General features: G+C 36.7%; 2 protein-coding genes and 1 long non-coding RNA gene across 3 annotated transcripts; all 3 read left to right on the top strand.

Moving 5' to 3' along the window:
* The first annotated feature begins 13984 nt into the window (after positions 1-13984).
* On the top strand, positions 13985-24465 carry LOC140165474 (uncharacterized). The gene is made up of 3 exons (XR_011860735.1): positions 13985-14173; positions 14385-14483; positions 24372-24465. It is a non-coding gene; the product is annotated as an uncharacterized lncRNA (long non-coding RNA).
* A 2682-nt stretch (positions 24466-27147) lies between these two features.
* Positions 27148-46251, top strand: LOC140167043 (death-associated protein kinase dapk-1-like). The gene is made up of 11 exons (XM_072190522.1): positions 27148-27159; positions 28710-28826; positions 31372-31464; positions 35062-35178; positions 35697-35894; positions 37987-38101; positions 38214-38374; positions 43725-43904; positions 44476-45085; positions 45432-45943; positions 46201-46251. The coding sequence occupies exons 1-11, from the start codon at positions 27148-27150 to the stop codon at positions 46249-46251; spliced, it is 2166 nt and encodes a 721-aa protein (XP_072046623.1).
* Positions 46252-49672: 3421 nt separating this feature from the next.
* Positions 49673-66291, top strand: LOC140165473 (uncharacterized). Its single transcript, XM_072188764.1, has 8 exons — positions 49673-50278; positions 52985-53220; positions 53793-53954; positions 54734-54911; positions 55173-55618; positions 56007-56174; positions 58119-58345; positions 64263-66291. The coding sequence occupies exons 1-7, from the start codon at positions 49798-49800 to the stop codon at positions 58332-58334; spliced, it is 1887 nt and encodes a 628-aa protein (XP_072044865.1). The 5' UTR covers positions 49673-49797; the 3' UTR covers positions 58335-58345; positions 64263-66291.
* Positions 66292-72089: the final 5798 nt, after the last annotated feature.

Below are 72089 nucleotides of genomic sequence, written 5' to 3'. Positions count from 1 at the left end.
AAAAGAAGTACATTTTAACCAGTTTACATAGCCAATAATTGAGCTATTTAATACAGCAACGAAGGAGATTTATGAGTACGCGAATGTGCTCCTCCTCATCAAAGGATTAAAGTTCTTCTGTCGACTTGCTGGAATCTGGTATTTTAAAACAACACATCTGTCAAATACAGTGGAGCAATGTTAAAGAGTGATTGGTGAAAGAAGTACCATTTTGGAGAAAGCAGCGCAAGGAGATAAGCGTTTGGATAAAGCAGCGCAAGGAGATAAGTGTTTGGAGAAAGCAGCGCAAGGAGATAACTATTTGGAGAAAGCAACACGTGAGGATTTTATATTTATATTTATAAATGCAGGTGTACAATGGACTTCGCTGATTTTCGCAGGATAAGTGAACACCAGGATCAGCCGTCAAGAACATTGTAAATGAACAAGATAACCATCAAGAAGAAGACTACTGGTTAAGTACTGAGTAGTTAAAATAATTATTGTGATTGTGTGATTTTTTTGTATATGCATTTGCTGTCATATATTGTTACCAATCATATTTTACTTTCAATTAAAGACTTAGATTTTGTTAGCTTAAGCAAACAGTGTATTTGTATTGTGCATTCGTGTGAGTTCAGGTAAAAGGTACTTTTGGCCTTCAGTCAAGTACGACTCGTAAGAATATAAACAAGATTCAAAATGTTAAATGTTACACAACATGTCATCTAATTTGGATACAAATGTGAGGTAATGTCGGATTTTGGGAGGTTTGTATTTTCCCTTTAACTACACAGGCTCAATAGCTCTTAATTCATAGCTGTTTAAGGACATATAATCGTATTATTATACAAGATTAAATTCAATATGATTCAAAAATGCCTACCACGTGATATGATATGATGGTGTTATCGCGGGAGCATGGTTGAGTAGTGATAAGTACGCCCACCGTAATAGAAAAATAGAAAGTCTCCACTACTTTGAGAGCTATTAAGAACACTTAACAACAAACAATAAAGTTGATATGAACGTTTTTAGCTGCAAATGAGTGAATGTTCTTAGTCATCCAGTAGCTTTAACTTATCTCATGCATAGGACCGGGCCATCGGGATGATACCTAGCCGTCTATCACGTGACCAGTCCAACGGGTCAGTTGCCTGATGAAGTCTGGTGGTTCCAGACGCAACGTAGCAATAGTTGCAAAAAGGAAGTCCAGTATTAGATTTAATTACAAAACTCTGTTGTTAGCTGCAGTTTGACATTACACATGTGTAAACCGAATTCGGAACAATGGAGAACTTAGTGAATGAATGAATGGAATACGGAGCTAGTCGAAAGGTTTCAGCGTTATTTACGGTATATGGGTATCAATCATGCATATTGATAATACAACTTGCCCAACTTGAACAGCAAACGGTCATCCTGTGATCGTATTGCTTTGTGGTTGGATATTTGTATGAGCCCAAAGCGCAATACAAAGGAATAGCAATAGGTACCATGTTGTTCGCAAGCTGCACGTGCTATTCGGTAGATTCATGATCAAAAAATTTCCAGGTGTGTTAACTGTCATTAAAGCTAGACACCAGTTGATTTTGAACTTGAACGGGTATCTAATTAATGAGAAATTCGTGAAAAAAGAGAGGTTCGGCAAACTGGCTTTTAATGAGCACAGTGTACATTATTGTAGCCCAAATACACCTATAGAAGCAACACTTTGGCACCTTGGACTATTGTTCGATTATTGCCGAAATCTCTCTCTAGTTGGTGCATTACCTGCATGCCGCGCTTTATAATCAGCGCAAGATCAGTCATGAACGATTTGCTTTTTACGCATCGTTATTTGGTTGTGAAAACGCGGCTTTAACAATCAATATTCGAAGTGGTTTAAGGTATTGGGTTGTTTATTGGGGGAGATTATTTAACATTGATATTTTATATATATATTGCCCGTGTCAAGGTCGAATTTGTCTGGTTTTACATTGCAATAATATTAAATAGTACCAGGCTTCGCATTTTGAATTTTTTTTAGTGTTTAAAATTTGCAATTATTAAACTGGTTTTTACATGACAAAACATCGTGTCACCGGAAATTGGTCAATGAGCATCACATACCAGGGTTGCTAAAAAAATGTCAGCCTAAATGGTTAGTCAATATTAAAAAAGAAATATTTCTGTTGTGTAAAATGTTAGTTTCTAGGATGACACCCATCATGTCAAAATACACTTGATTGTCATATTAAGCATTTTAAAGGAGACACAAACAATGGCGGCGCCAGTTTTTAGGAGGAGGCAACTGTGGCAAGAGTTCTGACTTGTTCGGGCATCTGTTAAAGATAGCACCCCCCCCCCGTGGCGCCCCCACTGAAAACAAATCATATTTTAATTACAAATACAAATTCAAGACTATAAAATGCCCATATCTTAAAAACATCTTCATTCTAGCATTTCAAAAAAAGAAGTCCACTTCTGGCATGTGTCCCGGGGGGCACTCGACTTTGGAAGTGGCGGGGATGTGCGGACAGCAGTTCGAAACTAGGGGTCTTTCGGTGAGAGCCTAGACACTTAAAATGGGGGGTCTTTCAGTGAGAAGGCCCCCCCCCCAAAAAAGGGGGGATCTTTCCGTGAGACCGGTGAATTCTGACCGAAAAAGGGGGTCATTCAGTGAGACTGGGAAAAATTTTGGGTCAAGATATTAAAGTTGGTAAAAAAATTTCAAAAATTCATCATAATTTGAAATTTTTCTGAAAAATTTGAAAATTTTTGAAAATTTTTAGGAAAAATACTGAAAAATAGGGTCATTTAGTGAGAGATTATCAGAAAATTTCCCCAAAATTTTCGAAAAAAGGGGTGACAGAAAAAAACAAAAAAGGGGGTCATTGAGTGAGAGGTAGTTGAAAAATGGGGGTCAATGTGGCCGCACATCACCGTCACCCATTTTTAGTGAGTGCCCCCCGGGCATGTGTATCTCGTAAACTAAAATATCCCCCATGACTTGTATTTCTTTATTTAATTAGTCTGGAATTAAGGGCTCGGATAGCGGCGTTTCACGTATTTTGTGACCTGAGAGCACCTCAGACATATCGAATTGCATTCTGAATACGAGGATTGTCCTTCCGATATCAAATAATTTTGATTTTTGAAATTTACGATATAATACAAATTTGATGGCAAATTATTAAAATTTGATATTTAACAGTCCTCGAAGTAAACTTTATAAATCTAACGATATGTACTTAAAGTGTAGGCCTATGTAGCTGGGATGAAAAGCCGACGATCAATTAAAAATTGACACCTTTCATTAAGATATATATATTTTCCCCAAAAGACCTAAATGTTTTTGGTGTATTTGAAAAAAAAAATCGTATTATATCACAAATTTCAATTTGATTTCATAATTTCAAAATTATTTGATAACAGAAGGCTCATGTGCTCTCAAGTCACACAACGAAATATGTGAAAACGTAGCTATTCGAGCCCTTAAACTAGTTTATCTGTGAAAATTAAAAAATAAAAATATATGGAGGTTTTCATTTTTGCATCAAAATATGGGTAACAAATAACATTATTCACTTTTTCTTAAAAAGTGAAAAGTAGGAAAACACCCTCTCCCCAAAATTGAACAAACGAATCAGATTTTTTTACTTTTTCTCTTAACACATGCAGATTATATTTTTGATTGAGAAGGGTTTTATATATCTTTGATCATCGTGAAAATACCAATTTTCTACCTTTGTTGATGTTATTGGACCACTATAAGCTAACTTTCTTGAGTGACACCTCTGTATTATAATGTATTATAATGGATTAACATCAAAACATCACACATCAAAATACCTTTGATTGTCATATTAGACCATTTAAAGGAGAAACAAATTATTTTTTATTAAAACCAAAATCAAGACTTCAAAAAACCAATTAAATTCAATATATTTACAACATCTGCATTCTAGCATTAGGAAAAAGTAGTCCACCTTCGGGGCTTGTATCCGATAAACTGAAATACTCTCCATGATTTCTATTTTTTTAAATTTAATTAGCCCGGAATAAACCTGTGAAAATAAAAGATATGAAGGTTTCTATTTTTTGCATCAAAAAGTGGGTAAAATCGTATTTTTCACTTTTTCTCAAAAAGTGAAAAATAGGAAAACACCCTCCTAAAAATGGAACAAACCAATTAGATTTTTTTACGTTTTCTTTATATCTGTTAAGGGTAATATATCAACCTTAATACCTACAGAGTATATATATATATATATATTTTTTTATTGTGAATGGTTTTCTATATCTTTGATCATCGTACAAATACTCATTTTCTAGCTTTTTATTTATGTTATTGGCCCATTAAAAGCAAACTTGAAGATGTTCTGGAGTGATACCTCTGTTTTATAATGGAATAGCCCAGGCTTCAAAATACCTTTGCTTGTCATCTTAGACATTATAAAGAAGAAACACTTTCTTTTTATATATGTAAAAAATACACAATCAAGACTTCAAAAAACCAATTAAACTCAATATCTTTACAACATCTGCATTCTAGAATATGGAAAAAGTAGTCCACTTCCGGGGCTTCTATCTCATAATCTTAGACATTATAAAGAAAAAACAATTTCTTTTTATTAAAAATACACAATCAAGACTTCAAAAAACCAATTAAACTCAATATCTTTACAACATCTGCATTCTAGAATATGGAAAAAGTAGTCCAGTTCCGGGGCTTCTATCTCATAAACTAAAATACTCTCCATGATTTTTTATTTCTTTATTTAATTAGTCTTGCATGAAACTAGTTTACATGTGAAAATAATTTAAAAAAAGGTATGAAGGTTTTTATTCTTTGCGTTAAAAAGTGGGTAAAACGCATTTTTCACTTTTTCTCAAAAAGTGAAAAATAGGAAAACACCCCTCCTAAAAATGGAACAATCCAATTAGATTTTTTGCTTTTTTTTTCATATCCGTTAAGATTAATATGTCAACTTAATACCTGCAGAGTATATTTTTGATTGTGAATGGTTTTCTATATATTTGATCATCTTGAAAATACCCATTTTCTAGCTATTTTGTTGTTGGAAAGGGGGATACAGGGGGTCATTTTAGGGGGGTCTTGTATCTCGTACCAGAGGGGTCATGATATTTTTTTAATGTCACCGGTGTGCATAACTTGGGACACTTGCTCAACCATCAAAGCATGAAAGAAATTTGCCTACACCCGTTTTCCTCGGTCTGTCTGCTTCTATCAGATATTCCGTGTTAAGGGGTACTACACCTAATGGTAAATTTGTGACTATTTTTGCATTTTTCTCAAAAATAATAACACACTGGTAACAAAAGTTATGTATATTATTGGGGCAAGGAATCCAATTACTACACTGAAATTTCAGTGACTCAAGACAATCGGTTCAGTATATATGATCGGAAATGAGGTACATCCTAGCGGTACCTCTTTTCTTATCATAAATAACGAACCGCTTGTCTTGGGTCACTGAAATTCCAGTGTAGTAATTGGACTCCTTGCCCCTATAATATACATAATTTTTGTTACCACAGTGTTATTAGTTTTTGAGAAAAATGCAAAAATAGATACAAATTTATCGAGGGGTGTAGTACCCCCTTAAAGGGCGCACACTACTAATTAAGCGTCCCATTGAAATATACGTAAAAAAATAGTGCTGCTCGATTTGAGGCCTTTTGGCTATCATAGTTGCCTGATGTACATTTATTGAAACAAAGTAGTATAGTTTATCACCCTCGATTTTGTATTTACATCTGTGTATACATGTGCATAAGAACAATTATTTCAATATTCGTTGTTTTCTTTTGTATAGCCGAATTTGTAAAATGAAATGAAATTTAGTAACAAAAACAACTGCCAAACGAAAACTTTGTATAGGTTTAACTCTTGACAAAGAAAAAAAGAAGAAAACTTTATACTCCAAGTATTTTAACTCTTATCAAGTTTATCCGGGAATATCGAATATTGACTGCTAGGACCATGAGGGCTGTTAAAATTATAGGCCCAAGATAACTTCAAAAACATGCATTGGCCATTCAAGACCACCGAGGGTTTATGATTATAATATAAAGCTAGCAGTCAAAAAGACATTAGAAATGATTTATTTTATATACCATAGGCCTAAAAAACTTTTATTTTTTCATCTAATTCGTTAAATGAACTTGTTTTCCTGTTATATAAGTGCCTTAACGAATGCAACTTGTGAAATAAGTTTGTGATGAACAGTTAGTAATTTTACGGGTTTTCAAAATAGGTAGTTTTGTCAAAACTTGAAATTCACCATTTTTACGCAATATCCTGTAACTTATATTAAAACGTCAAATTTCTAAAACATTCCTAAGAAAGCTAAATATATGTAAATTTGAGAATTTAGAACAATACCACCAATAGTAATGCTATTCATACCTACAAATTTCAACTTTCCCGGTGCATATCATTCTGGGATACCCTGTATTTTGAAGGAAGATAGACCCTCATGATTTTTCAGTTTGTTTTGCAAGTACTCAGTGGCATCTCTGGGTGGGGTATGGCGGTAGGGTATTTGGGTGGGATAGGCCTATAAGGGTAAGGTGGTAGGGATAGAGTGATGTGGGTAGTGGATTTCAAATCCATTCTGTGCTACTAACAAACCCTCTCTACCATAGTATCCATCTCAAAGTCAAACTATAATTATGATATTTCTTGCATTGGTTTAATATTCCAATGGCACAGACAGACAAACAACATCGCAACGAAAAAAAATACACATTGGGTTCATGCAAGGTTCTGAACAAAAACATCACATACAGACCAAGACAACACAAATACCTAAACCAATCAATCAAAACACACCAACCAGAATTACACATGGCTACACTTCAACAACCCGTATGTAGTACTGAGAACCGCGAATGCAGAGAACCGCGAAAACCGAGAACCGCTCTAGTTTATAAGTGGTTGGTCTGATCTGATTGTCTGAGAGCTATGGAAAGTTGTCACCAAAGGAATTAAAAAGCAAAGTGGCCCGTAGGCCAAAATAACAAGTTTGAAATGTTTTGAAAATGCAGGCACAACTGAAGCCATTTGGTACACCATTTTTATACTATTAATTTTATTAATTTCTTTAAACAAAAACGTGTATGGGTATACTGGTAGTAGTACTCAAATCAGAAGCCAAAACGGCATTAAAATATACATGGTTCAAAAGAAATACCCCCTCAAAAAAAAACCAACCTGTGAATAGAGGAATCGTTTTGCTCCCTATCCAAAGTTCTCCTTTCTCAAAATCATTTTTGTTGGTCAAAAATAATCGCATTTGCCAAAAATGATGCTTTCAAAAAAGGTCGCACTTTACATCATCCTATACATGTTATGTACAAAAAACCTTCTCGGTATCAAGGTGTTCAATGTTTCGATTAATTTAATTGTGTTTTTGTTTACTTTCATTTTATGTGTCCGGTAAATCAGTCACCCATGTAATCATCTTTCAGTATAAAACAATGATTCATTGTCATGAATTTTGATATGAATGGGGTATTCTTTGAAGTTTTTATTCAGCAGGTGTTCCAAAAATGGTAAAATCACTATAGGAGTAGAAATAGGTTTGCTTTTCGTCGGCAAGGAGAGATGAAAAAATCACTTGCATATGGTAGTCTGAAACAAATGCAAAGATCTAAAGCAACATACTGAAGTTACTGTCCGTTTTCCTATACACAATACACATTGCTCTCACCATTGACGCGTGACTGACCTCTACAAATAGTGTATGTTAGAAGTATAGGCCATTGCCTAGTTAACGTCACTGTGTGAAAAAAACCCGGCCAATATTTAAAGTATTCTCTGCAATTCTAGAAAATATAGTTTTGTAACATGTCATAATTTTTTAGCGAATTTAGGTGTTTGGAAATATTCGCACTTTTGGTGTTTTAGGAAGGATATGTAAACGACAGATAACACCAAAAAATATGAAGAAATTATTTCCAAACCATGTTACGGTCTACAACCATTAAGTTTCTCATTTTCAAGAATGCTGGTTAACAACATGCACACTATTGTCTCATTTCGTGAACAAAGGCCCACCAGTATTGTTACCTTGCGTTTGCTTTATAATCGGTTACCCAACTGAAACTATAATACCAGCTCATTGCAATACCACACAGGTAAAAACAGAAACATGTGTAGTGTGGATTTAACAGAGAAGATCTGATTTAACATAGTTCAGCTGTTTTCAATGAGTGTTATCTTGGTTTAATGGGTTTAAGTCCTGCAAAGGTCGTGGTGAATTCTACTGTAGACATGACTGCATCATGACGGCTTTCTTGAATAAAGGCGTACACAAGACAAAGAAGAATGACACGATGGCCAACAGAGAGTGGTTAAATTCATAGGTTGGATGTCAACATCCAGCTTCTTAACTGCAAGCAGCCAATCTCTTGTGTCCACATCATGAGTGCTACGCCTTTATCGAAGACAGCCATCACTTTAGATCAATATACATGATGCTTTAACCCAAATGTTCACCCTTTTGGTCAAATGTATGCGCGGAGAACTCATTTCTCCTCCCTAGTGATTTTTATCATTTTGAAACAACTGCTGATTAAGTTCTTCAAAGAAAACCTAATTTATGTCAAAATTTAGTTCAACAAATCATTGTTTTGCACTGAATGATGCTAGCGCGGATGACTGAAGGATAAGAAACAGAAAGGTGAAGAAAAAAACCAACAATTAGATCAACCAAAACATTGAAATGTATGGATGTTGAAAAGTGCAACTTTCTTTAAAAGCATCATTTCGAAAATGTGATTAATTTTGACCAAAAATATTGGTTTGGAAAATGAAACAATTTTGGGATGATTGAAAAACGAATCCTCTATTCACAGCTTTTTGTATTTTTCAAATCAACAAAATGAGTGTCAAGTTATGCAAAGGAATATTTTGTAATTTTAGGGGGGGGGGTATTTCTTTTGAACCCTGTATATATTCATAACACCCTAAGCTGTAACCAGGGTTTTCTTTAAGCATTTTGCTGAAGGGGTATTTTCAAATTATTTTGACCCTTTCAATTGTAAATGTTTCCTCTGAAGGGGTCCAAAACATTGCCCAAGGGGTATTTTTATATGATTATTTTTGAAGACATTTTAACTATGTGTGTGTGCTTTTGGAGCAATGGCGTATCTAGAGCAGTCAGAAGGGAGAGAATAATATAATATATACCACCTGTAAGAAACTTTTGCAAATTGAAGACCTAATTGAAGCGATTTGGTGTACCATTTTAGGACTATTAATGTGTTTTAGTTTAAAATCGTCAAAAATTTGTGAAATGAGCAGTCCATGGAGCCTTCCGTAGACGGCAAGTCTTCCTTATTATGGTAGGCCTATAAAGTGTGTTAAACATAAATTGGCAAATGTCGAAAGCAGAAGTGAAAGTGGCCATTTGTTTATCAACTACGCAGGGGAAGGCCCTCAGAACTTGGAAAATTTTACAAATTGAAGACCTAATTGAAGCGATATGGTGGACCATTTTGGCACTGTTACTGTGTAAAATTTAAGTTTGAACAGTTGAAAAAGCCCAAATGACGGTCCATGAAGTCTTTCGTTGTCACGTTTTCTCTATTATTGTAGGCATATAAATTGTGTTAAACATAGGGCCTAAATTGGCAAATGCCGAAAGTAAAAGAGGAAATGGTCACTTGTTTATCCACTACGCATGCGTGTGTCTGGTTCCCCCGAGAGAGAAAATTTTGCAAAATTAAAGTCCAATTGAAGCCATTTGGTGCATCATTTAAACAGAAAAAAGACCAAAACCCAATCTTAGTTGCAAAATTTCAAACTGACACTATATAAGTCTTGAGACTCGCAATCACTAAAACATGCATAGATCGATGCTGAAAAATGTGACGAATGTACACGAAGAACGCATTCGGCTTGAATAGGAGCTAAGTGCAACTTTCAAAATCCGAATTAAAGCCACTCAAGCGCCCATAACTCGACCAAATGATATCGTAGAGCAACAAAAGAGGTATCAAAATGCGCAGGAGAAAGCTGCGCTTTATATACATTAAATAAGTTTTTGCTACCTATTTCAGTTCCCGATAAATCTGACCATCTATAATCGTTTCGATACTTTATTGGTTGAGTTTACTAATCTTACAGGTGCGAGTGATCAGCTTGATATGGTTTAATGCACAGGTACCGCGTGAACGTACCAGCGCAGCGCGGTATTTCAAACATTGTTTTACCCCATTGCTATGGTAGTTAATCCGATTTATTACGTCACTTCTATGGCGAATTGAAACTTTATAGGGAAGGAAACACTCGATATGGATGATAAAATATCTGCACTGAGAGACGCAGCCAGAGATGGGAGAGCTGATGAGGTGAAGCAGCTGATAGAGGAGGGTGTACCAGTCAACAGTAAAAACGATAGCGATGTAGGTATCGATAACATCACAATACAGGATGTATCAAAATAATTGGTACCCATCAATTTTCGGTATCTGAAAATTTATCTTAGAAAAGGACATAAAACTATACATTATATTCATTTCAAGAGGAAATCAGGCGAATTTGGAAGAAGCAGACGTTTCAATAAACAAAACTGATGGTTACCAATCATTTGATACAAGCACTGTATGAACGATTTGCATGCATCATTGTGTATCTATAATCATGATGAAATAATTTGTTCACATTTCCTGTATGTCAATTTTAAAACAAATTTAAAAGGATCAATCAAAAGACAAATTTGGAAAGATTAATTTGAATAAGAAAGACTAAAGTAACGAACGAAAGAACACATTATAAAGAGGAAAACACAAAATGCATAATGCAATGAATATGGAGTATGAAGAGGGGGGTTGTTGCGACCCCCTAATTTTCAATTATAAACGTCATATACCGTTATATTAGGTACCAATATATAGCGATTTTCACCAATTTTTTTCTGTTTCTTCTCTGAAAGGAAATGACTATTTCAACCTAACTAACAAGTAAAAAGTCAGTAGCTCTTGGAATTATTTTACAAGAGTGAACTGTAGAAACCAATTGTGGGCATCACCACCCTCCCCCTCTATGGTCATCTTTTTTTTGGCATGATATTTGTAATGTTGTATTGTCAGGTCAACAGAGCAATTTTGACATAATGTCGTATTCAGACATTAAGTCCCCCATATAATTCTTCATTAAACGGCCAAAAGAGTGGGATTTCTTTCACTTTAGGGGCACACAATTTGATTTCTAGGGGGATGGGAATGGGAGTTTTTTTTATAAAAACTTTGACCCAATAGTGTGACGGAAAAAAAAGTCGCCCAACTGATGAGTAAAAAAAATCCCCACCCAATTCTACATAAAGATATACATTACAAAAAAAACTAAACTAAAAATTCCCGCCCTCGGCGGCCAAAAAAAAATTCCACCGACCCTAACTTCCACCCCTCCGAAATTCAAATGGTGTGTCCCTTACTTTGTTAATTTGGCTTAAAATGGACATAAACCTTCCCTCTCAGTTATTAATAATATTATTTGAGTATTTTGAGCAAAGAATTGTAAAATTAAAATTAGATGGAAATCGTACATTATGCCTTTAATTGAATTTCCTATTTTTCAGGATGCTTGCCCAAACAACTTTATACCTAAACAGTCGGGTTAATTTTAGTGTGAACCTGGAATTCCACTATATTGCAATTTGGTTTCTTTTTCTTGATCCACTGACATGCCCTGACAATGAATTTAGCTGATGGCACTGACGTCATTGAACAATTTAAAAATAATTGAAGACCGCAGAGGATAATGTGCTCAAGTGCCATTTTGGCGAAAATGGGTTATTGACTGTTTTGAAGTCTTTGGGGTTTAGAATTTTTCCCCTCAAATTGGTCTGATCTCTTTCAAATTAATGTCAAATTGCTCGATGGGTCACAAGGATTACAGCAATATGTGGTTTGTCAGATATACAACATTAATTTAAGGAGTTGCAAGATCAAGGTCAACCAAAGGTCAAACGAGGTCAAATTGTTAGCAACGTCCGATTTACAAAATTGATACATCAAATTATTTCTCTCGATATGGGCGTTCCAAAAATATGTACTTCTAACTTATATTGTCTTTCGATTTTGAGAAAAATCCATTTGTTTCAATCTGACTAATGATTGTAGTGGAAAATAGACTCAAGTGCAAGATATTGATTTGAATTTGATAGTAAAACATCAGTAAGTGACAAGGTGTTAATTTATTGCTGTAAAAGAGGAATATTGCGTATAAAATTACTCCTGCAAGTTTTATTAAGTTTGTGCTCTGCAGATACATTTCAAAACTTTAAACTCAGAATTAGTATTTTGGCACTTGACCACTTTTTCCACTACAGTCTTCAATACAAAGACGGCTGAAAATAACCTAAAAATGAAAAAAAAAGGTAATGGGGTTGTCTTGCGAACAACAATTTTCTAAAGTTTGAGTCACACATAATACTGCATGTATAGTATATATCAGTCAACAAATAACATTAAAATGATCGTCGAAATTATTATTTGGGCCAAAATTGGCAAAAAAGACGGTCACCCAAATTTTCATTAAAATACAGACAAAATGTAATATCTGATTAGAAAAGTTGATGTCTTGTTTGTTTCTGACTCTCTGAGACATCTTAATGAGGTTTCGAGCTTTCGTTAGTTAAGAAAGAATGAACAGTTTACCAACCCAAAATGTTATGATTAAACATGACAACAAATAAACACAAACTCCGACCGGCACACAGCCCCCCCCCCAAAAGAAAAACCCAGAAGGAATGTGTCGGCATGGGATTCGAACTTTCGTTAGTTAGTTTGTTATTATTAAGCAAAATTAGAAATGATACTAAAATAATATAATTATAATATTACCTACAAGTTGCTTCTCGTTTCTGTGACATTTATTCTTACTGCTTACGGAATTCTCTTTCGGCCCAAAAACTGACAAAAATGACCCAAATAAAATTCATAATTGCTAACAAATTATAAAAAGTTGTTTTTACTCCTCTCGACACACCCACACCTGAAATCTGATATCTGTTATCAAACAACATTAAAACGCTTAGACAATTCATTTAGTGTCAACAATTTGCCTAAAAACCCAAAATGTATAATCGTTAAAATTGTGATAAAAGGTTGTGTCTTACTAGTATATTGTAGTATTAGATTGTTGGTCCAGAATGTCTGATGGTATTTGTAGCCATGGCTAGTAAGTGTGTGCTATCGTTGAGCAATTTGCCATGTACCGAAAAATTTGTAAACTGAAATAAAAAAAATTAAACAATGGAAAGGCTATGTATTAGCAAGTTTTCTTGATTTTTGTCAATGTAACCCCTTTTTGTAACTGTTCAATAAAACCAATGTATATGTAGCGTCATCATGATTCCTCAACCAGCCCACACCAGCGAATCTGGAAGAATAATGGTATTATACATCCAGACAGCATCACCTTAAAAGCACGTTCCCATTCATGTTGCTGATGTAATTGTTTGTTTCCTTCCTCCTAGTTTGGTAAGTCACCACTGCATTATGCCTCCGAGAACGGACACAGTGACGTCGTACAGGTGTTAATAGACCATGGTGGAAATGTTAATATGGCAGACGTGGTTTGTATTATTATTATTATTATTATTATTATTATTATTGTTATTATTATTATTATTATTATTATGATAATTTACGTATTACATGATACAAGTCAAGATCCAGACAGTATCACCTTAAACCGACTAAACACTATCACATTCTCATACATGTAGCTGATTTTATTGTTTGTTTTCTTCCTCCTAGTATCATGGCAAGTCACCACTGCATTATGCCTCCACGTACGGACACAGTGACGTCGTACAGGTGTTAATAGACCATGGAGGAAATGTCAATATGGCAAACGTGGTTTGTATTATTATTATTATTATTATTATTATTATTATTATTATTATTATTATTATTATTATTATTATTATTATTGTTATTATTATTATGATGATGATAATTTACGTATTACATGATACAAGTCAAGATCCAGACAGTATCACCTTAAGCCGACTAAACACTATCACGTTCCCATACATGTTGCTGATTTTATTGTTTGTTTCCTTCCTCCTAGGGTGGCAAGTCACCACTGCATTATGCCTCCATGAACGGAAACAGTGACTTCGTACAGGTGTTAATAGACCATGGTGGAAATGTCAATATGGCAGACATGGTTTGCATTATTATTATTATTATTATTATTATTATTATTATTATTATTATTATTATTATTATTATTATTGTTATTATTATTATTATGATGATGATAATTTACGTATTACATGATACAAGTCAAGATCCAGACAGTATCACCTTAAGCCGACTAAACACTATCACGTTCCCATACATGTTGCTGATTTTATTGTTTGTTTCCTTCCTCCTAGGGTGGCAAGTCACCACTGCATTATGCCTCCAAGAACGGACACAGTGACGTCGTACAGGTGTTAATAGACCATGGTGGAAATGTCAATATGGCAGACATGGTTTGTATTATTATTATTATTATTATTATTATTATTATTATTATTATTATTATTATTATTATTATTATTATTATTATTATCCACTCGGCCACACGTGGGGGCACGTGTGGCCGAGTGGATAAGGCGCCCGACTCATAATGCATAGGTTGCGAGTTCGAGCCCCGCTCGTGCCAACGTGTTGTGTCCTTGGGCAAGGCACTTTATCCTCATTGACTATGGGAGTAGGGTGGGTTGGGTTGGATTGGATGTTTGTATAGTTGTTTGTTTCAATGTTGCAATATTGGCGCTGAGTAAGCTGCTGCCTGCAAATGTTTGGGTGAGAGCCGAAACAGCGCAACAGAAACCTCGAAAATCGAATTTCTAGTTCTAAATGGCTTCAAATTTCTTTGTTTTATAACAATAGGTGACAAAATCAGTGATAAATGAAAGTTGCTGTTAAAATTGAACAAGTAAGGGTCTTTGGGTGACAGATCAAATGAAAAAATAAGGGGTCTTCGGGTGACAGAACATGTGTTCGTAAAAAAATATGGGGTCTGGGTGACAGCGATGCTGAAAAATGGGGTCTTAAGGTTACTGCCTCTTATGAGGTTTTGAGCAAAAAAATGGGATGAATTTGCTACATTAAATATCACATTTGGCCCAGAAATAATCATCAGAAAGATAAAAGTTATACCTCATCTTAAAGGTAAAGGTTTATATATTACTATTTTCTCATTGTTATTTTTATAGCCTTAATCAGATTTTCACTGGAAGCCTATGACTTGGGTCCTCGCTTGCACCACTCGCTGTTTTATTTTTGGACCATTGACATTATGTTATACTTCACACCGATTTCTCTACCAAATTGTAGGCATATGTCAAACATTCCAAAATTACATTCTTGCTATAACATTTTAATATCTGAGCCTCCGAAATACAATTTACAAGTTCTAGAAAACGTAAATTTTCGACTGAACTTTTGAATCTGTCAAACTGTCTTTAAACTCTCAGGAATTCATAGATTGATTCATTATTTCCCAAAATTTCAACTTTGCAAGACATCCAGGCATGTTGGTATTCAAGCACATGTAACATATTATCGACCAATTTTTCAGATTTGGGCGGTTTAGATGGCTGTGTAATCTAATTTCAGCTTAATTACATTTCTACGCTAGCACATGTGTTTGGGACAAAAATGTAATTTTGTCGAAAGTTAGCGCTCAAAATCAACTAAAATGGGAACGTTGATAGTGTACGTTGGAGCATAATTAATATGCCACACGGTTTACTTACATCGGTCAGCTCAAAAGGAGGCAATTTCCATTTTATATTCCTCTACTTGACGTCTCTCCGGACAAAAAAAATTTAAATGGCCGCATTCTGTTGACATATGCATATGCGCCACTGCATAGAGCAGGTCATGAATATTAATGAGCTAGCGTGTCGGATTGAGTTATTTTTATCTATGCCCGTGCAACGGGGCATAGATATTGTATTTGTTGTGTTTAGTCTTCGACTTCTCCTTATCTATGCCCGTGGAACGGTGGCAAAGATATTGTATTTGTTGTGTTTAGTCTACTCCTTCTCCTTCTTCTCCTCCTCCTCCTCCTCCTTCTTAAGACCACTTCTTTGCACTCCTCTAGCTCAAGAACCAAAGAAGCCTCGGGGCCCATACTTGGTACAATGATGGCCCATCACCCCTAGAAACATCCTAGGGTATCCCCGACCCCAGAGGTCAAAGGTCATGGGCTACAGGGGGCAATATGTGTAATTGGTCTCCCATCCACTCAGGAGGCCATGACCAACGAAATGTTCAATGTGTATGAGGGGCAGCAGTGGTCTCCCATCCACTCAGCAGGCCATGACCAACGAAATGTTCAATGTGTATGAGGGCAGCAGTGGTCTCCCATCCACTCAGGAGGCCACGATCGACCAACGAAATGTTCAATGTTCATGCAATGCAAAATAGCGGCAAATGGTTGAATTCATACTGTTTTTAATAACGTTTCGGATATAAAGAAGCTGTTTTGAACGATGGCAGTGGATTGAAGTATGTTTTGTACTTGTTTATTTGTATACTTGATGCTTCACTGTTTGCCGGGCCGTTTTGCACCCGTAGGCCTATACTTTTTGAACTTCTGATATGTATGTTTTGTACTTGTTTATTTGTATACTTGATGCCTCACTGTTTGCCGGGCCGTTTTGCACCCGTATGCCTATACTTTTTGAACTTCTGATATGGCATGCATGCATGTATTGATAAAAATATCGTCGGATGGCGATATCGTGATATGTTTTGGATGCGATATGCGAAAGACTGACGATGCCCAAGCCTAGCCCCTCCCGACAATCCAGCGACCGGGGTTCGATCCCCGCTGAGTCCTGATTTTTTCTCTTTCAATATTTTCATATGCCAGTTTGCTCGAGCCCCAATCACACCATTTAAATTATAATTTCTCGAGCTTGCATCGTTTATTTCCGATCCTCGCATATATTAATTTGTGCATTTGCGTTTTTTTATAAATATTTTAGGTGCTATGATAATGATACTTATATCATTTAAAGCTGATACCAAGGGGTATAAGTTTTCGTTTTGTGAATAGGGGAAGGGGGGTTAGGTGTGGTCACGGGCATAGATATTCGTGTTTGGTCAAACACAACTGTGGTTTCTAGTCTTTCTTTTACTTTTCTTTCACTCACAAACTCACTCAAATATTACTCTTTAGGTGTACACTGAAGTAAGTTTAAAATAAGTAAATAAGTAAATAAATAAATAAATAAATAAATAAATAAATAAATAAATAAATAAATAAATAAATAACCTATCTGAAGTAGGGGCGGGCAGGTGATTTTGGGCAGGCAGAAGTAGGGAGCAAGCAATTTTTGGCACCCGGGGGCTCATAATTATTACACAACAAATTTGATTTTTGCTGAGTCCTGATTTTTTCTCTTTCAATATTTTCATATGCCAGTTTGCTCGAGCCCCAATCACGCCATTTAAATTATAATTTCTCGAGCTTGCATCGTTTATTTCCGATCCTCGCATATATTAATTTGTGTTACGCATTGTCTTACGCCCTGCTAGGGTGAAGCATATAGGCCGCCTCCTTCTTCATTATTTTATATATAATTGGCCGCTGAGACACAATGAGAGAGTTATCATGGGGACTTAAGTTGAGATTGCCCGAGTACCGACTGTAAACTCAGGTAGCATAGTGGTAAAGCTCTGGACCGGTAATCCAGCGACCGGGTTCAATCCCCGCTGAGTCCTGATTTTTTCTCTTTCAATATTTTCATATGCCAGTTTGCTCGAGCCCCAATCACACCATTTAAATTATAATTTCTCGAGCTTGCATCGTTTATTTCCGATCCTCGCATATATTAATTTGTGCATTTGGCGCCCAATTGGGCGGTTTTTTTAATATATTTTAGGTGCTGTGATAATGATACTTATATCATTTAAAGCTGATACCAAGGGGTATAAGTTTTCGTTTTGTGAATAGGGGAAGGGGGGTTAGGTGTGGTCACGGGCATAGATATTCGTGTTTGGTCAAACACAACTGTGGTTTCTAGTTCTCCTTCTCCTTATCTATGCCCGTGCAACGGGGCAGAGATATTGTATTTGTTGTGTTTAGTCTTCTCCGTCTCCTTCTCCTCCTTCTTCTTCTCAAGACCACTTTTTTGCACTCCTCTATCTCAAGAACCAAAGTAGCCTCGGGGCCCATACTGATGGCCCATGACCCCTTGCATCATCCAAGGGTACATCTGACCCCAGAGGTCAAAGGTCATGGGCTACAGGGGGCAATATGTGTAAAATTTCAAACAGCTCTAGCTCAAAAACTATAGCGCCCTCAGGGTTCATACTTGGTACAATGATGGCCTATGACCTTAGAAGTATGCTATGCTAGCCACAACCCCAGAGGTCAAAGTTCATATGCTTTAAAAAGCAAAATAGGTACGACTGGTTAACACAGTGTATCGCAATAGGTAGAATTTTGGTAGCTACCTGTATTTGCAATGATGAAGGCTTCAAATAAACGTCACGACGTACAATGGGGTTAAGAGGTTAACCGCTTAAAGGGACAAAATGTTTTGGGATTAAAGGGGTATTCTCCAGTCTGGTGGTGTTTCAGAGAGAATGAGGGTCTGATGGAGTATAAGAGAGAGTGATGGCTTGGTGGGGTATTAGAGAGAGTATGGGGCCAGTCTGGTGGAGTTGGGTGGGGTGTGTTTTTTAGAGTGAGTGTCTGGTGGAGTATAAGAGAGAGTGGGGGTCTGGTGGGGTATTTAGAGAGAGTGTGGGTCAGTCTGGTGGTGTTTTAGAGAGAGTGAGTGTATGGGGGTATAAGAGAGAGTGAAGGCTCTGGTGGGGTATTAGAGAGTGTGGGCCAGTCTGGTGGTGTTTTAGAGAGAGTGAGTGTATAGTGGGGGTATAAGAGAGAGTGAAGGCTTGGTGGGGTATTAGACAGAGTAGGGCCAGCCTGGTGGTGTTTTAGAGCAAGTGAGTGTCTGGTGGAGTATAAGAGAGAATGAGGATCTGGTGGGGTATTAGAGAGAGTATGGTCCAGTCTGGTGGTGTTTTAGAGCGATTGATGGTCTGATGGGGGTAGTATAAGAGAGAGTGAAGGCATGGTGGGGTATTAGAGAGAGTAGGGCCAGCTTGGTGGTGTTTTAGAGCGAGTGAGTGTCTGGTGGAGTATAAGAGAGAGTGATGGTCTGGTGGGGTGTTAGAGAGAGTGTGGGCGACGGGCATAGATATTCGTGTTTGGTCAAACACAACTGTGGTTTCTAGTTCTCCTTCTCCTTCTCAAGATCAGTCCTTTGCACTCCTCTAGCTCAAGAACTAAAGTAGCCTCGGGGCCCATACTTGGTACAATGATGGCCCATGACCCCTAGAAACATCCTAGGGTATCCCCGATCCCAGAGGTCAAAAGTCATGGGCTACAGGGGGCAATATGTGTAATTGGTCTCCCATCCACTCAGGAGGCCATGACCAACGAAATGTTCAATGTGTATGAGGGCAGCAGTGGTCTCCCATCCACTCAGCAGGCCATGACCAACGAAATGTTCAATGTGTATGAGGGCAGCAGTGGTCTCCCATCCACTCAGGAGGCCACGATCGACCAACGAAATGTTCAATGTTCATGCAATGCAAAATAGCGGCAAATGGTTGAATTCATACTGTTTTTAATAACGTTTCGGATATAAAGAAGCTGTTTTGAACGATGGCAGTGGATTGAAGTATGTTTTGTACTTGTTTATTTGTATACTTGATGCTTCACTGTTTGCCGGGCCGTTTTGCACCCGTAGGCCTATACTTTTTGAACTTCTGATATGGCATGCATGCATGTATTGATAAAAATATCGTCGGATGTCGATATCGTGATATGTTTTGGATGCGATATGCGAAAGACTGACGATGCCCAAACCTAGCCCCTCCCGACAATCCAGCGACCGGGGTTCGATCCCCGCTGAGTCCTGATTTGTTCTCTTTCAATATTTTCATATGCCAGTTTGCTCGAGCCCCAATCACACCATTTAAATTATAATTTCTCGAGCTTGCATCGTTTATTTCCGATCCTCGCATATATTAATTTGTGCATTTGCGTTTTTTTAAAAATATTTTAGGTGCTATGATAATGATACTTATATCATTTAAAGCTGATACCAAGGGGTATAAGTTTTCGTTTTGTGAATAGGGGAAGGGGGGTTAGGTGTGGTCACGGGCATAGATATTCGTGTTTGGTCAAACACAACTGTGGTTTCTAGTCTTTCTTTTATTTTTCTTTCACTCACAAACTCACTCAAATATTACTCTTTAGGTGTACACCGAAGTAAGTAAGTTTAAAATAAGTAAATAAGTAAGTAAATAAATAAATAAATAAATAAATAAATAAATAAATAACCTATCTGAAGTAGGGGGCGGGCAGGTGATTTTGGGCATGCAGAAGTAGGGAGCAAGCAATTTGTGGCACCCGGGGGCTCATAATTATTACACAACAAATTTGATTTTTTTTTAAACAGAAGGATCGTCAAACAATTTTTATACAGCGATAATTAATGTAAGGGTTCATCTACAGTTACACAGACGCACATTGTTGCTTCGGGCTCTATCTTTTTTAATTTAACTAAGGGGTGGGGTAATTATGTTTATTTCGCGCCCGAGGGGTGGTAAATGGCGTAGCTAGCAGTGGCGGCACTAGGGTGGCGGGGGGGGGGGGGTCAAGGGGCATTCCCCCTAGACACGTAGCAATGGAGCTGCCCCTCTGTGAGAAGCCTTGCTCCCTATTTCCCCCGGGGATGCTGGCCGCCCTGATATTTAAGATTTTGAGGCCTTTTTTTGTCATTCAGCCCGGGCATTTAGCCCAGTTTTGACAATTTTCGTCAAAAGTTTTTCCCCCTGGAAATTTGCCTTGCCCCCCTCTGAAAAAGTCCTGGCTACGCCACTGCATCCTCTAAATGTTTTTCATTCCCCAGTTCCCCCCCACCCACTTTCAATGTACCCCCCATTACAAAAATTTCAACTTTTTACCACAATTTTGGTCAATGACTTCCCCGTACAATTCACCTCGTCCCCCATTGCCCCCCCAAAAGGGAGTGGGTTGGTATGTAAAGGGGGAGACAGCCTGTCAAAAAATCGCCCCCCCCCTTGCACATGCCAAATTTTTGTGATCCCAATTTCCAAACCTCAAATGATCATGTATGTTCTGAGGGCAGCGAGAAGGAAAATAATATGCGATTCCATATTTTGCTTGCCCCTCCCCTAGGCCTTATCCGATCGCCAAATTGTCTTGCTCCCCCATGTTATCCTCCCACCAGGGCTCATAATTATTGCACAGCCCCTAATTGATTGGATTCTGACAAATGGTCTTGCAATGATTAATCCTCAATACATCATCAGTTCAGGCAAATCATACACATGCCTAGTAGTATACTACGCATGACGTCACCTCATTAATATTATCAACCAGGCAGTCTCGGGTGTCAATGTAACTCAGCGCTTCTAGTTTCACCACAGTGGTTACACACGTGGGTTGCCAAACCCGCGATTTGGTAGCCCAATTGGGCGACTTTTAAAGATTTTTCCCGCGACTTTTGACAATTTCCTGTCCCATAGAAACCAATGGTTAAGAAAAAAATTGGGCGACTTTTCAACATTGGCTCCCGCGACTTCCGACAGTTTCATGTCCCATAGAAACCAATGGTAAAGAGAAAAAATGGGCGACTTTTCGATTATTTGACCTGCGATTCGGGCTGAAATATTTTGGCAACCGTAACGGTGAATGAGACTACATACATCGCTAACAAATAAGCGTCCTTAACAACCATCTACCAAAATTCAAAATTGTCGAAATAGGACACTTTCATGTGTTTTTTTCGTTGTTTTTTGAAATCACCTGATTAATAGTCATATCGCCTTGCTTAAAAATTGAAAATATTTTTTAGACCAATCAAACCAGTATACTAGAGTATGTACCCTTAACAGCCCTACATACGCGTCACCTCCAAAGTTGGAGTGCCCCCCCCCCCCACCCGGGGGTGGTTCAGCCGTTTCTTTCCCAAGAGTTATTTTTCTCTTAACTGCATTAAAACGACTGAGACAAGCTGAGTGGTAGTGTTTGCCATCTGGGCCCCAGCATCTGTGATCTCCTGTGAGATACTGGAGAATTGATCACTTCTAAATGCTTTCCGAAGTCCAGCAGATGTTTTGCCGTTTCCAGTTATGTTTATGGAAAGACTCCAGGCCCTTTTGTGTGGCCTCTTTGCAGATAATGCAAATAGCCGGTTTTGGGCAGTGTTAGTTGTCATGATCTATGAGTTATAGGCCTAAAGGGAAACAAAGATGGCAGTAATTGCTTGGTCTATTATTTGCTGAACATAACATGAAAGACGGTGGCTTGGTTGAGTTAATAGGTAGGCCTACAGGTTAGGGAAAACCTTGCATTTGGAAGCAACAAAACCAATGAAAGCGTAATATTTGACCACAACAACATGGGTGTAGAGTACTGTAGACTCCGTATTGGCAGTATTATCATTTATAGTTTTCCAGATAATGATGAAAATGTGATTTTTGAAATGACCTACTTTAATTTGGGCGTTTTGGGCGGGATTGACACTATCCTGACTAGAAAGCTATACATATTTGAGATGATTGACCATAAAAACGGGTGTAGATATCTGATTTGTGATTCTACTACATATAGTTATCCAGATATTGACGAAAATAGGAATTTTTAGTAATGGCGTCCTTAATTAGGCAGATTTGAATGACATTGGCCACTGTTTCAGGAATACCATAATGACGTAATATGGAGAACATAACGATCGTATTGATGGATTCGAAGGCCTTCTTAAAGTCGATGGAAGTGACAGAAGGAGGAGGTTGGTGGTCATTAAATCCATCCATTCCATAATCCTTCGAAGGATGTGTATCTGCTATGCACAGTTGCGTCCTCTACGGAATCCGGACTGGTTACTTCTCAATGTTGGATCCACAAAGGGTCGAATTCTATGTAGCATAATCGTGTTGAAAATTTTGAATACAGCACTTGACAAGAGAGTGATTCTCCGGTAATTAGTTATAAGAGAGGGCAAAGGTACAATGATATTTGTGGTCCACTAAATGCTGTGGTAAGAGTGTTGTAAAGACCCGCTGCCTTGTTGACATTGATGGCTTTTATTGTCTCATGCCTTGAAGATGAATCAGTGGGAATGGGCTAGTCCTTTGCAGCAGGAGAAAGTAGTTCCGATGGAAGGCCACCATCGTTATTAAGCAAGGCACTGAAATATTCTCTCCATTATGCCAGTAGTTCAGTGCCCGGAACCGTTCCATCTCTCTTCTTGATTTTAATACTTTGCCTCTTGTCCTTTCCAAAAAGGCCATGTCGTTGTGTAATCTCCCATATCATCAGCTATCTACAGTTGATCCATCTGTTTGCTTAGTGCTGCAGTTTCATCTTCATTTCCTTTCAAGTTGTTTAATTTTCTTCTTCTCTCTTTGGTGCGATTTTGATATAGATTACCTCTAGTTGACCTTATCTTTGAGTATTATAGTATTATCCGACACTCAACTTTGCATAATGCTTTAAATAACAGAAAACACTGTATTACATTTTTTGTTGATCTCAATTTAAAGGTATAATATGATGACTACCACAGGGCTATATTCTAGGCCCATTATTATTCATTGGTATTTTGATGATATCATAAACAGCACATTTTTAAAATGTGTCTTGCTTGCTGATGAAGCTACCATTACTTATTCACATAAGGACATTGTTTCTAAATATGATCCTGTCAACAATGGATTAAAAGACGTTGCTAATTGGTGTATAAGGCTAATAGGCTATCCATAAATTCAATAATTGGTACTTGGTACAAATCATAGCTAATAATATGATATTGGATAATGATATACTGGAAAGGGTGAATAAGATCAAATTCTTTGGAGTAACAATTTTCGATAATTTAACATGAAAAATTCATAAGGCAAACATCTCAAAGAAGAAATAAACCAACTGAAACGCTTTCTTCTCGAGCAAATGATGTACAATCATGTACCTATTTTGTTGTACCCTAATACATAACTTATGGTATCCAAACTTAAAAAAGAGCACTAAGAATCATGACGAATAGTCAGCCCCCATTTTTCAAGAATGACAATTAGCTAAATATTTATTAATGTTTATGATACTTTTGAACTTCAATGCCTTCGATAGTTATTTTATTGCATAGAAATCAACACAGGTATATCACACAAGAAACACTGAAGAGTTTGCTTACAAAACAATGAGACTGGACAAGAAAATGGAATTCAATTATTGACAAAAACTTTAAAAGGTCCCAAAATATAACAATCCTTAATTTTTGTTTTCCTTCCATTTGAATAAACACTCTTATCAATCACAGAATCAAGAAACACCTCTTCACCTTGCCTGTAAGGAATATGACCTATCAGTAAAAAACCGGGTTGACATTTGCGTCCTACTCATTGAGTGTGGAGGAGATCTTGAAGTGAAGAACAAGGTACTGAAATTGGATCATTGTTTAATCTCATTTATCATTCCAGGTAGCATTGGCCAATGGCCAGTGGCATAGAAAGGGCTTTCCTGGGTTGCCCACCTGGAGTACAACAATGACCATGACAAAAATATGGAGGGAAAATGCATTAGGCCTACCGCCGTTAAGGAGGGGTGGGTTAAAGGGATGCGTTACCCCTGGGCCTGGGGTATTAGGGGACCGTAAAAAGTTCTTTACGAATCTCCCATATTCGACGAGAGAGGAGTGGTCCACGCAATCACACCCGGTCTGTAACGGCAAATGATAACTTAAGCTCATTTTTGACCATTAAAAAACCCCATTTTTTTTCTCGCGCTTCGCGCTCATTTGCCCACGAGTTTAATATCATATTTAACAATTTTAGCTTAAAAATGGCAGTTTTTGTGCACTTCGCGCGAAATTTGTTATTTTGGCAGCAAAATACGCTATTTCAAAGATTCAACACATATTTCCATACAGCCATTTATGAAATTTTCGACTATAATACATATGCTTTTTATGCATCATATTAATGTTTTTCACTTAAAGCAAATTAATAAAAAAGAAACTTATTATGTTTTCAATAACTTTATTTTTATTACATTCCAAACATGCGTTATTGTTAAGTGAGAACCATTTATGAAATTTATGTTATAAGCAAAAGTTTTCTACGTTAGCTTCAATTAACATGCGTAAATTTAAAACGTTTTTCATTATAATGTTTTTGAATATGTGACACCTAAATCGGGAACATTACATAAAGTGAAAAAGTTGTCGAACACAAATCGATGCATAAAGGGATAAGAAGCTGATGTAGAGAAATGCAACTTTTATGGCCTAAATTTTCATAACTGGCTTTTTTCCCTGTGAAGATGATAAAAGATAGCAACAAAAACCCGCTCACTTGATGCATAACTATGTCTTGGGGGACTCTCATCTTGTGAACCCTGTAGAATACATCACATAATTAATGACTACAATGTGTCCATAAATTCCTAATTGCCGCGTTGTATAAATTTCCTCAGATAGGTGCCCTATTTCAACCTGCATTCACGCATCTTCTTTTTTTCCTCTTGAATTACATTGAATACCTAGTCTCATGATGAATTGTAAATTTCCTCAACCATTTCCATATTCTAACACAACACCTTCCTCTTTTAAGGCTCTTATGTTTTGAACAATTATGTGAATTCCTCAAAATTTACACAACCAGTGTCTTGAGATTTACTCTCTTCCATTCAGTAGCTGCACTGCCTCACCGCCGTCAACTTGTTGATTATTAACTTGTTCTTTAGCTATGATCTGTTTCCCTCTACATTATCTTCTACATCACTACCCCTCCTTTTCTTCCTCTTTCCTCTCCCCCTCCGATGATCCATCAGTTTGCTTAGTGTGGCAGTTTCGTCTTCATTATTTATATGATTCGTTGAATTCCCTTCATCTCTTTTTAGACAGGTGCGATTTTGATATAGAATATCTCTCTTTGGCCTCATCTTCAAGTGTTATAGTATTATCCGACACCCAACCAGGGCAGCTAAAAATAATTTCCTTTCTGGGATCGCGAACTGCTGTTTGGAATATTTTCTGCGATCGTTGTGGGGGCGAAGCCTCAGAGGGGGTCCAGTCACGTCACACACACTTACTGACCATGCTGACACACGACTCGTGATACCATTTTGGTCTTTTCTTTTAGAAAACATACAACCTATATGACTTATAAGATTTGTGAGGCTTGTTTTTAATATATCAGAGCTGTGCTGTATGAATTACAATCAGGTGAAACAGTTTGGAAATTTTATACCAAACATGGAAATTCAAATATGAAAAAAAAAATGTTAAAAAACCGGGAGTACAAGACCTTATTTTTCAGATTTTTGGGGATTTGTTTTAGAAGAACTATGATCTAAGACCGCATACAATCATTTATTATTTTTTTGTTCTTGACTCTCATCCCTCCCTCGTCCGTTTCTGGGATTGCCCGCATTTGAACAGTCAATCAATCAACATGTTCAATACCAGTTTTCAACTCACGAAGGATATTTGTTTCTTATTTAGGCATGTATTTATATGAACATTCAACAAGAAAGAATTTCTTATAGCAATAATTATATTAATTGCAATATTTTATTAAAAGTAATAAACCCTATATTAAACCCTGAAAATTACACCTTTTATAACTTAAAATCTCACCAAATCTGCTCTCCGCGATCTTTTTTAAGGTCCAGGGTAAAACTCTCTACTCTCGATACTCCAAACGTGTATGTTATGAGAAATATAATAGAAGTCACTACAAATATAATATTTAACAGATTACCACGGTTGTTTAACCCGGGGTTTTAAAGTCCTCTATCACAGTAATTGTATAATATGTATCGTTAGTTACGCTATAGCCCGTACATGAGCTCTGTTGAATAGATGTTTCTGTGGCTCGCTGTATTTAGTAATTTCTGCTGATTTTATATGCGTTCAAAAATCCTCAAAAGTGATCAAAGATTTTTTGATTTTACATGATTTTATATCTACGACGAATATTTTGGTGCTAAAAGTGGGTGCAATTCAGTGATGAAATCAATAGAATTGATAGAACTGTATGAATAGAACGAAGTGACGTATCGAGAAAATTCGAAGACGTGATGAAAGACTAAAGATGTCTACCACGGTGAATATCCCCCGACAGCTTTTCTGGGGAATCCCAGCAGCCTGCCCGTAGACTCGCACGAACATAATCAGTTACAACAGTTAGGCTCTACCACAAGTTACTTTCTGGGATCCCAGCGGTGCGTACGATCGTCTGATCGGGAGTTCACGTTGACGCAGCAGCGTTAGAGACTACAATGGATCGAGTCATACGAAATTAAAATCAACACACGGCATGTTTATTTTGTTTACATAACATTCCTGTTACTGGTGTTCAGTTTAGTTTATAAGTATAATCGTCAAAGTTCCCAGAAAAATATTTTACGAGTGATAGTGTTCAAATAATATTTTCAGAGCTGCAGGAAAATGGTATTAAAGATTAAGGATGTTTTAAAATATTTTTCCGTCTTGATTTTTTTTCTGTGACTCTGATTTTTTTTTCTGGGAACGCCGGTACCACGATACCGGAGATTTCGTAGGCCTGCACCCAACTTTGCATAATGGTTTAAAGATTACTCAAATAACAGAAAACACTACGTGTATTACATTTCTTGTAAATCTCAATTTAAAGATATAATATGATGACTACCACAAGGCTCTATTCTAGGCCCATTATTATTCATTGGTGTTTTAATGATATCATAAACAGCATATTTATAATGTGTCTTGCTTGCTAATGAAGCTACCATTACTTATTCACATAAAGACATTGTTTCTAAATACGATCCTGTCAACAATGAATTAAAAGAAGTTGCTAATTGGTGTAAGGCTAATAGGCCACCCATAAATGCAATAATTGGTACTTGGTACAAATCGTAGAACTTATGTAACTAATAATATGATATTGGATAATGATATACTGGAAAGGGTGAATAAGATCAAATTCCTTGGAGTAACAATTTTCGATAATTTAACATGGAAAATTCATAAGGCAAACATCTCAAAGAAGAAATAAACCAACTGAAACACTTTCTTCTCGAGCAAATAATGTACAATCATGTACCCATTGAATTGTACCCTAATACATAACTTGGTACAATAAATAGTATCCAAGCATGAGGCAATACTTGTAAGCTATATTTAAAAAAAGATTTCCAAACTTAAAAAAGAACACTAAGAATCATGAAGAATAAGTCAGCCCCCATTTTTCAAGAATGACAATTAGCTTAATTAATGTTTATGATACTTTTGAACTTCAATGCCTTTGATAGTTATTTTATTGCATAGAAATCAACACAGGTATATCACACAGGAAACACTGAAGCTTATAACATAACAGAGTTTGCTTACAAAACAATGAGACTAGCCAAGCAAATGGAATTCAATTATTGACAAAAACTTTTAAAAGGTCCCAAATTATAACAATCCTTAGTTTTTGTTTTCCTTTCATTTCCAAATCACGTAATGGCCACATATTAACTGATTTCCCAGACGATGGTGGCCTTGCGCCAACGCACCAACAGGCAATATCGTAAGCAAAACGGCAATGGACCTGTCTGGTTGAAAATTATTGTTATATTACTTTGAGTTTATACTCATAATTCATCGAATAAACACTCTTGTCAATCACAGAATCAAGAAACACCTCTTCACATCGCCTGTAAGAAATATGACCCATTCGACAAAGACTCGATTGACATGTGCGTTCTAATGATTGAGTGTGGAGGAGATCTTGAAGTGAAGAACAAGGTACTGAAATTGGATTATTGTTTAATCTCATTTATCATTCTAGATAGCATTGGCCCGTGGCATAGAAGGGGTTTTCCCGGGTTGCCCACCTGGAGTACAATGACCATGACAAAAATATGGAGGGAAAATGCACTAGGCCTACCGCTGTAAAGGAAGGGGTGGGTTAAAGGAGCGCGTTACCCCTGGGCTCGGCTCGAGGTATTAGGGGACCGTCAAAAGTAAAGAACATACCTTAATTGGCTTCTACGTCTCTTTTTGCGCCAAATATGGTCTCTTTTTCCGGCTCTGTTCTTTGCTTTTTACGGACCCACTATAAAGGGTATCTTTTTACTGGTAAACTAATGTCTCTAATTATGCTTTTTACGGGACCCATTACAAGGTGTCTCTTCTTTGCTTCTTTACGAATCCCCCATATTCGACGAGAGAGGAGTGGTCCACGCAATCACACCCGGTCTGTAACTGCAAACTTAAGCTCATATTTGACCATTAAAAAAACACATTTTTTCTGGCCCTTCGCGCTCATTTGCCCACGCGTTAAATATCATATTTGACAATTTTAGCTTAAAAATGGCAGTTTTTGTGCACTTCGCGCAAAATTTGTTATTTTGGCAACAAAATACCGTACGCTACTTCAAGGATTCTACACATATTTCCATACAGCCATTTATGGAATTTTTGGCTAAAATACATATGCTTTTTATGCATCACATTAATGTTTTTCACTTCAGACAAAATTAATAAAAAAGAAACTTATTATGTTTTCAATAACTTTATTTTTATTACATTCCAAACAAGTGTTATGGTTCAGTGAGAACCATTTATGAAATTTATGGCATAATATCGCACTTTTCGACGTTGGCTTCATGCGTAAATTTAAGAATAAATAACAGCAGTGTTAATGATAAATCTTGTGTTTTTGTTACATGCTGAAATATAAATGACAACATCACCTTACATAACCTTGCAACACATCCTGCAGCGTGCGTGAAGCCAACTTGACCAACCACCAGAGAAGAACATATTGTTCTTTCCAACAATATATTCGCCAGATATGCTTAGATCAGAAGCCATCGCACTAGAATTTAATGAGGACCTTTTGATTATTTAAAGCAATTTTATAGTCTGCAGCGCAGCATTCATTTTAATTCATTCACTGAACCGTAAAACGTGTTTTTGAATATGTGACACCTAAATCGGGAACGGGGAGGGGGGGGGGGGGACTCACCACTTGACCTGCTTCGCACCCGGTGAGGAAATTGATATTAAAAAAAAAGACCACTTTATAGCTCATTCTCTACTTATTTTCGTTGCAATCAGCGAGTTACATGATTTAGGGTATTCCCCGGTCGGGTCCCCGGTATGTAAACAAAACAAGCATGACATAGAGTACCGTATACCGTGGAGCTCCGTTTATGTACAATGACCTCAAAGAAATCAGATAATGGAAACCAGCGAAGCCATAATAATGTTGTTGAAGTCATCCTTATTCAGTAGCCCAATAGAGTTTGTGCATGAAATTATTGATTGGCTCCAAACAAAGGATTTGAACAGGTTTCCTTCACCGTAATCATGGCGTAGCAGTTCATTCAATCAAATGTTGTCATCAACCTATTTGATCGTGGTCCATTTGTTATGTGTGTGAAACGAACTGTCGCGGTATATTGCAATCATGCTTGTTTGTTGAATGCATTTGAGTAGTCCGCCATATTTACGGTATGATACGTCATATGCACAACCTCTATTGGGTGACTTTTGATGATTTTCTTGCGATTTTCAAACATAGAAATCAATGGTTAATTGGTTTAAGGGAAGCTTAGCAACTTGTTAAAAATACCTTGGGCCGCGACGCTTTAGGCAGTTGTCTTCCCAATAAAACAAAATGGTTTTAAAAGAAAAAACGTGCTATGTCTTGGTGATTGTAATATGTGTGACCTACATGTATAATATATTGTGTTACAATCACTCCAGGCAATCACATTGTAATACAATTGTATTGTGTTGATAAAAACTAGGTTATCTTTATGCATGTTTTCAACGGTATGCAACACCAAAATTTGGGGTATCAAATTCCAGTTTAAGCATTTAGGGTATCAAATTAGCTAATTTCCGAGTTTACGCCATTTAGGGTATGTTTTTTTTTCATGTGTTACGCCACTAAGGGGTACATATTTGGAATACGCCATTAAGGGTCCATTTCAGAGGTGGTCGGACACGGGTGGGTAGCGCTTGTGTGCGAGAGTTACCCCCGGGTCGGGAACATTACTTAAAGTGAAAAAGTTACTGTGCCACCAGTTCTCTAATTCAAGAGAATTCAGATTTTATCATATGTGATAAAATCTGAATTCTCTTGAATACAGACGAATAGCTATTCTGCAATCATAACGAATAATTATGTGATGGTATCAATTAAAGTCACAAAGATAATACACATTCAACATTCAAACGTGTTTCATTTACAGACAATTATTATTTACAATTTATAACATTATGTGACTCTTAAAAAGCAGTACTTCCTATATCGTACACTCTTCAAATGTTGTTTCAGGTTGGCCACACCCCCATTGATGTTCTTGGCAGGAATAGAAAAACCTATGGATTAGAATCCGAACATGCAAAACCAATAAAGAAAGCTATTCAGGTATGTTGCATAACTTGACTAGGAAGTTTATATAGGAATTCTTTGCACGAGATGAGGAAAATGTAATGAAGGTTTAATATAAATTATATTCAGATATAAAGGTACGTATACTTCTTCTAGAATTTAGCAGAATAATGTTGCTTCCCTTAATGTCCTAAAATTGTTTAAGTTTAAAGACTTTCCATTTGCAAGCAAGTATAATGACAAGTCTCATATTTTACCAAAAGCAGACCCAGGACCCAGGCCCAAAACTAGACATAATACGCATTTGTATTTTAAAAGTCCCGCGTTTTTTGCATGATTTGGCACTGTCCCTAGTCTATTGATTTTATGCTAATACTGTTAGGTAATCAAGACTATACAGTTAGGACGCGGAACTACCAATTCTTTTGAAATGCATAGTCGCGCTAAAAGTCGATCGATACATGTTAAAATCAGCACAATTCAGAGATACACCTTTTTTGCTATGAAATTTATTTTCTCGGTCAAATATAAAGCAATATTTTTTTTTCTTCAGTAATGTCAGTTAAAGACATAGTGCTTGGATATACATTTAAAAAAAATCCTGGTGTTAAAATTCAAGCATCATATTTTGTCTTTTAGTGTGATATTTTTGATTTTTATAGGCCTTTAGTTCGCCCGTGAGCTTTTTACGGAATTCATTTTTTAGCGTCTCAAACTAATATAGTTTGCTAAAGAAAGACATTTCCCACCTCTGTAAAGCACATCGTGTGGGTCTATATATTATAGTTTTGTCAGAATTTCCGTTTTATTTTACCCTTTTCCTTCATGCTCCGAAAATGTCAAACTCAGTACTTTATCTCCAGAACAACCAGCAGAAATAATCGATATTTCAATTGTTGCCAATCAGGTCCCTTTTCCATTGAAAACCAGGATTGCCTGACCAGCGATTTGGTAGCCCAAATCCCCAATTCTGGTAAATGAGGTGAATTTTGGAAATTTGCTCCCGTGATAGCCTGCAATTTCAATTTATAGGGGCTATGGATTCCATGATTATGAAAACCATTTGGTCTGTTTGTTTGTTTGTTTATTTACCTAGGATGAGGTCCTTGGGAAAATCCACTGTCCAAACCTAGAAAAATTCGCGTGTTATTAGAGGGGATTTTAATTTTCTGTCCCTCCTATCTCCAGGTGAATTTTGAATGACCCCCCCCCCATCGCGGGTTGGCATTTTCTTTACACCCTTCAGACTTGCGATCGGGTTTGTGTAGGCCTATTTGTCATAATTTAGCGCTATAGGACCTACTTTCTAAATGTAGGCTATAGCTATAGCCGTGCTATATAAATATTATAAGGTACCGGTATGTAATATTATGTAGGCCTATGGGGGTGGGGTGGGTACTCAACACATTTTAACCATGACTTACAATGCAAGGCTCATTGTTGCCATAAATGATTTTTCCTTTAGGTCATTATAATAGGTTGTTATAAACTTCCATGTTTAACCTTGTATTGTTTTGGCTGCTTCATTATGACTTTCGGTGGGTTTAAGCAAACAAACACAAACAAAAGGCACTATACCCAGTCACCTTCATGACAATTGAAACACTAGGTAATTTCTTTGCTATATTGAAGTTTTGGCAACACTGTATCCAGGCCGGGCACCCAGAGATATCGATCCACAATGCTAGTATTAGCCTAAGATTTCACGCGTGGATTTGAAAATTCTTCAGCTGGTAGTCAAAAATTATGGAATCAAAACGGAAATTCTGACAAAACTATGATATATCGGTCACGGTGATGTGCGTTAGAAAGTTGGGAAAAATCCTTCTTTAGCGAACTATATTACTTTGAAAAGCTAAAAGATTGATCCAAAAAAAAGGCTCGCGGGCAGAGTTGAAGCCTATCAAAATCGAAAATCTTACACTAAATGACTGAATTTCACGACTAAGTTTAACACTAAGATTTGAAAAAAAATACAGTATCAAGCATTACAGTTTTTCCTGACATTTACTGAAAAAATGAAAATTATTGCTTTTCATTTGGCCGAGAAAAAAATTTTACACTGAAAAGGTGTAACTCAAAATTTTGTTCATTTGAATACCAAATTCGATCGTTTGTATTGCCTTATTAAATGACTGAGTGAGCCTTGCAGAACAATAACAATCGGTAGTCCCGCGTCCTAACTGTATAGTATATGGTATAATTTATACATGTGGTTTGAAAGACAAAGGTACATTCTTCATGTGATCATCAAGAAATTCCATCTAAATATTCAATATAAGGGGTCAAAGGTCAACTTTCATTATATACTGACCGACCCTCGTATCATAACTGGAAAACATTCTGGCAATTAAAATATTCACCCAAAGTGTCAGGTGGGATGTGTGTTTCATAACGTTTGATATGGGGTGTGGGGTATTTGATGGGTAGGTGATAAAATTAGGTAAAAATTTCAAAATATGCTATCAAATCAAGTGGACATTTTTATTTTTCAACGCTCCGCAGAAATTTTGCTTCAATTAAATTTGTTTTAAAATAATAACAAACCTTATATCGTATATGCATTTATGTATTTTGTACTGATTTTGCAAGTCTTTTGGGAAAACATCATAGTTTATGTGTTTAATAACAACACAAGCAAACAGAAACGTATTTTATGTTCCTTCCCATTATAAAACTAACGTTGTAATGTAATAAATACTTAAAAAATTCCAGTATCCAAATTAAATCAAATAAATTGAACATAAAGGCAAATATCGTATGTGCATGCGATGGTAACCGTGTTCGTTCAGGAGCCGTCGTATGTGGCAAGAATGATGTTATTGAACTCACAAAAGAAACTGAACTTCCGGTTCAACATATACAATAATTGCTGTCTCATTTTATTAATTATGTTTTATTCAAATAAGGTTTAAATGTGTATTACGACTGGCTTTCTCACAATCTGTAAAAATCAATTTTCACCAAAACTGTCAAGTGTGTTTTGAGCTCACAGGATGATATGTGACGTGTCATGTCAAAAACAGACACTTTTGGGCAGGTTATCAATTTTGAGGTTTTTACATCACCTGTAATGGGTTTGAGCACTTTTAATTCCAAAGTTAGTCACCTGAAAAATAATACTTATATCTTAAATATAGAGATATTTTGCTCCACAGCGCCGTTTTCCCCAATGAAATCGGACATTCCTAAGCGAAGATATTGAATTAGTAAGTTATGGTATTATAAAATTGGAAATTGAGATATCGGCCTTTAAAAATATTATTGACAATGTTAAGAGTAGGAATTACCTTGAAAACTTTCTCAAAAAATACCAGATGTCAGTTGTATTCCAGTCTGAAACTATCAGACAATATTTCAAACATCACAAATTCGCAACAAACCTAAATTGTGAAAAAATCACCCCGGACAGATTTTTAGCTATTTCTCCATTTACGATTCTGCCAAAAGTGTCTGCTTTTGACATTATATAGTTATCGGATAAGGGTTATTCCAACGTAAAAAGGGAAGATAGTTCCACCTCTCCGGGATCTCCGCCCAAATTGAATATCGTAACGTTTAAAAAGTATGCACGTATATAATGACCATCTTAATATTTAACTTACAAGGATTTCATTGTTTTTCATAATGAAGCGACGAGAATATAGTTTGCTCCTAGCCGAGGAGAGTTACCCAGTCACAATCGTAAAGGTGTTTCTGGTTGGTGACCCCACGGCTGGGAAAACATCCATCAAGAATTCGCTAACAATGGTAAGTTACGAGATATGTTAGATATAATGTGATTCAGCACATCAATGGGGTGGGCGGACTTTACAGGTGAAGTCAATTTTGAGTTCAGTATTTCTGCTTTGAATGACATTTGTTAAAATTAATCAACGCATTTATATTTTGTAAGTAAAAAAAGCATCCCAAATTATTATAATTTTCCTAATTTTTTTGTCTATTTTAATCTATATCTTTAAATGCACTTTGCCACAACGTCCCCCCTTGATGTGTTACATCACATAATAGAGCGATTGGGCGTGGTAGTTTCAAAATTAAAACATATTGGACATTACGTTATTTTAAATAAAAGAACAGGACAATAAAGGCCGTCTCTTATCTTCATGATTTGCGCATAGCGACAAGCACCAATCATTATGCTGGGAAGATGAACAAATCTACTACATGAGAGATGTGGCCGCTCCTGGCTGCGAACACATGCTGGAACCATTATCTTTACCTTACCTGCATCAAGACTATTAGTTGTGTTTTATTTTCACCAGCAGAATACCAAACAGATGCACGCATACATTCCCACCCCAGGAATAGATGTGGGTACATACGAAATCGAAGATGTAGGGACCTTATCTATATGGGACGCTGCTGGTCACATTGAATATCATGTTACCCATGGTATGTTCTTGGGAAGTCAGAACTCCCTAGTCGTTTTGGTGTACAATCTAAAGGAACCAAACGCCTATGCGGTGAGTATGCTGCACACAAAAGTATCCTTACATATGGAAAAGAGTCCACAATTTAACAACTAACTAAAAATTGGATGAAAGTATGTTTTCAATAGATGAAATATTTGATTCTGATACCTCTTCGCATAGTGTGACACTTCTTTGAATGGTTCTTCTCTGCACTTTTCACAACTTTTTCTTTTGTGTGACTACCATTAGTATTCTGACATACCCATGTGGTATCTTCTCATTAAGTGGCAGATCCAGAGCCAATATTACCGGAGGGGTGGGGGATATTCTTGATCTGGACGTCTTTCTGTTGTGCTGTGTGTCCTGTCCTGGCGGTGGTCGAGGTTTCGCACACTGGAGTCAAGAAATTATGCCCAAATAAATAGACATTCATCGTCAGAAAAGAGTATGACTCGGTCAAACTTTTGGTTTACCACAAGGCTACCCACGCATACCAATATCTCAACTTTAGCTCCCACCACCTTATATATCACAAGCTGGGAGCAGTATGCACTTTACTGGATAGATTGACAAGATTGTTACAGAAACAGAAGACAGACAGAAAGAGGAATACAACATCAAGAAGGCAGAGAGGACTATTGAGACTGTCAAAAAGAAAAAGATCAGGGACAAACCTGTCAAACCTACCAAAAGCAAAACCAGTACCAAAGATCCTTCATAGCAGACCAATGGACTTGTAGTGATTCCATATGTGGTAGGTGTGGCTGGGAGATGCCAATGCCATAAAGACGAACACCTCGTTGAGGAAGCTTTTGGTTCATCCGAAAGACAAAATTGACCCATCCCACTAGACAAAACTAACTGTATCTACGAGATTCCTTGCAAAAATTGTGACTGCACATTCGTTGGCGAGGCCGGCCGAAAAAATTGAACACCCAGCTTAAGGAACATCAAAAAGAAACGGATACATTGGAAAGGGGCAAAAAGAGCTTTACGCGCCAAACCAGAAAAGAGTCAGTTACAGAATAGAGCAAGTCAGCCATATGCATATAGCGGATCATGCCATTCAACAGAAGCATATCATATACTGGGACGATAAGTATTTAAGGAGTGTGATGCGAGTACTCGCTTCATCAAGGAATCAATCTGGATTCGTAAGAGAGGTCCTGCCGTCGTGAACGGAGATAAGGGGCTTACCATTCGAGTCACGTGTGTGGCCCTCTCCTCGCGACCGCGCCCCCAGGGGGTGGAGCTGTGTTACCACCAGCACAGAGAACTTGTTCTTCTCTAATGACCATCTTCCTTTATTTGTTACCACCTATAGTCAAGAAGCTCTAAAACTGATTTATTTTCAGTTCGATTTTCTTTTATGCAATAAGTTCAACCATGAAAAAAGAGAGAAAAATAAAAAGGAATAAAGAAAACATATGCAAACAAGGGTGTGTTTGTGTTCAACTTTCAATTTGCAATATTTTGATGGTTAGCTTCTCTTGACACCCTTGTCATCTTGCGCTCATAAATTAAGTTGCTTTTAAGATACGGAGTTGAAACTTAGCAGGCAATTACAAGAAGAATGAATAAATAATATCTAAAAAAAATGACATTGTTTTGTTGTACCATTACAACTAGAAATATGGGACACCTTGTGCAACCAATTATAATTAATAACATACGCGGAGTTAGGACATTTACTTATCCAGCAATCTTCTTCTTGTTGGTGGTTATAAAGTTCTGTTGTCGAATAGCATTCTGAATACGAGGAATGTTCTGATATCAAATAATTTTTTTAAATTCGCTATATAATATAAATTTCATGACAAATGATTAAAATCTGATATTTTTGAATTTTTTGATATTTAATAGTCCTCGAAGTAAACTTTATAAATCTAATGATATGTACTTAAAGTGTATGTAGCTGGGATGAAAAGCCGGCGTTCAATTGAACAGTTTGACCTTTCATATTAACAGAGGGAGTACGGTGACTGATCAGATGTGAAAATTAATACAAATCAGAGTTTTATGCTTAAATGTAATAGCCAGAGTATGCACAAGTCTAATTAATTGTTAGCTGTGTACAACATTCTTAATTTTCAAATTTGTGAAAGTGTTCTATATTACGAATCGATGTATTTGTTTTCCAAAGCGACTTCAATATTGGTTGAGATTCCTGAGGAGTGGTCAAAGTGACACTGCCAAGACAAAACTTACAATTGCTATCGTTGCTACACGTTTAGACGAGTTTGATGACAAGGAAGAAGGTAACGTGTCTTTTTTATTGATGAGCAGATTAAACATGTTGCTTTTAGACCAAGTTGATAAAAATCTTTGTTAGGAACATATTGTTATAACTTTATGTCTGCTCGTTTTCAGCATTGCAACTTGCCAAGAAACACTTGGATGACGTAAGAGCGTACTTTGGCAAAGCACTAGATATAGCGACAGATTTGTTGGTGGTAAATGCTTGTGATGCACAGTCAAATGAAATGGGAATCTTCAAATCGACTCTGCGAAATACTACGATGGAAATAAAGGTGAACTTACTATACATGTATAAAAGAGTACCGGAAAACGGAAATCCATAGTTTGATCATTATTGTGCATTAGGATAGACTTGACGAAGTGTTTTTGACATTCTTAAAACAGTAAAATTTAATTATTATCAATGAAAATCCACGTAGGTCTATTATGTCTAAATTATTTTAATAATTTAGACAAATAGACCTAAAAGTCATGAGGGGTACATACATATTATATGTCTATATCATGTAGGTAACATGCTTTATTAACAGTTAACATACCTTATACAGTAGTTTTCACAGAATCATTAAAAACATCATCATCATCATCATCATCATCATCATCTTCCGATACTGTGCAGATACCTCCGCTGGAGTATACTCGCACATTATTTGTGTTGCATTCAAGTAAGTGCAGACAAGGACTGGCGCTGATCCAAAACTATATACAAGGTCCATGTGCATCTTAAAAAGATGACTGGAAAGTGAACTGGTTAGGTGAAGGAGACGCCACACACTCTGGACCTGAAGACGTCTAGGGTTGTTGACTCAACAACTTCCTGCGGCAATGCATTCCATAGACGGATAATGTCAGGAAGAAAGAGCCTTGCAGTTAAGCTGTGCGGGAGAATGAAACATGGAACCTCTGAGAGTTGCATCTGGTGGTGGTGTTTGAGGGTATCAGCTGGCTGTCAGGAATGTCAATGAGATGGTTGACGATTCGATACATCATGGTGGCTTTGGAGATTGCTCTTCGTTGTTGTAGAGATTCCCACCAGGTCATTCAGCATGGATGTAACACTGCTTTCTCTCGTGAGTAGTCGTTCATGACATACCGGACAGCAATGCGTTGCACAGACTCAACCTTGGTGATATTTCTCTTGGTGGTAGGATTCCATACGCAGCTGGCATACCTAACAACTGGTCTGACAAATGTTGGTGTTGTAGCAACGTGTCTTGACGTCCCGGGGACATCAGCTCAAGTTGCGTCGTAGGAAACCAAGGGATTTCATGCCTTTCTTGCTTGTCTGTTCCAGGATAAGTTGTCAGTGAATTCAACACCCAGGTAATTGGCTGATGGGACTGCCTCCAGAGGATGGTCATGGATAAAATATGTGGAATTCACTGGCTTGCGGCGTTTGGTAATTTCTCGGGGTGGAACTCCATCAGCCATTTCCTTTCCCATTCTTGCAAGGCGTCAAAATCGTTTTGGAGCTGGCTTGCATCATCGGTGTTGTTAATAACACGGTAGAGAGATAGTATATTGCATACCCTCTATACGACGTCACTCATGACAGAGTCATCCTCATTTAAACAAATTTCTGTCCTCCATAAGGTACCACGGAAAAATTCGCATGATAATACAATAAAACATGTGATAGGTATGAATGGTTGTGTAGTCGATCTAGAGATCTGTCCCTCTGTCATCTGAAGTTATCTTAGAACTGTCCTCCAACATTTCAATTGTTATACCGTACCGGTTGGTTTATTGCATACACTCTATAGGTTAAAACAATTTTTGAATATATCGTCCTGCACTAGTATATGGTCAATTCCAGCGAAAGCGGGGCACAATTCTATCTATGTTAACTTTCCACTTTAAAATGTCATTAATAACGGAAATCACGTTATTGATGGAGCTTGTCATGTCACGTCCAATGTGCTCTCTTTGAGCATATAGACCTTTACTAGCAAGTCATACCAGGGGACAAGTTATGATGGCTTAAATGAATTGGCGTTACCCACGAATTCAAAGATAAATCACCATATATGTCATTGAATGTCCTTCAATCAAAATGAAATTATTACCGTTAGAAGAAGTTTGCATGGTCTCTCATCATATGTAAAACGATTGAATTCCACCAAAGTTTGTGGACTCTGGAGGCCATTAAGTCAATTTGGCTAATAATTTTGGTTAACCGCGTATCAAAAATAAAATGATCGTTCTGAAAAATGTTAGGTGAATATGCCATAAATGACTATTATCATGAAACGAAGTTTCGTACTATAACTCTGAGGTCCAAGTGATTATTTTATACAAATACATTTTACCCATAAAATTCCACAAAATCAAATTTGACGTTACCCACGTATCAAATGTTATCCACGAGTCCAGCAAATATAATTGTCATAACTTAGTTTAAAATTTAATGACCTTGGACACTGAATTTAGTTTGACAAGCGCTTAAAATTGTTAATCGTATAAATACGTTCACCGCTTAAAAAATATCTACAACGGTCTAAACTTTTGATACCCACGAATCCCGAATAGATGCTAACCTTGAAAATAATTATAAGGAGAATATTTATTTTAAATCTAAATCACCACATATTCAAGCCATGGGTATGCTATAATTTTTACAGTACTTATAGTTTATGCAACTAAGAAACGTAATCCCCAAACGGTACTATAGTACTTATAGCTTTACCCACGAATTCGGCTTTACCCACGAATCCAAGGATTTACTCGCAAATTAGGTGTTTCTTATTCATCTTAACATTTTGAAAACATGCGAAATAGGTTCCAAAACAGTCCTGTTTAATAGTGACCTCTTGAAGGTATACTGAAGCTCTATCGTGAGGTTTTGATTGATTATCCTAAATTACCATTTTTTGAGTGCATGCAATTGGTTAAAGAAACGGGAATCATTGAAACACAATGGAGGAATAACCACAATGATGATTTTCAACCTTCTGCAAAATTTTCTATTTTGCCGCTTACCAATACATACCTTCAAATATGTGTTACCCACGAAAATTTTGGTTACCCACGAATCCCTACTTAAATTATAGTCAAACATTTTATACACAAAATGCCATAATGATCAATTCTAAATATTCCATGTAGTTTGTATTTTGATTAAAATTCACTTTAGTACCATTGTAGCCTGAATTATTGACATACGGGAAAGTAATTGCTCATTTTCAGACGCTGTTACCCCACGAATCCATCTGATGTCCTCATCCTGCGATGAGATACAAAATCTAACTTTCTATTTCTATAAAGCATTTATTCTAATCTTTCGAACTAATGCAGTAATGTTAAATGACAGCCACTTTGGAAAGAGCTCGAAGAATTGACACAATCTTACCTGTACACCTGGTTATTTCTTAAAATTGGTAATAACTAAAATATTTCCTTGTAGATATATGTAATAAAATTCTATTTTACGTTCAAAGTCTTCACCGATTTCTAGTGTATATGGGTCACACGTAAAATATTGAAAAATATTAAAGAAATTGAAATTTTATGGCGTACAACAGGTGAAATAGGCTTAAATTCGTGGGTAACATGCATATGCGTATTTAACACTTTATTTGGTCTAGCAAGAAAAGTTATTTTTCAATCCGATGGCCCTTCCACCTGATGATGCACTAGATATGACCTTCTCATTTGATAAGTCTAGAATTGAAAAGGAAAACATTTTTAAAATGCCCCCCAGAGAGAATTTTGTCCCGCTTTGGCTGGAATTGACCATATATGTCCCTCTGCATTGAACCATAAAAGTCAAAGAATAGGGATAAATACCTATTGTGGGATAGGCTTTTACGACGGGAATTCCACGGGTGGTCACTCCGATTGAGGCCTGTACACCATCCGCGATAATGAAAACGCGTAAAAAGGGTAGTTTTTCGTGGGTAAAGCACGATACGCGCGTAACGCGTTTAGGGTGTCAAAAACATGAAATATTGGAAAGGGTATTGTTTTAGCCAAGGGTTAAATCCTCTTAAAAAGAGCGGCATTGTATTCAATCGATTATTGCAGACATACACAGGTAATGATGACTGATGAGCGCAACCTGCTTGTAGTGCAGGGTGATATATTTTAAAATTGTTTTAACCCCCCACACACACACACAACTGTTGTAAACGTGTTATAAACATTGTTCTGTTATTTCTCAAAAAGTTTTTATAGCATTTAAATGTGAATTGTATAGGTCGTTTGACGTTTTAAAACCATTTTGTTTGAAAAAAAAATACCACATCAACGGGTTTGATTTACGAGGTGGATGCGTAGTGCAGTGTTGTCATGCATTTGCCGCATAAGGCATAATTGAGTCAAAACTCCTTTCAATCCTTACCAACCAAATTTGTCATGACATCCACTCTCCACTTTCCATAGCACGTACCTCTTAAGGGCTCAGATAGCGACGTTTTCACGTATTCTTTGTGGGACCTAAGAGCACATCAGACATATCGAATTGCATTTTGAATACGAGGAATTTCCTTTGAGTACGAGGAACGACATTTATAAGGCGTAATTGAGTCCAAACTCCAAAATCCTTACCAACCAAATGTGTCATGACATCCACTCTCCACTTTCCATAGCACATACCTCTTAAGGGCTCAGATAACGACGTTTTCACGTATTGTTTGTGGGACCTAAGAGCACATCAGACATATCGAATTGCATTTTGAATACGAGGAATGTCCTTTGAGTACGAGGAACGACTTTTATAAGGCGTAATTGAGTCCAAACTCCATTAAATCCTTACCAACCAAATTTGTCATGACATCCACTCTCCACTTTCCATAGCACGTACCTCTTCAGGGCTCGAATATCGACGTTTTCACGGGTTTTTTTGTGGGATCTAAGAGCATATCAGACATATCGAATTGCATTTCGAGTACTAGGAATGTCCTTCCGATATCAAATAATTCAGATTTTTTTGAAATATGCGATATAATACACATTTTATGGCAAATGATTAAAATATGATATTATTTGAAATTTAACAATCCTCGAATTAAATTGTATCAATCTAGGTAATGATATGTACCTAACGTGTATGTAGCTGGGATGAAAAGCCGTAAATCATATGAAAACTTTGACACTTCGTATTGAAGATATAGATTTTTCCTAAAACAACAAACAAAAAATGTAGGTCTTTTTTGGAAAAAATGTACATGTTCGATATAAAAGGTCAAACTTTTCAATTAATGGTCGGCTTTTCATCCCAGCTACATACACTTTTAGTACACTTTTAGTACATATTAATAGATTTATAAAGTTTACTTCGATTACTGTTTAAATATCAAAAATATCAACTTGCCATAAAAATTTTCATAAAAAAATCAAAATTATTTGATTCCTTGTATTCAGAATGCAACTCGATATGTCTTATGTGCTCTCAGGTCCCACAAAAAATGCTGTACAAAAGTTGTTATCCGATTCCTTAAGTAAACCTCATAACTGATATCAAGCTGTGCAATGCACAGTGTGCATAGCCACCTTATATACGGTTGAGATTTAACTGTTTCTTCATCTCAGATTCTTTCTTGAACCATTTTTACAAATGTTTCTGCCAATATGTCCAAAAGAATTCTTCGTTTTTCTTTTCTAAACTCCGAAAATCACTTTTAGGGTACCAGAAAGATTCCTAAGCTCTGTGAAGCAATACTGGAAAACAAAGCCTCGTGGGTCAAACCTAAAAATCCAGTATTACCATTTTTGAAGTTTATTGAAAGAGTCAAGGAAGTTGATCCACTTGCATCTACAAAACTGGCAAAGATTGCTGCAAATTACCTTGAGGACATGGGAGAGGTATGTATCTAAATTATAAACTTTCTAGTAGTGACAGTGTGTGGTGTACCAGTATTAACCACGGGCACGTCTTGATCTGGTCTTATATGGTCCTAATCCTTCCAATTTCTAATTTTTCTACATTAAATTAGTTATTGTTGCAGCTCCAATAAACCATTATAAGATTGGCTATCATATTAACATAAATTCTCCAGGGTATAGACAATTCCAAACAAATAAGACAAACACTGTTTTCGAATCATTCGGAAAGGCTGGCTCGAATACCGGGACAAAATTGACCAAAATGTTTTTAATGCACATCTTCCTTTGGGCTAGTTGTGGCCACAATTTGCTTTATTTTGAACTTTTTTAGCGTTAACATAGCAAATTGCGCAGCTAAATCTTATTTAGCAGTCCATATCATCTCGTGTTAAATGGGTTCATAATGTGCCTAAATCATGTCCTTTCCAATAAGGAACGAATAAGCGCGTTATTGAAAACATCAATTTAAGATTCTCTCTAAACTAAGCCCATAGTTACTTAAATTCAACAAGAGTTCTGACAATGAATCATATTATGTTATTCTTCACAGCTTTTCCTTGCGCAGAATGGAAACATATCACATGTGGTTCTTGATGTACAATGGCTAGCGTATTACATCATTGGGCCTACACTGGCTGGAGATATATTCGCCGACCAACTCAACGTACTGGCTCCAAAAGCTGCTTACAGCAAAGAAGAGCTTGAAGGTTATTATAGAGACGTAGCCGATTTTTCCACGCTGTCACAACTACTTCAAAGTTTGGGTCTCATGGTCACGTTCAATGATATAAACTTCGTCATCCCTGCCAAAGCTCCAAAGGAAAGTGGAATCTCGAAAGCCAAATTTCAAAAGGGTCGAAGTATTTTCTGCGATGATGATAGAAGTATGCTATCACCTGTTGTATTCCCGACGATACAAGCACGGATTATGAAAGCGTTTGGATCAGAAAGTAACCAGCCAATCGTATCCCTAGGTTCAATGCAGTTCGCAAACGAAACCCTGGCCTTAGTGAAGCAGTACGAGGAAAGAGATGCAATTAATTTTGCAGTTGAGTACAAAGATGAAGACGCAGAATTATGTTACAACGACCTTGAGAAGATGACGAGCATCATCGTGTCAACAATGTATGAACTTTCTCCTGGAACGTCCATAGCAACAGGTAATTCCGACTACTGCCTCCTTTCAGAATCACTCACTTACTAACTCGAGTATCATCCTCCAGCTAGTGTCGTGATGTAATAAGACATTTTTATATCATGATAAAAGAGTAAATGAACATTAAGTATTACGATACACCTTCATACATCATTACTAGTCAACAAATAGGAAAGATAGAATGTATTCCAAGTTCTTAACACTTTTTATGGCCGTTAGCATAACAGCTATACCTTCGTGGAAACAACGGTCTGTTTACTAAGAATTGACTTTTTCCCGCATTTGAATTTAAATTTCATCATTGCATGTAAGTACCACTAATCGTTTGATTGACTTAATTCACGATACAGGGTACCTGAGCCCTCAGAGCATACAGCAATGTCCAACTCTCGTGTCTGTTCAATACTATAAAATGAAAGACATAGAGCTAGGAGAAGACGATGACGGTACAGTCTATCACAAGTCATTGGAGATAAAAGAGAAAACATCCGACATCCTTGTTGCAGGTGGTAATCCTCAATTCTTAAGAAAGAAGGGCATGGGATGCGATTACCAGTGGATGCTGAGAAAGCCTAAGGAAAGGCTGTTTGGCTTACTAGACTCAACAACGTGTCTGCGAACAGATTACAGATCACTAGCTGAGATACTGAACATTGATCACGGCGATCTTAGGGTTATAGAAGAGAGATGCTTGGAAAGCAATTCGTCTCGCACAGAATTTGTCCTTAACCATTGGCGTGCAACTACTGGACAGAGAATGAGTTTGAAAACGCTCCATGCTATTTTGAAGCACCCTGGCTTGGTTGGAAACATAGAAGCTGCAACTACAATAGAAGACATGATGTACGAACTAGGACAACAGGTACATTTATTATTACTTTAAATATACAAAATTACCATGTATGTTTACATTGCAATCACAACGCCGACCCCGTATTAGGGCCGATCAATATTTAAGCCAGGGCGATGATTTGCAATTTTGCGCGAATTGCGGGTGATCAATTTCGTGCCCCCTCCCTGCACAAAAATATGGTTATTTGTATGTACTCGGATCCATGGCATCTGTTTATGTTCACGTATTTTTTCCAATGGTATATTTGTTATTTTTAAAAATTTCAGGTAACGTTTGACATTACCGATGCTGACACACCAAGTAGTGGTGAGTGTTAAACCGGTCACAAATAGTTGCTAACATAATTCGTTATGAACACGGCAGAGTGCCGAATACGCAAAATTGCTGTTCTGAGTAAACGGCGTTTGAAAAGCTTGGTACCATTCCATTGATCCTTCTAAAAATTAGAACATTCGTGAGCACTCATTTGAAATGTATATTATAGAAGTGAATGTACATGAATTATTTACAATACTTGCATGTTCTGAAACAATCGATATATCCCTCAAAACGCGTTTTAACAGCTATTCGGCTTTATGCTGTATCCAAAATGTCTCTACCATTGCGCAGAGAGAGGTCGAATACGCATTCAACTACGTGTAAACCATAGCACGCATTCTTAATATGGGGCTTTTGTGTAGAAATTACTGGTTGTCCTAAGGCTATGTAGACTTAACTTGCTATATAAGTTATAAATAGTCATCCCTGTAATATTTAGCAAAAACTCGAGGATTTTAAAGCAGAAATAACAATATTGGCCTATATTTTGCGTATGATTTTCCGGGATTTACCAATTTCATGAGGGCGCACTCACTTTATGAAACCACAGCAATATCATGTGGGGAATGTTTGTAGTTATTTTGGTATCACTGGATAGACGATACCTATAGCTATACGTTGGTACCAAATATATCAGTATAGGACATGAAATATAAAAAATTCGGGGGTTCCCGCTATAGATCAACGTGATTTGTACAGCCAAGTATACGATTCGTCTCTCTGCCGAATTCATTTATCGCACTTAGGCACGATTCGTCCATATCAAAATTTCAATAACTACGTCGGGGAGTAAGATTTACCATTAATTTTTGGTGGAAATAAAAGGTAACCTGAAACATAATCATAAGCATACAAAAACTCAATTTGCTCAAAATTCTCGATTCGTCACTCTGCCGAATTCATAACGATATGTTATGCAAGAGTTCATTTTTATACTACATGTAGGAAGGCTAAAAAAGAAGGGTTTTTTTTATGTAGGCCAAACGCATTTCGTTTCAGGGAGCACTTTTACCGTATTTCGTTTATTTTTTTGCTGCGAAATCCCGAAAAGAATATATTTTCAAGCCAAAAAATAGTAGCAAATTGTTTTTAAAGATTTTTTTTCTTACACATATTGTTTACAATGTAAAATCACTAAATATCACAAGAAAATCAAATTTTTCAATTTTCTAAAACTACCAACTTTTACATCTAGCATACTCTGCTCTGCACAAATTTGACAGGATAACTTCAATACTCTATTCTAAACACATGACAGTAACCAAGCAGTTGTCCAACTGACACAACAGTAAAATGCACTGACACGGAACAGCTTCCGGGACCACATTCACAGGCGAATAATTCGTCGCTGTTTTGACATACTGTCGTATGACGAAAAATGCAGTTTTGAGAAAATCGCATTTAAAGATTTTCCAATTTTTGAAGACCCACTGGAGAGCACCAAAGTAAAATACGTTTATTATTATCAAAGAATATAATCAATAATATATCTGTCTTTGTTCTCAGCATAATACAAATTTAATTTTATTAATTCACTAATTAGTAGTAATTAATCTGCAAAATCATACGACAGTATGCAAAAATATGCACAATATGATAACCTATGTATTAATATGATACGACATTGTGATACGACAGTTTGTCAAAACAATAGGCAACTACAGTTACACGGCGGCCTATGGCGACGTATCATGATACGACTGTATGTCAAAATACAGAATGACGTTTTAGGGGGTTTTACATAAAAACCATGTCGTATCACAATAATTAGTGCCATATCTCATTAACTAATTACATTTAGGTCTCAAAACTTTGTGAATATATAGAGTTTCATTCACAGATTTTGAAAATTTATATAACTCATTTTGCCCAAAAATCGTCATACGACAGTATGTCAAAACAGCGACGAATTGGAACCCAACAAAAGAAATCTGTTGGGATGTAAATTTTGGTCCAGAAAGGTGTTCCATGTCAGTGCATTTTGCTGTTGTGCCAGTTGGATAACTGCTTGGTTACTGACATGTGTTTAGAGTAGAGTATTGAAGTAATGCTGTGTGCAATTTTTGTTAATTTTTATGGAGAGGATTTTAAGATATGACCTTGTGAAAATGTTCTTTTTGAGGCCAGTTTATTAAGCCGGTAATTGATACATGCATCGACAAAGGTAACAAAATATTACTATTTATATATTTCTGGGACGTTTGGACAGTATTTTTTTGTGGGACATGAGAGTACATCAGACACATCGGATTGCATTCTGAATACGAAGAATGTCCTTTTGATATCAAATAATTGAAATTCGCTATTTAATACACATGGCAAATGATTAAAAATTGATATTTTTGATATTTAACAGTCCTCAAAGTAAACTTTATAAATCTAATGATACGTACACTTTAAGTCGTAGCTGGGATGAAAAGCCAATGATCAATTCGTATTGAATATAATTATGGATTTTCATCCCAAAAAGAATTTTTTGGTGTACATTTTCAATATGAAAGGTCAAAATTTTCAATTGATCGTCGTTGAGTCCCCACAAAAAATACTGTGCTAACGTTAATATCCGATTCCTTAACCGAATTGGGGATTAGTGATTAAGATAGAGACCGATTATGGACTCTGGTATGAACGTTTCGACAGTATTTTTTGTATTTTGAATACGAGGGATGTCCTTCTGATATCAAATAATTTTAATTGTTTGAAATTCGCGATATAACATAACATAACATAAATATCATTTATAAAGCGCATAAGACTGAAGTTTCGATGCGCTGTACATCAAAATAAAAAAGCACAGGAAGATATACAATGTGCTAGCATAAAGTTTTAAAAAATACATCGAGATAAAAAGTACAATAACATTATAGAAACATTATAAAATACAATATTATAACATAATTGAGATAAATAGTACAATGACATTATAGATACATTATAAAATACAATATTATATCATAGCACAGAATAAGTGAAAAAAGATGAACATTGTCCTCCAACAAGCAAAGATGAGATGCATGATGGTGCTATAAATTCAGATATAATACAAATTTTGTGACAAATTATTAAAATTTGATATTTTTGATTTTTTAAATATTTAATAGTCCTCGAAGTAAACTTTCTAAAACTAATATAAATTTGAATTAATTGTAAAGAGATTAATTAAGTAGACATTGGAAGAGTCTAGTTGTATTGGGACGACATTGAACACTTCTGATTTCATCAAACATTGATCAAATCAGGCTCAACACATGCATTGTTTGGGAATACCTCTATAAAAATGAAATAGACGACAGAGAGCGACAGATGGTTTGGATATTTTATTGTGATCATCAAATCGGTGACAAATGAATAAACACACTAAAACAGTAAGAATTTGAAATTAACTATACATTGTTCTAAAACTTGCTATTTCAGATTTACCAGACATTGTTTTGCTTTGGCGAGCAGTATTGCGAAAAACATACGAGCATCTACGTGGAAGTATTTCTCCCTCAAGATTTGCCGAGGCGTTGCTACCTATCGAACGTGTGGAGGAGATCTCTGCTATGGAACAAACAAAAGGCCGAGCTGCTGCGCTTGATCTACTGATAAGCCAATTGCTAGAGCTGCAGACACCAAATTGGATCCAAATATTCCAATCTCTCTTGAGGCAACACTACCCGCGAATACTTGAGGTCATCGAAACGGTTCGAGGTGAGCTCGTAGGTGATGATCTCGTCGCTTCCTGCAGATACCAGGTTTCCAAAATGGTTACTCCCAGAGGCGATGTGCTTGAGCTTCCAGATGTTGGTGTTCGCCTCGAGGTACCTACAGATGCCTTGGACAAAGACGAGTTGATATCTGTATCTGTCATGGCAACTAGAGAGAGTCACCCACCTCTCGGCGATAGATTTATCGTGGGACCAATTGTCAGATTGGAACCAGATAGAATAGAGCTACGAAGACCAGTTACGCTGACTGTCAGACATTCGGGAATAGACTTGACGCAACAGAACCTTCAAATATGGACCAAAGTGGAGAGCTATGGTATGTATAACCTGACATGCCAACAAGTATTTATATATGTGCGCCATTGCCTTGGGATTCAAGGCGCAAGAGAAAAGAAAACCAAACAATTCAAAAATACAGAAAGCAAAGGCAGCAAAGTACTACTACTACTATTACTACTAATCGAATTAATAAACATTCGGACAAACAGGCTGATCCCCACAAAGCTAGGACAAAATTATTTCATTGCCTTTAAAATAATTCAAATCAGTGTCACTTCAAGCATTTTTTGCAAAAGAAAGGTAAACATAATGGACTTCGCCCTCTCCCTTACCTTTGATTTCGCTCTATGCTAAGCCAGGGAAGGTAGTAGGTTATTTTGACGTTAAAAAAGCAGCAATGTCGTTGGGTGTATTACAAAGTGAAGGGTGTTGAGATCAGCCAGAAAATAATTTTCCGAGACAAATGCGTTTGACGGACATGCCGATTTATAATAGGTCAGGATTGATGAAACACATTCAATTTAATGGGAGAATAATGATTGCAATATTTATACGTCAGTGTGTAAGAATAGAGACCTTGCGAAATGAAGTTAAAAACCACAAACTTTAACGTCTAGAGGATTATAGAGGATTATGTATTCAAAACCACTCTGCCATTAAAGCCGCTTGAAGTTAAAGTTAATGCGAGAATCTATAGTGTGCCGTAAATTATGATGAAATACGTCATAATTTAGAACAATAGTTTGCCTATTTCCTCATAGACTACATAATTACCACTTATGTATTATCCAGTTAATAGACCAATTATTGGAAATCTAATTTGGTTTGGGTAAAAAACATGCTACATGTTGCTGAAAATTATTGATTGAATTAGATCAAAATAATTTTTGTTCCAAACGTCACGCTTGATATATACCTTTGTGTGTGCTCATGGCGTACACCAAGTTTTTAGCTTGACTTCAACGCCAAGGGGATTAAGTTCCCGTAAAATGGTCTGGTTTTACCGGAGCCAGCAGTATACGATACTTCTGGAAGAGTAAAGCAGGTGCATAACATTTTTATATATAACATGTCATAGGTTGTGCCTGGTAAGAGAGGGGGTAGGGAGGAGGAGAGGGAGGGCATTGGAAGTGGACAGGGAGGTGCTTTGCTGGTAACCAGGGGGGGGCTCACCCTTGGGACATCTTGTCTTCCTTCTTGACCCTCCCCTTTTGGATGCTGGCCGCCGTGATATCTTACGCTTTTAGGCCTTTTTCTGCCATTTTAAGCCCATTTTTGTAAAAACGTTTCCCTTTGAGAATCGGCCCACGCCCTCCTAACAGAAAAAACCCTGACAAAATCACTGGGGAGGGGGAAACAGGAGTGCAAGTTTGAGAGAGCGAGTACAGATAGAGGAGAGAAGGAGGGAAAATAAGGAGAAGGTAGGGAAGGGGAAACAGGAGGGGAAGGGGGAGAGAGATTCAGAAGGAGGGGAAAGAAATAAAGAATATGTATTTCATTAGGCTTTGCGTACTATGAAATTGACAAAGCTGACGAGCCTTTATTAAATAATATTATATATATAGGCCTATATCTATCGTAAGAATATTAATTGAAACGTATAGCTAGTTTCAAAATAATATGATAAGGAGATTAACGCTGGGTCCCGACATAATCCATGTTGAGTGGTATCGCGAGTTCATTCATGTTTACTCAAACGAAGCTCTTAAGGTAGAGTCTTTTGTCTTGAAGTGGGACTAATAACCACTTGGCTAAACAAAATAGAGACATTTGGATGTAGTCGGTTACAAGCTCTTACACATGCCCTTCTTTTGAACGCACATTGATACACATGTCCCGAGTTTAAGCGACAAGACGCTGTTCAGTGTTGCAGTAACCAACCATACGTTCGCGTTGGAGTAAATTTGAGCAAGAAATCCAATCGATATTTCTGAAGTTGCCGTTCCAGTTAAAGTAACCTCATTCCGCAAAGTCTCTAATAAGAATCACGATACCGATACCGTTGCGTTAAATTCCGTCACTATATAATACATATCAATCAAATTTTACTTCCCGGTTTCGTAACATTCGTAAACAAGGTTAACATCCGTCACTATGTAATACACATCAAACCAAGTATGCGAAAGTGTATTGCAATAACCAAATACTTACGGATGATAAATACGTCACTACAGTCAGTCTACTCTAAAGTACAAAGTACCGACGCGGATGCACACATTGTGCCGACTTTGAAGGCACGCATATCTGCAGCAGAGACGCAGCACTACGCACTGTTAACGCGCTGTATACGCGCGCGTTTTCACTTTGTACTTCAGAGTGGACAAACTGTATGTAAACCAACTAAATTGGGATTTTCAACATACGTCAAATTACTTAATGTAACTTAATTAATTAAATTAATTAATTTGGTAAATTTAAATGCTCACTATTTGAAATATTTCAGCCATTAAATTGTACAAAAAACGGTCAACAATCAGCATTCGTCTCTGTGTGATACACTCGACGATATGGTATCAGCATGATATTCTAACATGTTCTTCATCAGATCAGGAACAAATGGAAACATAACAGTAAAAATGTTAATATTTGACTATCCCAAACATGCCAAAAGGTAGCGTTTTCTCAAGTGAATTTGACACGCACCGTATGCAGGAGATTACCATCACCAGGAATTCCCATGTAATAGTGCACTCTGGGATCTGAAAACAAATATCTGCAGCTATTTGGTATATTTTACATACAGGAGACACTGAGGCCTGGGAGAAAGAATTTGACGGAGCCGCAGCGAGAAATGATCCAGACACATACTTGTCCAACAAGTCCATCAAAATTCGGAGAACGCATTTTTGCTGGTGGTGCTTTTTAGGTCGGTGTTCACTTGAAGTACAGATTTTGCCATTTATTGAGAAGGATCTGTACATGCCAAAGGCTACAGTCGTTAGTGTCGCAGTGTATGCAGTGAAAAGAGATGATGCTAAGGTGAGCCATTGAAATACCATAGCAACGAAACAACAACGCTTTCTATCTGAAAACAAATACACGGACCAAGATTCTTTTGCCATAATGAATATCCATAGTTTGTATTAAATTCCATTATGTCTATATAATTTCTTGTTAAAATCTCAGAAAATGTCGGTCGCTTGCATGGCCACACCATCTAAATCACCAAAAATTATCCCGACTATTGCATCAAGATAGTGTGCTTCAACTGGTTGATGAGGAGTCATGTGACATGTAATACTCACAGCAAATATGAAGTTCATATCCCGTTTACTTTCAAAGTTACAGCTATTTTAATCATGACATTTTTTTGTGGTTCAAAAATTGTTCAAAATAATGAAAAATCCATATTTCTCAACTCAAAATGGAGGAGAAAACAATGTCAGGCACATTTAGTTGGAAGGTCAAGGTCGCATTCTATTTCTTATATATCTATATATAAACTTTACCATTACTAATAAAATGGCCAGTACTACAACAAGAGAAAGGCCAAATTTAAAGAAAATCGTGAAATTTTAATTTAGTAGTGTTTGTTTTTAATTGTTTCATAGATGGTGGAAGACAATATCAAAACATCTGGAAAGAAAGTATTATGCTGCGATAAACCAACCAAGTGTTACCCGTCTGCAAAATGCAAAGACCTAACGATATCGTTGAAAAACGTTACTGATAAGAAAAGAGAACTTTCTTGGGGAATGTCTTCGGCAACAGAAGTAAGTATAGTACATAAAAACGTACGCGTTAAACCAACATTCGATCATGGAAGAAAGATGTCTCTTACTTTAATGGATTAATAAACTTAAAGGGACCCCACTTTATAGTGGGCAGTGCATGTTCATGCTTTCCCTTTTGCACCTCGCATCGTATTTGGGTGTCTTATGCGCAATAAAGGTAATAAACTAAACTACTTGTAACTGATTTAGTGGCGTTGATTTCCTTGCAAAATTGCCTCTTATCTATTAAAAAGTGTAAAGTAAGTGTGAGTACTTTATATTGTTAATTGGATAAAACATATTATATCAACAACAAGAATTCAGCACAACCTCGCTGTTTTTTCTACCCACGTCTTTAATAGTTAGGTAAAATAGGCTTCGATAGTAACAGTGTTGTTTACCAATGACTATTCCTCAACGACACTTTTCATAGCTATACACTAGTCCTGCCTGCTGCCTTACATTACCCAGGGTGGACCGTTGCAACGGTGTGGCACTTGCTCAGTGTAGCTTAAGCCCTGTTATTTATAGGCTTTAAGTACAAGCTGATTTTGTTTGTTTGTAAGTTAGGCTGCAACAAGTTTTTTTTTTCTTCAAATTTTGTGATCTTCCGAGAGAGAACTACACAAGGAGTGCTCATCTTAAGAAGGGTGAAATTATACTGCGAAGATGACCGCGCTGGTGATCTACCAATGAACTACCCCTCATTATAGATTTTTTTTAGGTAATTTAATATCATATATAGATTTTTGAGTTTATTGTCTTCTTTCTTTACACAGATCATACAAGCTGCAGATTTGCAGGTAGGATGTGGCAATGCAAGCTGCAATTTCAATTTACTAGACACCCTCGAGACAACCGACAGTATTCTGGGTACATTAAATGTAACACAGGAAGGAAACAGATCTCTCGACGTCTACATAGATTACATGATGACAAAGGAAGCAGCTGCATCAAGTAAGAACATGAATGTATTCTGTTTTCACAATATATACTAATTACTTCAATGTAGGCGTGTTTAATTTGCTTTTTTTTTGGTAGCAATACCACGAGTACCTTGGCAGTAGTGAAAATGTCTCGCTTCCTTCACACCAACGTGATCCTGTAATATTGATCTAGATTTCGATTTGGTATTATGTTTTCAAGTGGAGCATTCCAGTAAAATAAGATAGTGGTACGTTAATGTCGTTTAATATTCCTCTGATGTGACTCTTTCAGGTGCCCCTGTTAGTGAAAACTATGTCAAGGCGTGTGAAGCTATTCAAGCTCTGTGCTTCATAAGTCTTCCCACTGTTGAAGCAAGTGTAGAAAGATGGCACCAGATTCAGCAGCAACAAATGCAACCCTGTCTTGGGACAGCGCAATGCCTACCAAATAAGAAACCAACACCAAAGTCTGGAGCGTGCAAACCTTGCATTGACTGGGCTAATGCTGTACAATCCACGTTTTATCCACATGGAAAAGGTGTCCAGTGGAGAAATGTGAATGCAGCGTTATTCCATAAAGATCCTGTAGAAGTGGCCAAGGGTTTCGTGTTCATTATACCACCTGGTCAGAATTGTACAACGTTTGGTGACTTTGACATTGGAGGCATACTGAAACTCATGATGGGTTTCGCAGATTATCACAACGGAGATCCAGCCTGTTATGCCAACATGCAGCAGGTACATTTTTATTTCAGTTTGTGTAAATCAAAAAGCAAGATATCTGTGTGTTGTTCTTAATTTTTGCAATTTTCTCATACGTTCAAATATGTTTTCGGAAATTATCGAATAAATAGAAAAGAAAATCTTACATGACGTTGAAGGTGCGGAATATGAACGCTACACGAAGCCGCATCTATCCAGTTCTGAATGTAAGGGTATATATACGAGTGTTTATCAATGGCTGCGTATTGGATGTTTCGTTTTGTTTCTATACAATGGAAAAGGGTAATCCAACACAAATTGTAACAACATGTGTTTTTGCTTGTATAATAATGACGCTGTATAAGAATGCTAGCTCTGACAATACATTTTTTAGTTGAGCCTAATGTACTTTTCATATTTTAAGGTCCTGGACATCAGAAACAGTCTATCCCATATGAAAGTGAAGGACAACATGCGCATGTCAGACAAGCAGCTTGATACATGTTTCGATGCAATTAAGACTCTCGTCAGCTCTTTACAGGTTCACCAGCCAACTTTGAAAGCTGATAAAATCCAATCTTGCCTGAGCAAGGTAAGACAGCCCAAAAACATTGCCTGTATATTTGCCGGCAGTGATCTAACACGTTTTACTGTGAATCCTCGGTAATAAACACAGCTTAGGAAGTCAAACTATTTGAATTTCTACGACAAAACAAAATACGAGTACATACATTTTTGTATCCCCGTGGAAGTAAAAAAATAGCCTTTGACCTTATGTGCTCAAAATCACAAAACTGTTAATCATAGATCGGTTAAACCATACAGTTCTAAATCCTTATTACAAAATAAATTTGAGTTGTTACACAGCCGTGACGTTAGTCACGGCTGTGTCTTTTTTCTTACAGGTTCTTTCTTCTTTCTTTCTTCTTTCTTCTTCTTTCTGCCGACCACTTCATTTTCTCTAGCACTTACATGCTTACACCGATTTTGACCTAACTTGGTCATAACCATCATTGACCATGCCCCTACATGTCATATGAAACTCGTGGGGTCAAAGGTCACGCAGGGGTCATAGGGGTCAAAAACGTGATTTCAACTCAAAATGCTTCTTCTCTCACAGATTACATAGGACGGTGACACCACTTGCACACATGAATTGTTATTATCCCGTGTCTATGGTGTCCTCACAGATTTGGGGTCAAAGGTCATTAAAGGGTCACTTCCGGTATAAAACGAAAAATCTTCAAAAATTTTTATTTGCTAAGAAAAACATAGGACAGTAACGGTATGTTCACACATAAATTGTAGTTACCCTGTGTATATGTGGTATTTTTTATTTAGGGTCAAAGGTCATTAAGGGGCCACTTCCGGTATAAAACGAAATACCTTTAAAATGCTTCTTCTCCGACAAATTACGTAGGACAGTGACAGCACTTGCACACATGCATTGTTATTACCCAGTGTCTATGGGGTCCTCACAGATTTGGGGTCAAAGGTCATTAAGGGGTCACTTCCGGTATAAAACGAAAAACCTTCAAAATTTTTTTATTTGCTAAGAAAAACATAGGACAGTAACGGTATGTTCACACATACATTGTAGTTACCCTGTGTATATGTGGTATTTTTTATTAAGTGTCAAAGGTCATTAAGGGGCCACTTCCGGTACAAAACGAAATACCTTTTAAATGCTTCTTCTCCCACAAATTACGTAGGACAGTAACACCACTTGCATACATGCATTGTTATTACCCAGTGTCTATGGGGTCCTCACAGATTTGGGGTCAAAGGTCATTAAGGGGTCACTTCCGGTATAAAACGAAAAACCTTCAATTTTTTTTTATTTGCTAAGAAAAACATAGGACAGTAACGGTATGTTCACACATGAATTATGGGTACCCAATTCATATGTGGTATTTTTTATTTGGGGTCAAATGTCATTAAGGGGTCACTTCCGGTCTGAGACGAAAAACCTTCAAAATGCCCCTTCTGCCACAAGTAACATAGCAAAGTGGTGCCACATGCACCCATGCATTGACATTAGCCAATGTCTTTGGCCGTTTTCATATATTTTGTGGTCAAAGGTCATTAGGGGTAACAACACGGCTGTGTTCGTGGGTTAGACCACAGCTTAGTCTAGTTTTGGATTTTGACCTTCTATGCTATTGACCTTGTAAAACTGGGAGTGCACAAAATACTGTTAATTTTAAACAGATCTGGACCTCTTTTGTACTAATCAAAGAGCCATAATCATAAAAGAAATGACCAATAATGATGATGATGATAATAATAATAATAATAATAATAATTATAATAATAATAATAATAATAATAATAATAATAATAATAATAATAATAATAATAATAATAATAATAATAATATATAATAATAATAATAATAATAATATAATAATAATAATAATAATACTACTACTACTACTACTAATAATAATAATAATAATAATACCAATACGGGTGCTTTCTAAAGTATATAGATCACCATTCATACTGACCACGTTTTTGTGTAAATCTCTCACAGATACGGCGATGTAGTGTTACGACCGCAATGATAGTAAATGCACTTGGTGATCTCTCGGACAGTTTAAAACAGTCATTAGATGAAGGATTGAAACAGAGCGAAGCAAGAATAGTGGGTGCTCTTGGTGCAGAATTAGCTCTTCAATTGGAGGAAATTAAACAAGGCGTGAAGACCAACCAGGAGATGTTGACGAAGATGTTAACAGGATCAAAATAACATCTGAAAAGGTAGCATTAATATGGATACTTTTAAAAACACTGTTTTTACGCAAAGCTTGATAAGCATCACATTTTTTCACTTTTTCTCGAGTACATCCAATTGACCTTTTCGGTAAATCCCATAAGCCTTTGCGAGTACACCTCAGAACTCGTCATTTTGCGTCACGCCGCTCTTAAACATCGTTTAACGAACATCGTTACTGCGCATTGCAAGTCGGCGTGACGTAAAATAACGAGTTCTCATGTGTACTCGCAAAGGCTTATGGGACTTACCGAAAAGGTCAATTGTATGTGTTTGGGTTTTGATTCTTTGCACTAACTCTGGCACCATTTTAAAACTTTTTCCACCATTTTGCACCACAAAAGAAAACTAGCGCCGTGCTTCCATTGATTAGCACGTTAAAACTAGCGTCGTGCTTTCATTGATTAGAACACGAAAGTGCAACTTTTGATTTTCTTTCTTCCTTAGGTTTTAGATCACCGTTTCTTTAATTCTTAACCAATTTCAACAAATGAGGTCTTCAGAGCTAAAGAGTACAGGTGACATATTAGTCTTTATTTTGGATATACAGGGGTGAACACAACTGGTACCTTATTTTTTTGGCTTACTGTATATTGAAGTGTGCGAAAAGTAGGTTTGAAAAACTTTTTTGGACCACCTTGTATAAAGTTGGTAAATAAACTCCTAAAAAAAGTTTGGAAACTTTAAAAAACGGCTGTATATCAGTTCGGGGGCACTCGTAATAACCGGACGTCTCTGATTTCAAAGACGGGTCAGTGATTTCACATACGGGGGTCTGTGATGTGACATACGTCGAGCTTTGTTGACAGCTCGGCACTCGATGCAGCACATCGGAACGAAGCTGAGTGTATTACAATAAGCTTTCCTATGTTTAGCAAATATCTACCTGTGCAAAAATTATATCTATCTGTGCAAATTCTGACAAATAGTCCCAGAACACACTTAGATTGCAATGTTTTGAGGTAAAAAAAATCCCAATTTTACTATCCAATTCATGAATTGGATAGTAAAATTAGCAGGCACTCAACATGCTCAACTTGGGCTAGCTACAACCCTGATAAGGCCTATACACAAAATAATTATTCCCACTGCGCTGGCACGTTCATCAAACTTACTTATATCGTTTGCGACTGGGTTTTGAAACTAGGGAGTATGTGATTTATGAGACTTCTCTGAAATATGATACTGTAAGGTGACATGACGCTTCAAGAGTATTTGATATCAGAGACGTCTTTGAATTAGCAGTGCCCCCGAACTGATATCAGACATTTTTGAAATCTATCTCCATATTGTTTCATATCAGTGAAAACATTGTCCTTTCCTGTCAACAATGACACCTCATTTGTGACGATAACTTATTCCACAGTTGAGTAACTTTTTTTAAAGACAGAGAGGTCTTAAAGAAAATGTGCCAAACTGACCATTATCTGCGCTCATCTCATTGATTTGAATAAATGAATGAGTGGGTTAATGCATGAATAAAAGAAAGAATGAAATATTGTTTGCAGTGTATCATTTCTGCAAAACCTTGGCCTGAATGCTGTTCTACAGGATGATTGATAACGCTCGACCACACATGGCTTGTAAATAACTTCCTGTCATGTAAGAAGAAGGAATTCAACACATGGAGTGGTCAGCCAATAACCCGGACTTAAATCCTAAAGAACATCTCTGGGACCAACTTGGTCGGGCTGTGCGCACTAGAGTGACAGATCAAACCACCTTGGCTGGTTTAAGACAGATCTTGCTTGAAGAGTGGAATGCCATACCTCTGGAGCATGTGGCCAGGTTGATAAGAAGCATGAGAAGAAGATGCCATGCTATTGTGAGCGCATATGGGTTCTCTACTACTGATTTTGTTTTAAAGTGAAACAGTGTGATATTCCTTACTCATGTTTACTGATGCAAATGGCACAGACAATGACAGATTTGGCACATTTTGTTTGAGACCTCCTTGTCTTTCAAATACAGTTACTCAACCATGGAATAAGTTATTGTCACAAATTTGGTGTCATTTTTGACAGGAAAGTACAATGTTTGTATTGATATGAAACAATATGGAATTAGATTTCAAATAATTCTGTTATATAGCAGTTTTGGAAAGTTTCCAAACTTTTTTGAGGATTTTATATGTTAATTAGGTTCCATGTATTTTTGTTTTGTTTTTTAGCTGTTTTGTTGTTACTCTTGTCTCAGGGGTGGGTGCTTTGTTCTTCAAAAAGCAATGCTAATATTTTGACCATCCCCTACGCTCATTTTAGCTACAAAAATTGACCTACACCACCTTACCCGACTTAGTCCGTATACCTTCATCGAGTAAGTAAAGTAACATCAAATATTGAAATTTTCTCAAACACTATTCATTCTCAAACACTGCCGGAATCTGTCATGCTAGTTGGATTCCGTGCATCATTTCCTTTCTGAAAATGTACACTTTTATATACCATTACCGTATACGTATCATTACATTTAGTGATAAATTACTGACTCGAGTAAGGTATACAGCTTATAGAGGGTATGGAATTGATGAAGTAGTACTGCTATTTATTTTGCTTCTACAAACTAACCCGGTAATAGAACTGAATCCTCGTTATATTAGTGAAGGAATTCTTCAGCTTTTAAATTCGAAGATATCACTAGTAGTATTAAGCAGTTAAGGATACGATACGACAAGTTACTCATTTCGGAATGCGATAATGAATTTTGAAGAAAAAAAGGTTCCCACTGTCTTCGATGGGACTCGAACCAGCGACTCGAACTTCCTTTGATTACGCGTCTAGCGCTTTACCGCTGGGCCACGGCCTTTTGTTTACTAAAAAATGACGCGTTTTGTAAAGATTGGCCGTTTTATGCATAAATAGCACGAACGTTTGCAAAAGGTTTCAAACAAATAATAAAGACACAGATATGATGATGAAATTGCGTAAGTCGCGAAATATCTGCGTCGCAATGTTTTGTTTTGGTTTTAGGAATTTGACCTTAAAATTTACGACTCACGACATTATCATTCGAAATCAACAAAAGATATTTCAACAGTATATGGGCTCATTCTTTCTCTACAGGGTGTCTCAATAAAAATAGGCCCTATGGAAAGTGGTGCATAACTTAAAATATCTGCAGTAAAATAAACATTTTCTTAAAGAATCAAAACCCAGGAAGTGTCTGCTTAACAGTGGTGCAAAAATTATCCAAATCCGTTCACACATCACTGAGATAATTAAGTTTGTACAAATAGACATATTTTTGGACCATTCCAATGGGGTAATACACATTAACAGTAATGTGTAGTTTATTATAAAAGAAATAAAAGGAAATGCCAAGTGTTGCTGAAATGGAGCTCGAAATCAATCAATCAATCTCCCAAATAATGTTTTTCACACGTTTCTTTTTGGGTTAAGGGCTCGGATAGCAACATTTGCACAGTATATTTTGTGGGACCTGCGAGCACATCAGACATATCGAATTGCATTCTGAATACGAGGAATGTCCTTCTGATATCAATGTTTTTATTTTTTTTTAAATTCGCGATATAACACACATTTTATGGCAAATTATTAAAATTTGATATTTTTTGTATTTTTGATATTTAACCATGCTCGAAGTTAACTTCATAAATCTGATGGTATGTACTTAGTGTATGTAGCTGGATGAAAAGCCGACCTTCAATTGAAAATTTTAACCTTTCATATTGAAGATATCAATTTTCCCCCCAAAAGACCCATTTTTTTCAGTTTTGTAATTAGGGAAAAAATCTTTATTATGAAAGATAAAAAATTTCAGATGATAGACGCCTTTTCGTCGTACATATCATTAAATTTATACAATTTACCTCAAGGACTGGTAAATTTAAAAATCATTTGCCATAAAATGGCATTATATCGCAAATTAAAAAACTATTTGATATCAGAAGGACATTCCTCGTTTTCGAAATGCAATTTGATATGTCTGATGTGCTCTCAGGTCCCACAAAAAGATTTATGAAAATGTCGTTCTTTATACATTTGTCAACCAAAAGTAGGGCTGAACTTTATATTGAAGTGGCTGAAATATGTGATTCAAGAAAAATGGGTTCCCTCAAAATGAAATGTCCAGGTGATAGTATTGATGCTGATAAACAACATTAATAACAGAAACGAGGCATAGTTGCTGATCAATTATCTCCTACCTAGCAACACTGGTATTTCAAACTATTGCGATTTGGTAGTTCACATCATATTGCAAATGGCAGTGAGCTTTGGAAAAAATTGCATTGATATTACAGATAGACTTTCGTAGGTCCTGTGGTTCTCGAGTTATGTTGTAAAGAGGGATAAAACAACATCACTTTTGTAAAACGTACATAAATCATTAACAACAATAAATCAAGCAAGGGTTCAAAGTATGAAGTTTCACAACACATCAAGGTGTTATTTTTCAATAATATATTAAAGATAATGAAAATCGATCTTTTTGGTAGCTTTGACAAACAATACTTAGTCAACCATTAACTTCCATAATTTCTTCCATTTCTTCCACTACAATGCAGCACATTATTGTTAATGTGTATTGTCCCATTGGAAAGGTGCAAAATGAGTCTATTTGTAGTTTCAAAATTATCTCAGTGACGAGTGAACGGATTTTGATAATTTATGCACCAATCTATAGAAAACACTTCATGGATTTTGAATCTGCAAGAAAGTTTTAATTTTACTGCTGATATTTTAAGGTATGTCCCCCTATCCACAGGGCCTATTTTTTATTGCGACACCCTGTAGAGTGTTTTGAACATGTATGTGAAATAGTTTCAACAATGGTTCGCTGCATAATGGTAAAAACAGACTTGAACTAAAAAAGGGCGAAAGGTGCCATATTTACGGATTCAGGCTAAATTTAAAATTGGTATAAAACGTTTGGTTTTTGATCAATTACAAAAATTAATTTTTGTCATAAAAAGAAATTGTGTCTGGCGTGAATTACACTACAGTTTTTATTCCTAGGGCTCTTTGATTTCTTCAAATAATTTTTTATAATGATAGAGTGAATCCCCTGGCCCTCTATAATTACGCACAAAAGATCGCCTCCCCTTAACTCAGATTTTTAACCACAACAGTAACGGCACTTTAAAAAACTTCCAGGTTCAATAAAAGACACAGAAAAAAAATTTCAAACCAAAGAATGAACGGCTCTTTACAAAGCCACGAGACCTTACAAAAATACAGAAATGATTGGAAAAGTACCCAACACGTCATTTAAATCATAATTTCTCGGGCTTACATCGTTTATTTCCGATCATCGCATATATTAATTTGTGTCTCGCATTGTCCTACGCCCTGCTAGGGTGAAACATAAAGGCCGCATCCTTCTTCATTATTTAATATCGTAATTGGCTGCTGAGACACAATGAGAGAGTTATCATGGGGACTTAAGTTGAGATTGCCCGAGTACCGACTGTGAACTCATGTAGTACAGTGGTAAGACTCTGGACCGGTAATCCAGCGACCGGGGTTCAATCCCCGCTGAGTCCTGATTTTTTCTCTCTCAAAATTGTCATATGTCAGTTTGTTAGAGCCCCAAGCACGTCATTTAAATAATAATTTCTCGGGCTTGCATCGTTTATTTCCGATCCTCGCATATATTAATTTGTGTCTTGCATTGTCTTACGCCCTGCTAGGTTGAAGCATATAGGCCGCCTCCTTCATTATTTAAAAGTATTTTTACTTAGATGTTCATGGTTTTGAATATCATGTATAAACCAAGAAGCAAGATTTTAGTTTTGAATAGTATTTCTTCGCGGAAACCCAGATAAGGGTTCACTAACTATAAGTCATAGCTTTCCATAACAGGTTATATAACTATATATTGCCAGTGTCTGTATGATTAAAAGACTTTCAGCTGAAGAATTCTTACGAAACTTTTTGTCTGCAGATGATAGCAACCAAGATGTATGACAAGCCATTTACCAAAGCAAAGTCTTCCTCTTGGCTATTTTGAGCATTGTCGGATCGGCAAAAATTGACGATTGGTGACCACGGGGAGATATGGCAACTTTTTTTGAGAATAAACAACGTATAACAACGTATTCGATCTAGCTAGATATTTCGTAAGCGACAAACACGTTATCGTGGTTGATTGAGTGCAACCCAAATGAAGCAGGTATTGGGGGAGTTAGTCCCGATTGCAAGATCACCAACAAATGAATCTCACATAATGTCTAATACGTTGTAAATACAAGTAAATACGATAAATTCACACTATTATTGCACATTGTTATAAAAGCTAATGTGCGTGCATGCAGGAAAAAGTCCGGGTAAAAGGTGCGCTACTTGTTTTATACATCAACAAAATAGGGGATGGGGCTGGTTTTGAAGCGGGATGTTCTGAAACGCAGCTGGGAGAAGTGATGCGCAATGTGGAGATTGCGAGCATGACTCGTCCGTCTGGTAGGGGCAGAATATCATTGGTACGCGATGAGTTGGCAATCCCTTCGGCAAACATGCAACAATGGTTCTCCCTCCTATCAACCAGGGACTCAAGCTCGCAAGTCCGGGATGATGGGATGAGGTTACAGATCTTGTCACAAACTTTCAAGTAGATTAAGGAGATGAGGCTGCCAATCTTGTCACACACTTACAAGTTAAGTAGGGGGATTAGGCTGCCGAACTTATCGTACTCCTTTAAGTAAAGTAAGGGGTTGAGTCTGCCGGTCTTGTCATTTTCAAGTAAATTAAAAAGGGGCTGCCGATCTTATAACACCCTTCCGAGTCAACTGAGGAGATGAGACTGCCGTTCTTGTAACCCACTGTCAAGTAAAGTGAGGGGATGAGACAAAAGTAAGAGAAATTTAAGAGAAAATATCGAAGCAACTTTTCTTTTTTTTTTCAAATAAAGGCAAAAGTAACTTTACACCCATTGCGCAAATTTTGGCCTCCATATCAAACTCAAACTGTTACTTGCCGACATCCATCTCCTTTTGATCACGTTGAGTCATATGTGTTTCTTAGCTTTTCCAAGCGAGACCCTATTCCAATGAACATTGAGCAATAACTCATAATATCAAAATAATATTTTTGAGAAAATCAACTTTAAAGTTCGCTCATTTTGTTCTAATTAGATATATTGTTCAAGTATAAGTTATAAAATACTTCTAGGGTTAAGGAGTCTTTATTGTCATATTCTGAGAATGTATATATGTGTGGGTGTACATATAATTATGTAGGAGTCTTTATCAATGTGGTTTTGGGATGAAATGGAACCTAGAATTTCGGCACATGATACTTTCAAAAATAAAAGCATCATTTTCATATTAACGAGGGTCCCCAATAAAATGTTACGTAAAAAAATAAACAGCATTTAGTGAGAGTACAACAACACGTTGTCATTTTTTCAGATATTATCTAGCATCGTTTTCTGTGCGGGTTTCTGCTAAGCTTGAACTACGTATTTTAAAAGCGACTTAACTTATGAGCGCAAGACGACATCAAGACTGATCAAAATCCAAAATATCGCTTGACGAAAGTTGGACGCAAAAATACCTTTGTTTTCACATGTTGTCTTTATTATCCTTTATTTTTCCCTAATATTTTTCACGTTTAAACTTATTCCATAAAAGAAACATATTGACATATAAATATTCCACATCCAAATTTAACTCTCGAAATGAAACTTTGGCTGTCAGTTCATCAAAATAAAATTAGTGCGTCTGCCTGCCAGGCTATGGATGGGCCTACTCAAATGCCCCGCCAAATGTGCGATGGCAATGAACCTCGTGTTACATTATGTCACGTAGGCCTAAAACAGCTGGCAAAGGAATGCGAGCTAAGTACGCAATTTGTAAAGTTGACATTCATAGAGGTACTAGTAAATAGCACATAGATTCTGTCATGAAAAGGAAATTAATACTTGTTAACATTAACTTAACAAATGTAAAAATCTACATATAACATTTTTGGATCACCCGGTATAATAGAAGAGAAATTACCTCACAAAAGTCCAAGTTTTGAGTTATTGTGTTTTGTAATAAAAAAAAAAGTGTGTGTGTGCGTGGGGGGGGTGATTCGGGCAGGGCAAAATGTACGAGCAGGGACACAATTATTATTTTTTCTATGATATATTTTTACACATTGATTGCTTTGTTCATATTGATGTGGTTTTCTCATATTGACGACCCTGGATAACCAAAAACCGTGCCTTTGTAATACACACTCAAGAGGGCGACATTTTAGTGTTTCTTTCAACACACAACTACTGCAAATCGTTTTTCCTACCCGCGTAAGGCAATTTATGGGTTGTATATAAGGACGGGCAATAGTCACTACCCGCGTTTGGCGAATCGCGTAATGCACTTACTTGGGTTGTATATAAGGAGGGGCAATGTTCATTACCCGGGATTGGTAAATCGCATAAAGCACTTTATGGGTTGTATAGGGACGGGCAATATTCACAACCCGCGTTTGGCGAATCGCGTTATGCTCTTAATGGGTTGTATAGAGACGATCAATGGTCACTACCCGCGTTTGGCGAATCACGTATTGCACTTAATGGGTTATATATGGAGGTCAATGGTCGCTACCCGCGCTTGGCAAATCACTTAATGCACTTAATGGGTTTGTGTAGAGAGGTCAATGGTCACTGCCCGCGCTAGGCGAATCGCGTAATGCAGTTCATGAGTTGGTTAGGGACGGTCAATGGTCACTACCCGCCCTTGGCGAATCACATAATGCACTCCGTGGATATGATAGGGACCGTCAATTGTCACTATTGTGAAATATTGTATAGATATTGTCAGTGGTTAAAAATCCCTGAATATACAGAAATTAAGACACTGAATTAAAAAGTTTAAAAAATTTGATGAGACAGTAAACAAGTATTTGATGACATATATTTGCAAATATGTGACACGATCAAGGGAAATGAGTCGGATGTCGCTAATATTGATTTTGAGATATTGGCAAAGAAAGCATTAAAATTCTATTGTTTTATATTGTTTTCAGCGATTGATAAATTGATTCTTCACAAAGAATGGGGTTTTCAGTTTCTGAAAGCTCTAAATATCCTCTTTAGAAACATGTGTAAAACTCATTTTCGACCAGGGCCGACATGTGACTCATTCCCCTTGATCATGTCACATATTCACATAATTATATTAATGACCTGATTGTGTAAAAATAGCACCGTTTCACATTCATTTGTAGTGACCTATATGTTTGGACACAGTTTGAACTAGAAGCGAAATGTAAAATATGAGTATTTATATGCTCAAACTTTATCTTTAATGTAATAGAGCTACTATGAATGCCAAAGAATAAGAATGTTATGTTACCTGTTGCATTTCTGTATCTAATTAATTCATATTGAGGATAGTGCACCATACGGACGTAGATAAGGCGTAAGCTGATAGCGACATTAATGGGCCCATACATGAACATTTTGTGAGCTCTAAACCATCGAGTAGTGCAAGTGTTTCGAGGTGGTCTTGTGTTTATTACGCCTGCTTGCAAGTGAAAAATTCACTCAAACAATACCCATTTAAAACTAACTGGAAATACAAGGATGTGATTGTTATTATGCTTTGTAAGATATCTTTATACATTGATCGCCTTGTTCATATCGTTGTTGGTTTCTCATATTGACGAACTCGGATAACTATAAGCCGTACCTTTGTGTTAGTAAAACTCTAGAGGACGACATTATTATGTAATCGTGTAAGGTACACCTAGTATTGTATAGCCATGGTCAATGGTCACTACCCACGCTTTACCAATCGTCTAAGGCACACCTAGTATTGTATAGGTATGGTCAGTGGTCGCTACCCGCGCTTTGCCAATCGTGTAAGGCACTCCATGGTTAGCATAGGCACGGTTCATAGTAATCATGTATTCATCAGCATGTGAAATCGCAACGATTGTGTAAATGTTATCAAATTTAATTTGGTAAAACTAAAAGAACCAGTCCTCTAAATATAATTTGATTCTGACCAAGATATGCGGTCGTATGAACATACTGAAACTGAGAGACACTGCATCAGAAAGTTATAAACGATGGGTGCCTTGTTTTGTAACACAATATTTAATGACCTATATTTGTAAAATTCACATATATTGATGACCTGATTGAAATTGTATAAAAATAGCATTTTTTGGTATCAAGTTAAAAAGTCTTCCAAACGATACACAATTGAAGTTAACTGTAAATGCAAGGATGTGATTGTTACTATGCTTTGTAAGATATATTATACATTAATTGCCTTGTTCATATCGTTGTGGGTTTCTCATATTGACGAACCCGGATAACTATAAACCGTGCCTTTGTGTTATTAAAATTCTAGAGGACGACATTATTGTGTATTTTTTTTTCAGTGCAAATCCGTTTTTGCAATGGTCGCTACCCGCGCTTGGGGAATCTCGTAAGGCACTTCTTGGATTGTATAGGGACGATCAATAGTCGTTACTCGCGATTGGCGAATCGTGTAAGGCACTCTATGGGTTGTACAGGTACGAACAATGGTCGCTACCCGCGCTTGGCGAATCGTGTAAGGCACACCAAGTATTGTATAGGTACGGTCAATGATCGCTACCCGCGCTTTGCCAATCGTGTAAGGCACTCCATGGCTAGTATAGGTATGGTCAATGGTCGCTACCGGCGCTTTGCCAATCGTGTAAGGCACTCCATGGCTAGTATAGGTATGGTCAATGGTCGCTACCCGCGCTTTGCAATCGTGTAAGGCATGGTTCATAGTAATCATGTATTCATCAGCATGTGAAAATCGCAACGATTGTGTAAATATCATAAAATTTAATTATGTAAAACTGAAAGATTCAGTCCTCTAAAAATAATTTGATTCAGACCAAGATATGCGGTCGTATGAACATACTGAAATTGAGAGACACTGCATCAGAAAGTTATAAACGATGGGTGCCATGTTTTGTAACACAATATTTGATGACATATATTTGTAAATATTCATATTATATTGATAACCTGGATGAAATTCTGTAAAAATAGAACCGTTTCACATTTATTTGTATACCTATATTTTTGTACACAGTTTGGACTAGAAGCGAATGTCTAATATGAGTATTTACATGTCACACTCAAACTTTGTAATTATTATTTCTTTAATGTAATAGAGCTAATGTTTAAGAATAAGAATGTTATGTAACCTGTTGTATTTCTGTATATTATTATGTCATATTGGGCATGGTGCACCACCCAGCAAACACTTTGTCGACATCATTCGCGAAAGGTTATAAAAAGTTGTTAGAAAACGTTTAAATGTCGGGTTATATAAAGGGTATATAGAGGGTATAAAACGTTTTCATAACATTAAAACATTTTTTGATAACCTACTGCAAATATTTTAACATAATGTTATTTAAATGTTTACAAAATATTTGGCAAAAATGTTTGCAAAAAATAGTTTACAGTAACATTTTGAAAACATTTAAAAAATATTGTTGTGGGGTGTTTTCAAACAAAACGTTTTAAAACGTTTTCATAACCTTTATATAACCCGACATTTTATTATTAAAACGTTTTCACCTAAACCAAAAACCAAAATATAACTTGTTTAAAACGTTTTTAAAACGTTTTGGTGTTTGCTGGACATACGGACGTAGATACGGCGTAAGCTAATAGCGACATAAATGGGCTCATCAATGAACTTTTTTGAGCTCTAAACCATCGAGCAATGTTAAGTGTTTCGAGGTGGTCTTTTGTTTATTACGCCTGCTTCTAGGAGGTTGTAATATTTGAACTCGTTTGAGGTGCTTTTACATTTTGAGGAAATAATGTCCAGATATTTTTTTGATATCAAGTGAAAAAGTCATTTGAAGTTAACTGTAAATATATACAAGGATGTGATTGTTATTATGCTTTGTAAGATATATTATACATTGACCGCCTTGTTCATATCGTTGTGAGTTTCTCATATTGACGAACTTGAATACCTATAAACCGTGCCTTTGTGTTATTAAAACTCTAGAGGGCGACATTATTGTGTGAGTTTTTCAATGCAAAGCCGTTTTTGCAATGATCACTACCCATGCTTGGTGAATCTCGTAAGGCACTTTATGGACTGTATAAGGACAATAGTCGTAACTCGCGATTGGCGAATCGTATAAGGCACTCCATTGGTTGTATAGGTACGGTCAATGGTCGCTACCTGTAGTGTAAGGCACACCAAGTGTTGTATAGGTATGGAAAATGGTCGCTACCCACGCTTGTTTAGTCGTGTAAATCACTCCATGGCTTGTATAGGCACGGTTCATTACTATATGAATAGTATTCATCAGCATATAGAAATCGCAACGATTGTGTAAATATTATAAAATCAAATTTGGTAAAACGGAAAGAATCAGTCCTCTAAAATTAATTTGATTCAGACCAAGATATACTAGGCGGTCGTATGAACATACCGAAATTGAGAGACACTGCATCAGAAAGTTTTAAGCGATGGGTGTCATGTTTTGTGTGCCACGTGTTGTGGCTTGATGACCTATATTTTTGTAAATAGTCAAACATTATATTGATGACCTTGATTGAATATTGTGTAAAACTAGCATTGGTTTACATGGATTTGTAACTATATTTTTGTACACATTTTTGTACAATTTGGATTAGAAGGTAATTGCGTGTCTTTAAACAACCCAATTTGAAAGCTGCTCTAAACTCCCATAAATTAACTTTTCGAATTGGGAACTGTAACTCTGTAATGGCATCTATAATGCAAAGAATATATTAATACTAAGCATGCTATTTTCATACTATGTATGACGTACTCTATAATAACATTTTGTATTTTTGCTTATTATTAATTATCAATATTATGTTACTTCATTTTGTACGTATGCCTCACGCATGACTCCCATGGAGATTTAGAGGCTAGTGCAATAATTATGAGCCCCCCAGGAAGTAAAAAAATCCAAACCCGTGCTAAAAAATACGTGTCCCCCTCTAGGCCTGGAAAAACATCTTTGCCCGATCCCCTTTGCATATGCCAAATTATTGGGACCCCAAATTTGCAAACCAAATGGTTCAGGTATATATTGCGAGCGTAGTGAGCAGGAAAATGTGCATATTTAATCGTTTTTGTCCTTCGAGCTTTTTATTTACAAGCGCCCCATGTGTGCCAAAAAATATCTTTTTCACCTCTCGGCTGGCTAAAAAACTTCTTTCCTTCCTTTCGGCTGGCCAAGCAAATCTTGCCCCCAATTTTGCTCATGATTATTGCACAGTACTTAGTGTAACTGTCTATGTCGGTATTTGCTTTGTTAAGAATTGGCTGTTGAACCAATATCAGTACATGTACTCCAGAGATTTTTACAATCGCACACCACCAAAATGGCAGTCCCACAGTGATGTGTACTAAATTCGCTTTAAGAAAACTTCATTTTATCCTTACAAGAGCAATTCAGTTATTGGTGATAAATAGGATGGTTGAAATCAGTCCTGGCCTGATCTCTCTGACTAGGAAAAACAATAGATTGCCCATAATTATTTGTTACGAGTCGACAGACCCTCGAAGTCAGTCCATGATGTCTGGGAATTACATACTCTCCATCCAGTGTTTTTTGACAGCAAACAGAATAAAAAGGGTGCTTAAAAATATTAAAATCAAATTTTAGACCAAATCACGGACATTTTGCTCATTTTCATGTTTAATCATGTGTATAACATTTTTTCCAAGAATTGAAGCAAGCATTAAACCATATTTCTAATTGGTGGTGTATGATATTAAGCCTTGTTTAACATTTA

Source organism: Amphiura filiformis, chromosome 12 (assembly GCF_039555335.1).
Source record: "Amphiura filiformis chromosome 12, Afil_fr2py, whole genome shotgun sequence".
In the NCBI taxonomy this organism is placed as follows: domain Eukaryota; kingdom Metazoa; phylum Echinodermata; class Ophiuroidea; order Amphilepidida; family Amphiuridae; genus Amphiura; species Amphiura filiformis.
Note: the sequence above shows the minus strand (reverse complement) of the source record. Positions and strands in the feature narration are given on the sequence as shown.

Bases quoted from the DNA above. Each gene is read 5' to 3' on its own strand.
- LOC140167043 (XM_072190522.1), top strand. The intron at 35,179-35,696 runs GTAAGTTACGAG...TTTCACCAGCAG, and splicing joins TCAAGAATTCGCTAACAATG to AATACCAAACAGATGCACGC. The intron at 38,375-43,724 runs GTGAACTTACTA...AATCACTTTTAG, and splicing joins ATACTACGATGGAAATAAAG to GGTACCAGAAAGATTCCTAA.
- LOC140165473 (XM_072188764.1), top strand. From the start codon at position 49,798: ATGGAACAAACAAAAGGCCGAGCTGCTGCGCTTGATCTACTGATAAGC. The intron at 55,619-56,006 runs GTACATTTTTAT...TCATATTTTAAG, and splicing joins GTTATGCCAACATGCAGCAG to GTCCTGGACATCAGAAACAG. The intron at 56,175-58,118 runs GTAAGACAGCCC...AATCTCTCACAG, and splicing joins TCCAATCTTGCCTGAGCAAG to ATACGGCGATGTAGTGTTAC.